We start from the raw sequence: 61,187 nt of genomic DNA, 5'->3' as shown, positions 1-61,187 counted from the left end.
CATGGAGGAGACTGTCATAGCTTTTAGAAATATAGTTTATTCACCTACTTACACCTTCAGTCTGCATGAAGGGAGCCCAGATCTTACAGCATGGTCATTTCAAGATATATATGATTTTCAGTAATATACATTTCAATAGTTGTACAATAGTTTTCAAGATATATATGATTTTTCAGTGATATACTTTTCAATAGTTTTACAATCATTCTAACATGTCAAAACTCATCTTCCTCCTCTTTCTGCGGTTCCTTAATTATTATTATTTTTTGTAAATTGCCTGCATATTTTAGATTAACTTACTTTATTCTTTTATTCATCTACTTTAAATATGTGCTCCTATGAAACTGCAGGTTATTACAATAATCCTGCCAATGTTTTTATCTGTTTACAATTTATCTGTAAATATTCAATAAACCATTTCCATTCTTTTATTTTTAAAAATTGTTATCTTGATTTCTTATTCTTCTGGTAAGTTTCGCCATTTCTACATATCCCATACATTTTTGTACCTATTCTTCCTTTGCCTTCTTTCCTTTGTACCTATGCTTCCTTTCCTTTTAGGTAGTTCTATTCCATTCTTCAGGAAATCAGCCCTGAGCGCTCACTGGAAGGACAGATCGTGAAGCTGAGGCTCTAATACTTTGGCCACCTCATGAGAAGAGAAGACTCCCTGGAAAAGACCCTGATGTTGGGAAAGATTGAGGGCACTAGGAGAAGAGGACGATGACAGAAGATGAGATGGTTGGACAGTGTTCTCGAAGCTACGAACATGAGTCTGACCAAACTGCGGGAGGCAGTGCAAGACAGGAGTGCCTGGCGTGCTCTGGTCCATGGGGTCACGAAGGGCACGACTAAACGACTAAACAACAACAACAACATCCCTATAATTCCCCAAAGGATAGCTTACTCTTAACGTTAATTAGGCTCAAGCATGTTGGTCAAATGAGGCTGGTTATCCCACATTCCGAACCAAAGTAAGATGGTTTTTTTTTTTCCATTTAGTTAGGTGCAAACTATTTGTAAAACAGCAATGCTTAAATGTCTGCAGTATCTTTGCAAGGGTGGATGATGGGGAGAAAACCATGACTGGTCCATGCCCCTGTGAGCTCTCACTGGCCACATCCCCATGACTTCTTGGCATCGGGTCTAGTGGGCACCAGCCGCCACTGGTTCTCCCCCTGCTTGTACCTTCTGCTCACAATTCTGACTTTGCTTTGGAGGTCATCTGACGCAGTTGTTTACACCAGGACTCAGCCTCAGGCAGGTGATCACAAGACCTGGAAATGCTAAGAATTAGCTTGGCCAGCTCGTGCCCAGGACAGGAGGAGAGAAGGGGGTGGCGGCAGCAACGGCAGCAGAGAGTTACGAAACAGGAACTTCCAGCAGGAGAAGAGGGCACTTTCCTGAGTCATGCTGCTGTTGTCTATTCCTCCTCCTCCTCCTCCCTTCCTCTTGCAGAGTTGCTAGGATTTCTCTTTCACGCAGCACAGCAGCATTCATTCCACAGCCTCCTGAGTCACAGCAGGACTGTGCACAACACACCATGTGCCCTCGAAAGGGGACACTGCCTTGCACTGATTCACCCCCACCAGCCACATCCGTAGTGACTGTAGCTAATTTCCAGCTGGGTAGGGAAGAGAGCTCTGTGCTGCATGTGATAGCTAGATCAGCTCCGCAAATTATAAGCAAAGCTGGGGGTGTTTATCTGCAGCAGTGCTGTGCCATGGAAATAACGAAGATCTCAGACAATTTCAGCTGGTGGTGAGTGTTAGGGGATGATGTCCAACTGAAAACCACATGTGCTTCTGTAATCCGGTGGTTCCCAGACTCTCTCCCCCAACATGGATCCCTGGAAAACATAGCTGTCAAGTTCTCCCTTTTTTTAAGGGAAATTCCCTTATGCTGAATAGGCTTCCTTGCGAGAAAAGGCAAAACTTGACAGCTATGCTTGAAAATTGCTAATGGTATTGGTGGACCACTTAATGATTTTTCCTCCCTGCCGTAGCAATTGCATTGCCCTGTGCTAGATAGTTTTTTCCTTTGTAGCTGTATTTTTAATGCCTGTTTTATTTCTTACACCGGATTTGATTGTAATATCATTGGCATTCCGTAGAATTCAAATGGCAATAAAAGGAAACACAATATAGGGAATAGTAGCAAAAATACAATTAAAAATCAATGTTCATTTTTAATGGATATGTGCTGTGGACCAACTGAATGAAGCTGGCCCATGGACCAAAATCCGGGAACCCACGCTTTAAGGCAGGCATCCCCAAACTTTGGCCCTCCAGATGTTTTGGACTACAGTTCCCATCATCCCTGACGACTGGTCCTGTTAGCTAGGGATCATGGGAGTTGCAGGCCAAAACATCTGAAGGGCCGCAGTTTGGGGATGCCTGCTTTAAGGCAAGGAAACTCTGGTTAAGAATCCTTGCATCATTTATGTGTTTATTCCATTTCTATCCAACCTTTCCTCCAAGGCTGATGTTTATGGTTCTCCTTCTCCCTAACAACCCTGAGACAGGGGTGGAGGAAGGGGTGGGTGGTGGGTGCGGGCCACCCCGGGTCTCACCACTGACTCTGCACTGCCTAAACGGTTCGCCTGCTGCCTCCCCCCCCCCAGCTGTAGGGCGGCTGAGTGGGAGGAGGCAGGCAGACTCTGGAGGCCCCACAGTGCACCCTGCCCCAATGGGTGGCTCACCCCACCCTTGGGCATGCCTCCCCAGGCACCTGAGCGGCTTACTCTACTGCTGCCCTGAGAGGTAGGTTAGGCTGAGATACTGTGACTGGCCCAAGGTCACCCATTGAGCTTGATGGCTGAGTGAACCCTGGCCTCTTGTGTCCTAGTCAAACATTCTAACCAAGGCCCCTGTCACGGACTTAGTTAGATGCAGAGAAATGGGAGGGAGGCACCAGCTAGGGAACCCTCAAGGGAAGAAGGCTCAGAGCCTGGGGATTGGTAGTAGGACTACAATGAGTGGTCAGAGGGAGCAGACTGGGAGGAAGTGTCTGAAGCTGAAGAGGTAAGGGCTTAGTGAGCAGAGAGAGTCTGCGACAGAGAGAAGTCCAGAACCAGAGGCAGAAGCGGAAGCTGGAGAGGAGGCTGTTCAAAAGGCAGAGATGAGTCAGGCTGGTGAAGAAGGCAGTGTGCCTCCTCCTCCTGCAGTGACCAGCTCCCTTCCCCACTGTTCTCCCAGAACCAGAAGAGGTATGAAGAGAGAGGAGCAAAGACAGGCATGACGACTGTCTCAGATTGCTTGGGAAGGATCTGGGAGAGGAGGAGAATTCGGCAACTGTGGAAAGGCCTTGAGTCCGCACAACTGCCTCATGGGGGCAGGATTGACCAGGGCAAGTTCCTGTGCTCACTGCGCCTGGCCTCCTTGAGCCGCACTTGTTTCCTTGAGTAAGGGGTTAACAAGCTATCATTGGAACCTGGAAGCCACCATAGCTGCTTCTCTGGCAGAGAGGGCAGCGGTGAGGGGGGCACACCAAATGGAGGCGCCCCATGGATTCCGCTGCCTAAGGTGGCTGTCTCATTTTGCCTCATGGATGGGTTACCCTGAGCAGCAAGGGTGGCTGCTTCTGACTGCCATGCCCACTTAGAATAATAGAACCACAGAATCATAGAATTGTAGAGTTGGAAGGGAACCCAAGAGGCATCTAGTCCAACCCCTTGCAATGTAGGAATCTCAACTAAAGCATCGATGACAAGTGGCCATCTCGCCATAGGATTGCCCTGCCAGGCTTGGCTTGCATGGCCTAACCTTTTGCCCAATCCGAGCAAATTATTAACAGAGGCTGTAGCTAGATTTCTCTTTCTGGCTACAAAAACACGGAAGGAAATATCCTCAGTTTAAACCTACCCTGTCTAGCTGCTGTTCTCATAGAACACAACTTTTAATCTGGGTATGCTTGCTTCTATACAAATGGCAGGGGCTAGGAGCAGCTACCTGCATGGATTGCCCACCTGCCCTCTCCCTTTTGGAAAGAACAGCCGGCACTTCGGCAGTTCAAATCCCCATGACGGAGTGAGCTCCCGTTGCTCTGTCCCAGCTCCTGCCAACCTAGCAGTTCAAAAGCATCCCAGTGCAGGTAGATAAATAGGTGCTGCTGCCGCAGGAAGGTAAAACATTTCCATGCACTTTGGCACTCATGAAATATATACATTTCACTGATTTTACAATCATTTTGACATTTTAAAACTTGACTTCATTCCCCTTCTTTCTGCAGTTCCTTAAATATATTTTAAATATCTTCTGCATATCCAAATTAACTTAATTTACTCATTTATTTACCTTCTCTCTCTCTCTCTCTCTCTCTCTCTCTCTCTCTCTCTCTCCCCTCTTATGTAACTGCAGGTTATTACAATAATCCTTCCAGTGTCTTTATTTGTTTACAATTTATCTGTAAATATTCAATAAAGCATTTCCATTCTTTTATAAAGTTTGTTATCTTGAATTCTTATTCTTCCAATAAATTTCACCATTTCTGCATATTCCATAAGTTTTTGTATCCATTTTTCCTTTGCTGGGACTTCCTCTTCTATCCATTTTTGGGCAAGTTGTATTCCTTCCGCTATACAGTGGTACCTCGGGTTACGAATGCGATCCGTTCTGGGTCGCAGTTCGTAACCCGAACCGCCATTTTGCGCATGCGCAAATCGCGCACGCCGCTTCTGCGCACGCACGCGCGGCAAAAATACTTCTGGGTTTGCGCAGTTCGTAGCCCGAGTTGTTCGTAACCCGAGGTGTTCGCAACCCGAGGTACGACTGTAGTCGCATACATGAATAAATTTCTATAAATTTAGGTAGTTCTACCCCAGAGTTGGTCACGACTGGACCTAATGGTCAGGGGTCTCTTTTGCTATTATTTTATTTGGCATCTGTAGGGTGGAGGGGAGAGGGGTTTATTGATTTGAGGTTTTGTCTTGTTTTGATTATTTTTTTGTGTGTGTTTTTATCTTGTGTTTTTATGTTGTGAACCATCCTGAGTTCTAGAGCTGAAGGGCAGTACACAATGTAATAAATAAAAAACAAATTAATAAAAATAACACTGTGCTATATACTATTCTATGCTTATTTTGCCCCTTTCTTATTATCCTGCTTTAAATGCTCTTGTTATATTTAACTTCTTTTAGTAATTTTTCTTTTAAAATGCTTTTAATATATATTAAAAAAAACTTGGCTGCGTTAAATGTGCATTCTGCAGTTTACCTCCTTTGTAATGTTTTATTTTGAAATCTTTTAAGACAATATTTTAGTTTCCAGTTAATTATGCTGCTTTGAATGTACACTTCAGATTTGACTGTCTTCTGATATGTTCTATTCTGGATTGTTTTATTTGGTGTTTTGATTTAGGCTGGAAACCATTGTGGGATTTCCCCCCCTTAAAAATATAAAGCGGTATAGAAATATAAATGAATAATAATACTTGCTATATTATAAATATTATAAATATAGGGACCCAGGTGGCGCTGTGGGTTAAATCACTGAGCCTAGGGCTTGCTGATCAGAAGGTTGGCGGTTCAAATCCCTGCAACGGGGTGAGCTCCCGTTGCTTGGTCCCAGCTCCTGCCCACCTAGCAGTTCGAAAGCACATCAAAGTGCAAGTAGATAAATAGGGACCGCTCAGGCGGGAAGGTAAACAACGTTTCCGTGCGCTGCTCTGGTTTGCCAGAAGCAGCTTTGTCATGCTGGTCACATGACCCGGAAGCTGTGTGCGGACAAATGCTGGCTTCCTCGGCCTATAGAGCAAGATGAGCACCGCAACCCCAGAGTCGGACACGACTGGACCTGATGGTCAGGGGCCCCTTTACCTTTATATTATAAATATGTCAATTAATTTTTCAAAAACAAGGTTGGAATCTATTTATATCTACACACCTGCGAGTGGGTATGCATATCAACCTCATTTACTGTTTTACATCCTATAGTACAGGTGAAACTCGGAAAATTAGAATATCGTTGAAAAGTGCATTTATTTCAGTAATGCAACTTAAAAGGTGAAGCCAATATATGAGATAGATGCATGACATGCAAAGCAAGATATGTCAAGCCTTTATTTGTTACAGGTAGGTAGCCGTGTTGGTCTGACGTAGTCGAAACAAAAAATAATTCCCCCCCCCCCTTCCGGTAGCACCTTAGAGACCAACTCAGTTTGTCATAGGTATGAGCTTTTGTGTGCATGCACACTTCTTCAGATACACTGAAACAGAAGTCCAACAGAAGTCGACTTCTGTTTCAGTGTATCTGAAGAAGTGTGCATGCACACGAAAGCTCATACCTTTATTTGTTGTCATTGTAATTATTTGTCATTAGGCGGGTCAATTATAAATGGAATGTAATTAATGAAATGTACCGTAATAGCAATGTTTATTTTTGTATTATTGTAACCATTTATTTTATTACTGTGGAATTTCCAAAAGAAAGCATTTGTAAAAAAAAAAAAAGTTGCATTACTGAAATAAATGCAACAGTATTCTAATTTCCCGAGTTTCACCTGTATAACTTTCCCACCAGCTAAGACGGGACTTCGCAGCTCTCTTAATAGGGGCGGTGGGAGCGCTCCACTGACCACCCCGAGGGTTGCTGGCCAAAGAAATGTGACGCTTTTGCGAACATTCTCATTTAATATCCCGCAGAGCTGCAAGGCACTGGTTGTGGCACCGTGAAGGCGATCTTCTCCAGGACGGAGCAGCCGGAGATTCAGCCAAGAGACTTGGCGTGCATTTTTGCAGGCGGACGGCCCTCCCCGCTCCCAGCTCTTACAATGGTGCAATCTAAGAGGCGGGCCGGCGGGAGGCCGATGCAGATTCGGCGTCGGCGACGTCACAATGCCCGGGCTCGGAAGGCGCGCGCGCGCACTGGGTCGCCTTTGATCAGCTGCTGGAGAAACAAGCGAGTGCAGCGTCGGGACGCGAGGATTGCTTTTCGTCCGCCAGATCCTTGCAGGCATTGGCGAGCTGCCGGTTAGGAGGGAAGAGAGAGAAAGGAGGAAACGAAGGAGGGAAGGAAAGAAAAGAGGAAACTTGGCGGCTTTGGACAAGCCATGAAGTTCCAGTACAAGGAAGACCACCCTTTCGAGTACAGGAAAAAAGAAGGAGAGAAAATCCGGAAGAAATATCCAGATCGGGTGCCTGTGAGTGGCGCAAAAACCGTGCTTTTTGTGTGTGCATGATATTTGCTGGTGGTTTATTTGGAGGCGGGGGGGAGCAGGCTAAAATCTCTGAAGATTTAAGGGAGGGGGGAGTCGGGTGCTTTTGGCCTGCTGCTAGGCTCCGAATATTACAGGGCCGGAATGCAAAATGCTCCTGCGCTTTCCTGGACTTGATCTAGTGGACCTGAGGTCTGGTGGAGAGGAAGGAGTTAAATCCCCTGTGCCACCTCCCTCGTCTTCCCCCCCCCCACGCGCCGCTTGCAAACATGGAGGCGGAATGACAATGGATGTGTTAATGATGTCACCTTCAGAAGGAGATTCAGGAGCTCCCCACCCCCACCCCAATATTGAGATGCATCTCTTTTCCCCTCCCCAAATTCTGGCCTGCTTTTGGAGCCTCGCCATCTCCTGGTCCTTCAGTGCCAGAGTAATAATAAGCAGGCGACTGGAGTGGGGAGGACACAGGAAAAGCAAAGTCATGGATGGTCTCACAAGCGCCTCGTATTTGCCCCATCTTTTTCTGGCCCTTCCAAGCAATCTGTGAGGATCTCCTTTCGGTTGCAGTAATGCACCTTGCTTCACAATTTTGCCATGACTCGGGGTATTTGCAGAAGCTGGAACAAAATGAGCTTCGAATCAAAATATCGAAGCGCTGGCAGCTATTATTATTTTCCTCCTTCGTCATGTGTGGGTTCCCCGCCCCCTGCCGCCAAGATAGTTTCGTTTCATCAATGTTGTGTTTTTTTCCCTGGTTGGCAGATGGGCAAACTGAGGTTGCCTTATAGGAGCTGTCGGATACTTGTGTCGAAATATGCACAACCTTTCAGATGCTCTTGGCCACAACTTAGCCTGGGGAGTGGGGGTGTTCCCACATTGAAGGGCGATGACACACGATCAGATCAGTGCGGCAATTTCGGTGACCCGGCACTTGCAGTACATCAGCCCAAGGGGAATTCCTGGGGAGGAATGTCTGGCATGATGACGATGATGATAAAGCTGTAAACAATCTCAGAACTAGAAGAACAGACTGTGTAACTGAGGGCTGTATAAAAGTAAGGGATTAGGCCAAGGCTGGAATAGGGCTGTGTGGGAAAAGCAGGAGGCAGCAGAGTTTGTGGCAAGTGCTTTTGGCCTAGTATGGCGCTTCATTTCCAGGAAGAATGGAAGACGGATGTCGATCAGTCTTGAGGCCATTGTCTTTGTTGTTGTGTGACTGTGGCCAGGCGGTTCTCAGCTTCATGCAGGGAGGTGTCTGGTGAGGCTCCTTCTGGCCTGTGCCAGAAATGAAACACACAGGGGCAAAGCACAATTGTACCAAAAGGTACAATAGTCTCTGTGGGAAGATCCTTCGAAATGACCGGCAAGAGTGGGCCAGAGCAACCGTGCGTTTCCTCTCTTCTGAAGGCTGGTTTCAGTTCCACCGGCTTTTCCACTGCAGCATCCACCTTTTTCCTTTCTATAACAGATCTGTGGCCACAGCAGATGCTACCTAGTGACACCCATACCTGGCACAAGCCTGTGCTATCTTTGTTTTCTACAATACAAGTAGGGCCTGCAACAAAATGATTGTCTCTTGGAAGGTTCCTGTTCAGGAGGAGCCAGCCAGCCATGCTTCCTAAACATTCTGCTCCATTCCATTCCTCTTCCTCCCCTGTTTCGGATTCTGCATCCTTGGGCAACATTCCGTGCCCTTTGCACGTGCTCAGTTCTCACTGCTCTCTCTCTCTCCCCCCCCCCCAAACTACTTTTGCAAATCTTGGGATTTTCCCCATGTCTCCCTCCTCTGCATGGCTACATAATGATCCCCACACAGTGAACTGAGTTTGCTATTATGTTTATGAGATCTTTGCTTTCTGCAGGTATGTTTTTAAAAACAAAAACAACAACGGCAACTGTGAGGGACAGGGGATATCGCGAAGTCCCTCCCCTCCTGAGTTCAAGCCCGTCCCCGAGCAAAGGGGAAAGCAGGGAGAGTTCCGATTCCAGTGGGGAAGCAGGAAGTCGTGTCCGAGGCTCAGGCAAGGTAGAGGAGCCAGGGTCCCAGGTGGGACAGGAAGGGGCAAGCAAGGGGGGAAGACCCATCCCTCCAACTCCAGAATTACGCAGGAAGAGGAGGGGCAAGAGGATGGGTCTGCCAAAGCTTTTGTGTTGGAGAAAGACGCGCCAAAAGCCATTAGGAGGTTCTGAAACCGACTGACAACATCGCTCCGTGTAAATAGCAATGACTTGAGCACTGTAAATACGCAGCACCAATAAAAGAATAAAATGCAGAGCTGCGTAGCGTCGTTACTCTGAAGTAGTCCACTCCGGCCACTGTGACAGCAACCTCCTAATCATTTTTGGGCTACTTCGGAGTTGCCGGGATGAGCGTGTCCGAGGCGGAGAAGTGGCGGCAGATCGCTGAGCAAGCCCAGCTAGAACTGCAACAGCTGTCGCTGCAGGCGCAGGGAGAATTGAAGGCAGCTAAAGAGGAGACTAAGAAGGTCCAGGACGACCGGCTACAACTTGCGGAACAGGTGAGAGAGCTCCAGGAAAAAGAGCAGCATTTAAGGGCGGTGGCGGTAGACCTCCAAAACAAGCTGGATGCAGAGAAAAACAAGGCGGGAGGGGCTCCCCAAGTCCAAGTGCTGCCAGGAAGGAGAGCAGGGACCCTTGTAAGCAAGTTCAATGGAGACCCGAAGGAGTTTCAGGGCTTTGAGACTGAGATCGTGTATGCTCTTGAGCTGCACCAGAATGAGTTCCCCGATGATGAGCACAGAGTAGCGTTTATTGTGGAACATCTCACCGGAGCAGCCAGGGAGTGGCTAAGACCATTAATCGCAACCAAGAATCCTTGCATGAAAAATGTCCAACAATTTCTAGAAGGTTTGAGGACGATGTATTCGTCCGATAGTCATTTGGACCAGACTAAGGAGGAACTGCATAATTTACGCCAAGGAAATATGACAGTTCGCGCATATTGGGCGAAATTCACCATGCTGGTGCACAGACTGGGGTGGGTTTTGGATTCGCCTCCCATGCAAGCTGCGTTTTACTTGGGTTTGAGCGAGGAGGTGAAGGATGAACTCTCGAGAGGTCCAAAGCCCAGTACTATGGATCAGCTGAGCAAAGCAGCTCTGGCGGTGGGGGTGAGGCAGGAATCCCGGTGGAACGACAAGCAAGCGACGCGCGCAAAGCGGGCTTGGTTCCCACGGTCGCAGGAGAAGCCACTCCCTCAACAACCCTTTCAGGCCACGCCTGGAGCCAGCCAGGACCAGGAGCCCATGCAGATTGATAGCGCGCGCGCGCGGGCTTTTCAAACCCCAGCGGCGCCAAGACGCAAGGAGGGAAGGGGCGGGAATTGCTTTCTCTGCAACTCACCCCAGCATCTCGTCAGAGACTGCCCACATCGCAGGGAGTGGCAAGGAAAGGCGGGAACGGTGGTGCCCTCCCCCACTGACGCAGCACCACAGCAGGGAAACGGGAAAGCCTGGCTGCAGGAGACAAGGGGCAGCAGCCAGGCACAGTCAGCAGACAACAGCCCCAGCCCGCCCACCCGCACAGAGAGGTGCAGAGCCAGCCCACCCCTCCCAGAGCAGGAGTGGTTCTAGAAGTGACGCTAACGCTCCCAAATGGCTATCCCCTGACGGTCCTCGCCTTAATTGACAGTGGGGCGTCCGCCAACTTCTTCTCGAGAAGCTTTGCAGAAGAGCACCAAATCCAGCTTTTGCAGTTGGATTTTCCTCTGCACGTAGCAACCATTGACGGCAGGGAGCTGCTGGGAGGGGCCATCACACATCAAACCCCCCCCATGAGAATGACGGTGGGAAGGCACTCAGAGACACTGGCGTTCAACGTCACCACCATCTCAGACCCCCCCATCGTCTTGGGCATGAGCTGGCTGGCGCGCCACGACCCCTCCATCAGTTGGCACCAGAGGTGCATCACGTTTGGGTCAGACTTTTGTCTGGAACATTGCATGCAGCACCAACCAGGGGAGGGGCCTCCGATAGCCACGGTGGCCACCATGCATATCAAAGGGGGTGAGGCAATACCCAAGCAGTACTGGGACCTGCAGGAGGTCTTCAGCGAAGCGGAGTCCGACCACCTACCCCCGCACAGGCCTTTTGACTGCCAGATCAACCTGGTGCCAGGGGCGACGATACCCCCAGCCAAGCTGTACGCCATGTCAGACCAGGAGCTGGAGGATCTGCGCGCTTTCATCGACAAGAACCTCAAGCGGGGGTTCATAAGGGAAAGCAAGGCAGCAGGGGGCAGCCCGGTCTTCTGGGTGGACAAGAAAGACACGCAACAGCGCCGTCTTGTGGTGGACTTTAGACGGCTGAATTCGGTGACAGAGCCCGTGGCTTTCCCCATGCCCAGAGTGGATGATCTCCTGACAGCGGCACGCAGGGGCAAGATTTTCACCAAGCTGGACCTAAGGGGGGCGTACAACTTGATCAGGATCCGGGAAGGAGATGAATGGAAAACCACGATGTTCACGCCTCTGGGCTCTTTTGAATATCTGGTGATGCCCTTCGGTTTGCAAGGGGGCTCAGCATGCTTCCAGGCCTTCATGCACCACGTCCTGGGGTCCCTCCTCTTCAGGAAATGCTTGGTCTTCCTAGATGACATCCTTATCTACTCGAATGACCCAGTGCAGCATGTGAAAGATGTCAGAGAGGTGTTGCAACGCCTGAAGGAGAACCACCTGTATGTGAAGCTGGAGAAGTGCAAGTTTCACACCAAAGAGGTGGACTTCCTGGGCTACAAGCTGTCAGACAAGGGGCTGGCGATGGACAAGGACAAGGTGCAGGCCATCCTGGACTGGCACAGCCCCAGGACGCGCAAAGATGCCCAACGCCTACTAGGCTTCGCTAACTTCTACAGGAAGTTCATCAAGAACTTCTCTCGCGTTACGGCTCCCATCACGGACTGCCTGAGAGGCAAGCAGAAGTTCAAGTGGACACCAGAGGCGCAAGCAGCGTTCGAAAGCCTCAAGAGAGTGTTCGCCTCAGACCAAAACCTGTTCCATGTGGTGCAGGACGCGCCCCTACGCATTGAGACAGATGCTTCTGAAAAAGCTGTGGGCGCAATTTTGTTGCAACTGGACGCCAACAGGGAGTGGAGGCCCTGTGCCTTCTTCTCCAGGAAGCTGACACAGCCTGAACGCAACTACACAGTGTTTGATAGGGAACTTCTTGCGATCTACGCTGCGTTCCAGCACTGGCGACACTTCCTGGTGGGCGCGAAGCACCCCATCCAGGTGTGCACAGACCACAAGAACCTGGAGTTCTGGAGAACTGCCAGGGTGCTCAACCAGCGGCAGATACGGTGGGCAGAGTTCTTCTCGAACTTCAACTTCTCCATCCACTACATCCCGGGGGAGCAGAATGTCAGGGCGGATGCCCTCTCCCGCAAGCCAGAGTACATGGAGGAGGAGGCGCCACCAGCCCCAAGGCACATTTTCCCCCCGTCGGCATGGTCCTGCGGAGCAGCTGTGGTGAGCGAGGCAGAACTCACAGCACTGACGGCAGCGGATGAATTTGCCAACCGCATCTTCAGAGAACTGAGAGGGGGGAGGGAGCAGGCAAAAGACTTTGCAGAACGCAGAGGGCTGCTTTTCTACAAGGGTGCGCTGTACCTACCCACCACCCAGCTTCGACGTACGGTCCTCAAGCAGATGCACGACAACCCTACAGCGGGGCATTTTGGAAGGGACAAAACCGCTCACCTAGTCATGAGACACTTCTGGTGGCCAGGGGTGCGGGAAGATGTTCGAGACTATGTAAGGGGCTGTACCACCTGCCAGCGGGCGAAGGTGGTCAGAGCAGCGCCACCAGGGTTGCTGGAGCCCTTAGCCACACCACACAGGCCGTGGGAAGTGGTGTCCATGGACTTCATCACAGATCTGCCTTCGTCCAGGGGTAAGACTGCAGTGTTGGTGGTGGTGGACCTTATGTCCAAAATGTGTCACTTTATACCGTGTGCCAGGGCAGTCTCGGCAGAAGAGACAGCCAAACTGTTTGTTGATCACATTTTCAGACTGCATGGATTACCTTTAAGGGTTATTTCGGATCGTGGCCGCCAATTTGTTTCCAGGTTCTGGCGGCGGCTCATGAACCTCCTGCAGGTGGAGGTCAGCTTGTCGACGGCTAGACACCCGCAGACCAACGGACAAGCGGAGAGGGTCAACGCCATTCTGCAGCAGTACCTGAGATGCTACGTCAGCCAGCGGCAAACGGACTGGGTGGATCGCTTGCCACTAGCAGAATTTGCCTACAACAATGCAGTGCACGTCTCCACAGGGGTGTCGCCCTTTAAGGCCAATTACGGGCGCGACCTCAGATCTTTCCCAGAGAGGGAGAGGGAGGAGGAGGAGGAGGAGGGCCCACAGGCTGAGGATTGGGCAGAGGAACTGGAGACGGTGCACCAGCAGCTCAGAGAACACTTGGAGAGGGCCAAGGAAGCGTACAAAACGGGGGCAGATCGCCACAGGCGACAAGGGGAGGTCATCAGGGTGGGGGACAAGGTGTGGTTGTCCTCGGAGGGCCTTCCCACCAGAGGGAGGTGCAAAAAGCTGGCACCCAAAAGGCTGGGCCCCTTCACGGTCACGCAACAGGTAAACCCGGTGGCATACAGGCTGGCACTGCCAGAGGACATGAGGGTGCATCCAGTGTTTCATAGATCGCTGCTGTCGCCGTACAGGGAAAGCAGCAGGCTCCGAGACAGCGAACAAACCCCCGAGGGAGGGGGGGAGAGGGAAGGCAGGGAGCAACTCAATGAGGCCACGGCCATCCTGGATTCAAGGTGGGGGGTGGGGGGACTGGAGTACCTCATGGCATGGGAGGATGCTCCACCGTCCCAGAATGAATGGGTCCCAGCCACTCAGATACAGGAGGAATTCTTGGTGGAAGAATTTCACGCCCTCTTTCCCCACAGACCCAAGCCCTGGCACATGGAAAGGGAGGGGGAGGAGGAGGAGGCACGGGAGAGCAGCTCACCATGGCGCTGGGAAGCGGAGTTTGAGGAACCAGAGGATGAGGTATGGGTGTCACCGAGATCCACCCAGTCAGAGGAAGGAGCAGATTGGCAGAACGTTTTTACCCCCACCAGCTCTGACGCCACGGACTTTTTGGGATTCCCGTCCGCCCAGGCGGAAGGGGGGGGCTCGCAGGACTGGGGGGAGGTATTCACACCAACGGGCTCGGAGAGCACTGAGTTCTTAGGCTTCCAGTCGTCACCGACACATGGGGGGGGCCTGGGGAGGGGTGAAGGAGAGCTTGGGAGGGGGGTGGATGTGAGGGACAGGGGATATCGCGAAGTCCCTCCCCTCCTGAGTTCAAGCCCGTCCCCGAGCAAAGGGGAAAGCAGGGAGAGTTCCGATTCCAGTGGGGAAGCAGGAAGTCGTGTCCGAGGCTCAGGCAAGGTAGAGGAGCCAGGGTCCCAGGTGGGACAGGAAGGGGCAAGCAAGGGGGGAAGACCCATCCCTCCAACTCCAGAATTACGCAGGAAGAGGAGGGGCAAGAGGATGGGTCTGCCAAAGCTTTTGTGTTGGAGAAAGACGCGCCAAAAGCCATTAGGAGGTTCTGAAACCGACTGACAACATCGCTCCGTGTAAATAGCAATGACTTGAGCACTGTAAATACGCAGCACCAATAAAAGAATAAAATGCAGAGCTGCGTAGCGTCGTTACTCTGAAGTAGTCCACTCCGGCCACTGTGACAGCAACAAAATAAAACACTGCAGAATTTAAAACTGGGGATAAGAGAGGACAAGGGACAAGAAAGAGGTAGCGATAAGTGACATGACACCTTCCGGCTCAAATCTCTTTGGGATTTTTTATGTTTTACTAACTCAAGAGACATCAGCAGAGACATCAACTTGCCGACAAAGGTCCGTATAGTTAAAGCTATGGTTTTCCCAGTAGTGATGTATGGAAGTGAGAGCTGGACCATAAAGAAGGCTGATCGCCGAAGAATTGATGCTTTTGAATTATGGTGCTGGAGGAGACTCTTGAGAGTCCCATGGACTGCAAGAAGATCAAACCTATCCATTCTGAAGGAAATCAGCCCTGAGTGCTCCCTGGAAGGACAGATCGTGAAGTTGAGGCTCCAATACTTTGGCCACCTCATGAGAAGAGAAGACTCCCTGGAAAAGACCCTGACGTTGGGAAAGATGGAGGGCACTAGGAGAAGGGGACGGCAGAGGACGAGATGGTTGGACAGTGTTCTCGAAGCTACGAACATGAGTTTGACCAAGCTGCGGGAGGCAGTGGAAGACAGGAGTGCCTGGCGTGCTCTGGTCCGTGGGGTCACGTAGAGTCGGACACGACTAAATGACTAAACAACAACAACTCAAGAGGGCTCTATCGCTAACCGTCTCGTTTGTTTTTGTACTCCATAGTTCATGTCCTCTTGGGCTGGTGTTCCAGGATTTTGCAGGGTCCCTGTGCAAGATACCTTCAGTGGTCTCCCTTGATTTCAGAAGAAATAACGCGAACAAACAGGATTATCTCATTGTGCCTCCAAGCACCTTCTTTGGTGCTCTTTGCAGTGTCAAAAATACATGTGCAGGGCCTTAGCTCCCACTGGATCCAGCCCTGCTCCCCTGCCCTCCCCAATACCAAATTTGTTTGTTAACTCATTGGTTTCCTACCCCCTGTAGTGCACACACACACACATTCTCTCTCTCTCTCTCTTTCTCTGCACCAGTTAGGTCTATAAACTTCAATATATATGCTTGTCTTATTATATGAACTAGGGGAAACTAATAAAATGGACAGGTTTTCATGCAGCGACCAACCTGACCCCATGGAAGGCCTGCTGTGGAAAATTATGAAAGCTAACAATTCAACAGTGGTTGTTGTTGTTGTTTTAAATTTGACTAACTCATGGAGTCTGGGGCATTTTAAACTTGTTCAGTGGAGGTAAATACATATTTCATGGCCATGTTACTGAGACAAAGATCTGAGACTTGTTTTGATATAAAAGGTGAAGGATAGAAGTAGGCTCAAGTGAGAAAATTTGCTAGGCAAAAGATGCAGTGTGTCTGCACCTCACAGTAATTTCACCTTAGAGGCAGCCCAAGGAAAGCTTTTTTTAAAAAAATGGTGTCTAGATAGAGATATATTGGGTCAAGGACAACATACCCTGTTTCTCATATTTTAATACATACCCATAAAATAAGCCATAGCAGGATTTTCAAGCATTCAAGGAATATAAGCCATACCCCGAAAATAAGACATAGTGATAGGCGCAGCAGCAATGCCGGCCGCGGCAGGAGGAGGAGGGAAAAAATGACATCCCTTGAAAATAAGCCATAGTGTGTTTTTTTGAGGAAAAAATAAATATAAGACGTGTCTTATAATATGAGAAACACGGTATTTTGCCACCAATGCATCTGAAAGTAGTTGTTTTGAAGTTTTACAGGCAAATGTAAAGTTGTTTAAGTAATTTATTTTGCAATACATTCAGAGTCACTCTGTACTAACACAAAATTAGAAACATTTCTGAGTAAAAATATAATAATTAAAGTTCAAAACTGATCTTGAGGTTTAGACCCACTAGCCACGCTGTGTGTGTATGTGTGTGTGCATGTTCAAAACAGCAGCTTTAACAGACTGAATGAAGTTGCATTTGAATAACTCAGATTTATATATTGTATAAGTATCAGGTAGCCTTAGAAACTATGAAGAGGAGTCAAAAGTTTGTACAGTGGTGCCTCGATTTACGAATTTAATCCGTTCCGAAGGCACCTTCGTAAGTTGAAAAATTCGTAAGTTGAAAAACGCCATTGGAAACGCGATCTCCCATAGGAATGCATTGGAAACGGAAAAATTTGTAAGTCGAAGCAACCCTATCTAAAACTTCGTAAGTCGAGGTACCACTGTAGATGGAAACAAGCATCTCGTTGCTATTTTTCTTGTTATGTGACTTGTGTTCCTACTGTGGAAAGTTCATGGGATATTTTCTTTCTAATCCAACTGAAGATCCTCACATTGCTATGGTTTACATGGCTTGATTTTTGACATGCATCCTTTCCTTATTAAGCTCAACAGGGAGAATTTGCAGGCATGGGGGAAGGTAGCATAGCTTCTCTTCAAGGGATATTGGTTCTTATTTTTCTTCCTGCTCCTTTTTTTTTTTTGTCCAGGTTATTGTGGAGAAGGCCCCCAAAGCCAGAGTACCTGATCTGGACAAGAGGAAGTACCTTGTCCCATCTGATCTCACAGGTAAACAAGTCACATTTCATAATCTTATTTTTGCATTGGTATTTAAGGAAGGTTTTTCAACAAGTGATAGAGTTGGTGGCCTCCTCTTTCCCTCGGTCTCATTGCCTTCGGGAAAACGTTTTGCTATCTTCATAGCATAGCATGAGAAACTGGTGAATGCAATCTCATGGAAGTTTAGTTCAGTGGTTCTCCACACCTTGGGTGCACAAATTCAGCTTTACTTGAAAGCAACCTTAACAGGTTGCCAGCGGTCAGATCTCTCAGCTGCTAAGCATCCAGAATAGAGATTTCATGCCATCCATCTGCTAGTTGTCTTCCCCCAATTAGGACCAAAATAACAAAACAAAGCTAACCTTGTGGTCCTGGTACTTTGCCACCCCCCCCCCCCAGTAGAGAATTGTATCCTGGCCATTTATCCTCTTGCATACCAAGTACAGTGGTCCCTCGACTTAACGAATTACTCGACATCTGAAGTTTCCGACTTACGAACGGAACAAACGCTTACGAATTTTTCTACATCCGAACAGAAACCGTTGACAGTTTTAAATGCGGTTTCCTCGACTTACGAGTTTAAAATGCGGTTTCCTCGACCAAATATTTTTTTCCCTATGGGAAACCGCTTTTTGACTTACGGACTTTTCGACCTACGAATGTGCATTCGGAACGGATTAAGTTCATAAGTCGAGGGACCACTGTATTTGTTATTTTATGGTTCTGTAAAAAAAATCTAAATAAGATTGCTCAGTGGGGAAATTGCAGTTCTGAATTTAAATTTCACCATGATGACATTTAGCAAGGTATGTTGTGTGGGTGAAAGTTAACGGGAGACACACTAGTGGGTGTACTTGCCTCTCATTTCCGCAGTTTCTATATCACTTCCCCGCACCATTCAGCAGGATACTTTTTTTTTTTGGCGGAGGTGATTGACATACCAAGAGAAGCACTCATTGGCCTGGTCCATGTATCCAGTGCCGCCCCCCCCCCAAGTAATTGTAATTGCCGATGGGAGTGCGTAAGAGACTGGTAAGGTGCATTCCCAAGGGGAAGCACTGCTGTTATGAACCAGTATCTTGAAAGAGCAGAGCACTGAGTGGTTTGAACAAGAATCTGCAGAAGTGTTGCAAGCCATCTGTCCAAAGGGTGCTACAGCACAGGTTGGAGGGATTTCGGCACTACAAAATAACACCACCACCACTGTCACGGTCCTTGTTTGGCTACTTCTGAGAAACTAGTACCGCAGCCATTCTGTCTTTAAGGCTTTTGTTTTGCCTGATATTTACAATGTGATTCAGTATCAAGAATACAGGTCCGATCAGTCTGACGAAGATTCTCCCAATGCCTGGCGTCTGCTCCTCCCCCCAGCATAGTAAGCGTGGGATTCCTGCCCTCCTCCCTTTGCGCCTGCGCACCTTGGAATGTCTTAAGTCAGGCATGAACTTAAAAGGGCGAGGCATCTCCCCGCTGGACACTTCCCCTGATCCCTCCCCCTGAGGTTGCAGTAAGGGCTCTAGGATGCTGCCTGAGCCAGGGTGCCTCTCTTCTGCAATTGTCAGGGAATGCTCACTGCTAGAACAATCCCTGACAACCACCACCACCACCACCAACAACAACAACAACAACAGTGCTTTTTTCCTAAAAGAAATGTTTTGGAGTACTCTCATTTTGACTCAGGAAAAAATAAATACAGTAAATGGACAAAAGTACTAAGATTCACAAAGTGTTTAGGGCAGGCATGTCCAACTTCCAAGAGACTGTGATCTACTCCCACTAAAAAAAAAAGACTGTTGAGCTTTTTGGGGGGAGGAAGACCCAAAGTTGAGCTTTTGGGGGGGCGGGGGGGGAGATCCATCAGGATCACAAGATTAACCAGTAAATCGAGATCGACTTGTTGAACAGCCCTGGTTTAGGGGTATGCGTACCCCTGCATCCCCCCAGAAAAAAGCACCAAACAACAACAGCAACCACTGCACTGCACAGGGTCCTGTTCGGAGGTATTAATAGAGCTGCTTGTTAGTCTCTTTTGCCTTTCATAGAATCGTAGAATCTTTTGCCCAACATGGGTCTTGAACCCACAACCTTGAGATTAAGAGTCTCACTTAGTACTTTTGTATCTTACCCCTCAGCGATGATATCAGGGCCGCTAACAATAAGAATTTCAGTGAGAAACTAAAAGTATATATAATAAAAAAGGAGTCGTGTAACACAAAAGGTGAGCAACGTAGCAGAAGGATAGAACAATGGTGGTGGTGAGTTTTTTTTAATAAAAAAAGTTAATGTTTAAGACGCACTGGGCAAATCAAGTCTTGTTATCACAAAGCATGGGAGTAGATGCCAGGTTAATCTTCCGTGAGGAGAGTGTTCCAGAACTGGGGGGGCACAACTAAGAAGGACCCCTCTTGTCACCCTCCACCTCACTTGAGAAGTCAGGAGTAACCAGAAAAGGGCCTCCAACAAACATCTCAGCATGTGGACACGTATAGGTGGGAAAAGTTGGTCCCTCAGCTATTTATTGCTGAAACTGTACAGGGTTTTGAAATCTGAGTGATTGCCAATGTGGCTTTTTTTTTTAAAACTCTTCCTCTCTCCACCAACTGTAGTTGGCCAATTCTACTTCTTGATCCGGAAGCGAATCCACCTGAGGCCAGAAGACGCCCTGTTCTTCTTTGTCAACAACACCATTCCTCCCACCAGTGCTACGATGGGCCAGCTGTACGAAGTAAGTAAGAGGCTGTCATTCCATCCTAATGGTGGACTTCCTGGAGCTTAGTAATAGCTTGTTGCGTGGCGCATTCTGGTTCTGTGGGCAGTAGGAAACAAAAGGCTGGGAACTTGCAAACTTGCAAGAGGCTGCAGACTCCGCCGAACTGCCTTAGTTCAGAAGATTGTCCCAAGAATATGGTATGAAGGCACATGAAGCTACCACCTGGGTAAAACTCAACGTCGGGTCAGTTCCTGTCTGGAAAACACACGCCCCACACTTTCTTCCAGGACAGGAGATGCAGCAGGAAATAAATGTAAGAAAATGCAGTAAAATAAGTTAAATAATGCAACAAACTCTCCATTAATCTGCCAAAAAAAAACTCCAACCCAAAAAACGAGAAAGTATTCCCTCTGAGGAAAGGAGAATCTAGGAAACCTAGTTACTAATTAATTATCTTGCCTGCCTAAAGGACATTTTCTATTATTAACCAAACAGGGAGGTATCATCCTCCAGGGCAGGCTATTAAGGTCATACCCTGGAGATGCTTAGACTATAAACTTCTGAATTAATTCCTCGGCTCACCAGATTCAGCTGAATAGGTTTGTGTTGCTCAGAGCCTTCCTTGAAACACAATACCATCTGATATCTAGAATGATGCCGGTCCGTCTATAAGTAATGAAAAGATATTTCAACATCTAGAGGAGGAGTAACTTTGTCAGAGAAATAAAGATGATAATTTGTACCCTGCTCATCTGACTGGGATGCCCCAGGCACTCTGGTGCCCATTAGTGTTCCCAGATGAACATTTAATTAAAAAAACAAACAAACTCAGAGTACTATATTATCGTGTTACCTGTTTGGTGGAAGCTGTATTGGAAGCATTTCAAGTTAGAAATCAAGTTGCCACATAGGTCATTTATGGAGAAGCGATGTAATCTAGAGCAGAAGGGTACAACTTGGCATAGATATAGTAAGCTCGGGTGGCATACTTTGCTTTAATAGAACTCATATTTTGTAAATCTAGAACAAGAGGCAGGGAGAGCGAAAGTTGCCCTACATCCACATACCCATTTCTCTGTTGCACATTGTATTGTTTCATAAGCAAAGGAGCAAGGAGGAAAGAAGCGTGCAAGTCTCCTCTGCGGGAAAGAATTTACAGCACTTCCGTGCCTTGCAAATATTGAGAGGAATCTTTTATCTTTTTCTCGCACAGTTCAGTTGCTTTATGTGAGCATCTGGAAGAAAGAAAACCATGCCGGGAAGGTGCTGTCATTAGAATTGTCACACCAGACAGAAAGAGAGATATATGGTTCCTGGTAGTTTTCTTCCTTTGTTGGATAAGGATAGATACTCTGGAAATGGAGCAAGTATTTTTAGCTATTGTATAGATTATAGATTATAATCTATTGTATAGATTATAGATTGTATAGATTAGGGACACAGGTGGCGCTGTGGTTAAACCACTGAGCCTAGGGCTTGCTGATCAGAAGGTCGGCGGTTCGAATCCCTGTGACGGGGTGAGCTCCTGTTGCTTCGTCCCTGCTCCTGCCAACCTAGCAGTTCGAAAGCACATCAAAATGCAAGTAGATAAATAGGAACCGCTATAGCGGGAAGGTAAACAGCGTTTCCATGTGCTGCTCTGGTTTGCCAGAAGCGGCTTTGTCATGCTGGCCACATGACCTGGAAGCTATACGCCGGCTCCCTCGGCCAATAATGCGAGATGAGCGCGCAACCCCAGAGTCGGTCACGACTGGACCTAATGGTCAGGGGTCCCTTTACCTTTACCTTTATTGTATAGATTGGCAGCTATCAACTTTTCTCCTCAAGTTCATCATCTGTTTTAAAAGCTCTTTCTGCTAGTGCCCATATCCTGAGTTCTCTCACTGGTAAAAGAAATAATAGTAACTGTGGATTGCAGTATTTTGAACTCCTTCCTACAGCTGTAGATTTAAGCACCTCCTTCAAAAAAACAACAACCCAACTCTGGCCAGCCATCTCTTTTGTCAGTGCAGTCATGCCTCTCCTTGTGAACGCTTCATGTTGTGTTTTTTCGGGTTAAGAATGCGGCAAACCTGGAAGTGTTTGCTTCCGGGTTTCGCCGTGCACGCACAGAAGTGTTCTGCGTGCTTTGCACATGCGCAGAGGCGCCGCTCTGGTTGCGGACTTTTCGGGGTGTGAACAGCACCCTGGAACGGATCGTGTCCGCAACCAGAGGTACCACTTTTCTCTAGCTGCATACACTACACTGCTTTACATGGGCATCTTATAATCCTTGTTCAATGATAATGAAACTATTCTTGCAGGAGTACTGCAATTTCATCTTACCTGGGTCAGGAGCTAATCAATTTAATTGATCTTTAATTGATCATCATTTTTATTGGGTTTTATAAACAATTGATCGACATTTTTGAAAGAACCAGCATAGCTGTAGTTTTGTCATTTTGCCTCAAGTTTCAAGCACGATTCGCTGGTTCTCATGTAATCTGAAACCAAAGTTAAAAATAAATAATGGTTTACCGCAAATGGGCAATGTGCTGGTGCGTGCTGTTTTAAAATGCCATGGTGCTGTTCCACCATCTCTCCTTTTAAGTAGCTGGGAGGAAACCAAACTGTCTGCGGACAAACGCCGGCTCCCTTGGCCTATAGAGCGAGATGAGTGCCGCAACTCCAGAGTCGTTCGCGACTGGACCTAACGGTCAGGGGTACCTTTACCTGAGAGAGACAGTACTTTATTACGGCCATAGGCCCATATCAAGATATCAACACAAAACAATGTACATCGTACAACAGAACAAAACAAAACAAAAGTAAACAAAATCAATTCCATTCATAAAAATCCTATCCCTATAAATATTATAAAATTACAATTACAAGGTAAAACATATCACTTAGATCATCTGGTCACCACTATAAATCAAACATTAGGGCAAAAAATCAATAATCATAAAGTAACCCATTTTTCCTCTTGTAGGATAGAACTGCAATCAGGTATCTAGCTACAAGGAGGGATCTACTTGGCTCGTTATCCTGTAACAGATATGTTAACTGGGATTCCGAAGTCTTATCCAAAGTTTCAGATATTAAGGGGGATAAAAATCTGGTCCGAGGGACCATGTACAAGGGGCAACAGAATAATATGTGATGGAGGGATTCTATGGATCTGTTGTCACATGCACACAGAACTGAACTCTGGCCTTTCGAGAACCTATTATTCAGAACATTGCAAGGAAAGACATTAAATCTTGCCTTAATAAAGGCAAACCTATGGGCCGCGACTGATAGGGATGTCAAATAAGATGGAATCTGCGGGGAGGGCACTATGCCGAGGTTCGATGGTGAACAGGTACCACTTCCCATTATGACATTTTGCTGGAGGTCCATCTCCTCTAGTTTTTGCTTGAGGGTTCTTTTAGCTGTGGCAAGGTCTAGTTTCAACAAGTCCGAAGGGGACAGTCCATAGGACACAATTTTAGTATGGATCGTTTTTGCCCAGGGACTAGGAAACTCGTCTCGCCAAAGACATTGAATCAAATAACGATTCGGAAGCCTGTACCACAGAGACAGTCAATAGCATAGAATACGCCTCCAGAAAATAGTTTCTAGAGAGGAGATTTTTAATTCTAAGCGAATGGCTGAATTACTGACACACACAGGCAGTTTTAATAGACGTCTCATGAATTGATTTTGGATTACCTCCAAAGGCCTTAAATTTACTGCGGCCCCCCCATAGTGGGGCGGCATAGGTCATTGTCGCGATCACTTTGTTGTTAAATACCTTCAAGGCGGATGGAACGTGGAGAGCCCCATCAGAGAAGAAAAAGCGCAAAAGCGCAAAAGAAAGGGCTTTGGCCTTATTTAGGGTATATGCAATATGTGCTTTCCAAACCATATTGTGTTGGAGATAAACTCCTAGGTATTGAAATTTAAAAACCTGTTCGATAGGTTTCCCGTCTAGTTCCCACTTATATGATTTTCGACTTTTGGAAAAAATTAGAACTTTGGATTTAGATTGGTTTAGGTATCTTTACATTTTTTATTTTTAACTGTGGTTTAGTGCGGCATGTGAACCAGCTCAGTATAAATCAGTTTCCCAGACTTGGATCTCCAGCTGTTTTTGGACTACAATTCTCATCATCCCTGACCACTGGTCCTGCTAGCTAGGGATGGTGGGAGTTATAGTAACAGCTGGAGACCTAAGTTTGGGAAACCCTGGTATAAATGAAGCTTTCCAAACTGGCAAATACAGATGTATTCATCTAGTCAAAAGTTGGGAACGGTTGTGCTCCGCTGATTTCAAGGGAACATTCTAACACTCTCCCAATAAACCATGGGGATTAAAAATGTTTACGTCAGCTGATCTGTGCCGTTGTTTTATCTTAAATGCAAACGAAACAGACAAAAACTGGAAAGCTTAAAGAGCTTGCATTTCAGTCATGAATCCTCCAAGCCAGGTTGATGGGTTTGACTTTGGACTGAAAATGGGCGTAACATGGAAGGGTTAAAATGTATTGTGATTGGGGGTGAGGAATGGATATTTTGGGGGAACAGTCTGAAAAAAACCCCAAATAATGCAATTTTACTGCTGAAACTTAGCAGGTTGCTTAGCAGAAGACTCTCTGGCAGCAATGTGTAAGCTGTTTTGAGTTCTCAAAGGGATATTAATATAAGAATAGGGTAGCCTGACTATCTAAAGAAGTAAAAAGTATTTTCTCCCTTAGGTTTACTGCCCTCTTCAGTCAAATTGGGACTTTGTAAATGTTCTTCAGAGATACATTAACTTCTTTAGCTCCCCCCCCCACCTCCCAAAGAAACTCTTCCTGCCTAGATCTCATTTTTAATTTAAGTTGGGTTTTTTAAAGGTGAGTTGAGCTGTGCACAAAGGCTAGCATGCTTTCCACACCTTTGCATATTTTTTGTGATAAAGCGGGATATCAATTCCAAACTCCTCCTCCTCCTCCTCCTCCTCCTCCTCCTCCTCCTCCTCCTCCTCCTCCTCCTCCTCCTCCTCTTCTTCTTCTTCTTCTTCTTCTTCTTCTTCTTCTTCTTCTTCTTCTTCTTCTTCTTCTTCTTCTTCACCAAGTCGGGGCTCCCCCAGGGCCCCTTTCTAGCCCATCACAGAGTCTATCCCCCCAACAGAGGAAGCTAGCCTGGCTTATCTTTAAACAGTTGCTGGATCCAAAGGTTAGAAGGGTCTCTCCATACAGCCTATTTCCTCCTCCCCGCCAAGGAATAACATTGTCTCCCAGTACGTTTCCGAGCACAGTTCAAAGTGTTGACAGCAGGGGGAGAGCTGGTGGCAGCTGGTGCCCACTAAACCCGATGGGGCTACCAAGAAGTCATGGGGATGTGGCCAATGAGAGCTCACAGGGGCATGGTCCAGTTTGGGTTATCTCCCTATTATCCACCCTTCCCAAGATAGTGCAGACATTTAAGCAGTGCTGTTTTACAAATAGTTTGCACCTAACTAAATGGAAAAACATCTTACTTTGGTTCAGAATGTGGGATAACCAGCCTCATTTGACCAGCATGCTTAAGCCTAATTCAAAGTGTTGGTGCTGACCTTTAAAGCCCTAAATGGCCTCGGCCCAGTATACCTGAAAGAGCATCTCCACCCCCATCATTCTGCCCGGACACTGAGGTCCAGTGCTGAGGGTCTTCTGGTGCTTCCCTCACTGCGAGAAGCGAAGCTACAGGGAACCAGGCAGAGGGCCTTCTTGGTAGTGGCACCCACCCTGTGGAATGCCCTCCCACCAGAGGTCAAAGAGAACAACAGTTACCAGACCTTTAGAAGGCATCTCAAGGCAGCCCTGTTTATGGAAGCTTTTAATGTTCGATGTTTTATTGTGTTTTTAATATTCTGTTGGGCGGGGTATAAATTATTATTATTATTATTATTATTATTATTATTATTATTATTATTATTATTTAGATTACAATGATGTTGACTTCTACTCCTCTCCTCCCACCCCACATTTTTATTTCCCCAGGATAATCACGAGGAGGATTATTTTCTGTATGTGGCTTACAGTGACGAAAGCGTGTACGGCAAATGAGCCCCTCGGCCGCTGTCCTCACAGTTGCGATGGCCTGAAATGACTGTTCTGGGAGGGCGTTTCTGCGTCAGACAGAAGCAGGAAGAGGGAGGAAGAACTGGACAACAAGCCACATAATCTCATGCCATCATTCCTTGCACCTTTTATTTTAATTAATTATTACTGTTGTTTTATTTAATCCGTTGGGGGAAAGAATGGTTGGTGCTTTGCGGCAGGTCAGGGCTTTGGGGATGGAGAGATCTGTTTGCCAAGTTCCCACCTTCCATTACACTACCTGGCTCTTCCATCAATGCCCAGTGAGAGGAGAGGATGCTACCAAAGGGAACTGTGGCTCTCCCCATAGCAACTAACCTTTAATTTGCCTATGTTTTAAAGACAGCAGCCCCCTCTCCCATGCACGAAGAAGAGATAACATTAACTCCTGTTAATTCATGAGCCTTTTCTCCCCACCCTTTGCCCTCCTTTCCTTGGCCCTGATCCCAGCGGTATGTGTGCACCCCTCTCCCGTCTTCCTCATGTGTAGCATCTCTGATTTGAGTTTCATCCATCACTCTAGCGGCATGTCAGCCTCCTATAAGCAGAACCCTGCAGGTGCCATGCAGTATGGAGAAACCAGCTTCCTAAGCGGTTTGGCTAACTTAAAACAATGACATCACGTCCCTTTCTTTCACGGTGTTACCAATGAATTGGGCCTTGGGCGTCCATCCTATATTGCATTCTGCACGAGTGTTTTGTGACGTTAATGTGTCCTTGCTTGCCAGCGAAAGGCTGTTCTCTGCTAGGTCGCCATCCTGATACCTGTCTTGTCTTTCCTTTGCTGCTATCAATTCAATATGGAAAGGGGGGGAAATAATCTTGGGATTAACTTGCACCCACAGCCTTGCCTCGAAGCATACAGTATATTCTGCAGTCCTTTTGTGAAAACGGTTGTTGGTTTTTCCTAAGGAGAGCAGCACCTCTCTCCCACACCCCTGACAATACCCATCAATATTGAAAAAGAGTTTGCCCAACGTAGGTAGGGCGAATCAGTTTCTTTGTGACCGTAGTATTGGTCTCCCTCTCCTTTTACACTGGTTGCTCCCCGTCAAGAAATCACGGTGAAATGTAGGGCATTTTGTGTTGTGGCTTTATCTTTTTAATTGATCCTGGTGGTTAGATTTTGCAGTTGTGTAGCAACTAAGCATATTTAGAAGAGAGGCCAATGATGAATGAAGGGTGGCAGCTACATAATCTCAGGCTGGAGAAGGAAAACCAGGTGTTTGCCTCTGGAATCCTGAACTCTCCTTTAGATGGCACCTATTCTTGAGAAGCGTCTGAGTTTATGGAAACGGGCGACGTGCCCGGCCTCTGCTTCTCTGTTTAACTCCTCCCCCTGCTCATAGCTTTGAAGCGTCATTCCTACAAGAGTATCGCGAGATGGCAAGGGGCCCAGTGGGCCAGCACTCCTTTAGGCAGGGGCCAAGGATTTGAAGGGGTGGTGAAGAATTGAAATTGCACAGCTGGGGAGCGGAAGTGACACAAGTAGCTGGAGGTATACTGGTTAGTTTCGGTGTCTCTTGTGGCAAGACTGCTTCTACTTAGTATGCCAAGTTCCTTGCACTACAAATTTCAGTTGGCTCCACTTCCGTTTTCCTCAGCCTTTCCTGTCTTTCAGGAGGTCTTCAAGAGTCACATTCCGAATTCTTACAGGTCAGGCAAGTCTGGTGTGAGTCAGGGCATGCCTGGGGGTCTAGTGTGTGTGATTGTGTGCAACCGGTGTAATATAACGGATGCTGAAAGAGACAGTGATCTACCCCCTCCCCCAATGCTGCTGCTGGTCTTCAACCGACGTTCATGGGGTCTCAACATACCCATTTCTTAACATATGAAGGATTACGTTTGAAGGTGTTTTTTTATTTAAAGATGGCGGCGTTTACTTTTCGTTTTCGCTTTTCTCCAGTATGTAAAACGCAGTGTTGGTTATACTTTGTCATTAACTCCAACCAGCTTCAGATTCCTGTAAGATGAAACCCATGTCACATCGGCTCAAATCAATAAACACACATTTAAAGATCTGAGGACCAGAGTGGAATGGTAATTTTGTTATGCATTTTGACTCTTATTTAAGTGTTAACAGCTTGCCAAAGAACTTGGAATCATTCCGGTTTCAGCTCATGTTTGTGTTCATCTATGGCTGCTGTATTTGGGAGCAGTGAGAATATCGGTAACGGATATTCTACCCTTGTTTTTGAGGCAGTGTGCTTCGGGATATCAGTTGCTGGAAGCAGCGGGAGGGGAGAGTGCTTCTGCACTCAGATCTCACTTGCAGGTGTTCTAAAGGCATCTGCTTGGCCACTGGAGAACAGGATGCTTGGCTAGTTGAGCCACTGGTCTGATGGAAAAGGTTCGTCATACATTCTTAAATACTGGAGTACTGCATTTTTATTTGTATCTGATCCTTTCAAAGGTTTTGTATTGCTTCGTTTTATCCTTGCGGCGATCCTAGAAGGTAGGTTAGGCTAAGGGAGAATGCAGCTTGCTCAGGATCACAAGAGAGTGAGCTTCATGGCCAAGCAAGGGTTCGAACTTAGGCCTTCATGAATGAAGACCACCCTCTGCACCACAGTGGCATTTTCAGAAGAACTGGGAAACCAACAGGTAAACTGATAACATTGGAAGTCTATGGCAATTTTTACTAAAGTGTCCGTTTTTAATGCAAAAAACACATTGTTCTCACTGATAATGTATTCCCAGGACACCAGGAATAATAAAAACACTTAAAATACATATATAGTGGTGCCTCGATTTACGAATTTAATCCATTCCGAAGGCACCTTCATAGGTCGAAAAATTCTTAAGCCGAAAAGCACCACCGGAAACGCAATTTCCCATAGGAATGCATTGGAAACGGAAAAATTTGTAAGTCGGAAGCAACCCCATTGGAAAATTTGTAAGTCAAAAAAACCCTATCTAAAACCGCCACGGTTTCCATTCGGATGTCGAAAAAATCTTAAGCGTGCAGCCATTTGCCCCATTCGTAAGTCGAAAAATTCGGTTGTCGAGTCGTTCGTAAGTCGAGGTACCACTGTACATGTATATGTATACATACAAACAGACAGACAGACACACAACACACACAGAGAGAGAGATTGATTAAAAGTATGTCCAGAATTTCCTGGACACATCTGGCATACTGCAGTCGGAAGCAGTGTCCGGGTGGAAATTGCTACAATGTCTGGGAAAATCACACATATGGCAACCCATGTCAGCCATGTTGGTTTTCAAATGAAAAGATTCCAAGAGCTCTGGCCAGGTAAAGGAATAATTTTTAGAAAGTTTTAAGTTAATAATAATAAGCCAAATTCTAGTAGCAATCCAGTTTTTAGAAATCCAGGACAAGGCCCTCTTTCGGTTTATTCTTCGTCAGCTGGAATGACAAAGAGTCTTACATTAAAAATGTGTCTTAGAGTATTATATTACATTCTGTCTTCTTTATATATACAATTATATACAGAAAATTCCAACAGACAGAGACAGCACACCTTTTGTCCTCTTTACATAGGAGATATATAGAAAATTATATATAGACTTATAACAAACCAAGAATGCTTACCCCTAGTTTCATAGTTTCAAGGTCAAAGCGTACCATTCATGTTGGTTTTGGCAATCCATGTGAGATGTAGTGCATATCCTAGATCAGGCATCCCCAAACTGCGGCCCTCCAGATGTTTTGGCCTACAACTCCCATGATCCCTAGCTAACAGGACCAGTGGTCGGGGAAGATGGGAATTATAGTCCAAAACATCTGGAGGGCCGCAGTTTGGGGATGCCTGTCCTAGATAATATAGGATCCGGCTGAGTCCACATTCTGATCTGGGATGGCTTCACAAATATCTGCTCCAAAAAGTGCTCGTAATAGTTCCTCCTCATCCTGGGGGAAAGTGACTTGTGGAGTGCTACAGGGTTTTGTCCTGGGCCTGTTGTTGTTCAACATCTTTATAAAATGACTTGGATGAAGGAATTGAGGGGATCCTCATCAAATTTGCAGATAACACCAAACTGGGAGGGGTAGGTAATACCACAGAAGACAGAACTGAGATTCAATATGGCCTTAATATATTGGAGAACTGGGCCTAAACTACAAAATGAATTTCAATAGGGTTCAATGTACGGCTATAAACTTAGGCAGGAATAACCAGCTGCACAAATATAAGATGGGAGACACCTGGCTTGCCAGTAGTGCATGCTAAAAGGGTTCTAGAGGTCTTAGTAGACCTCAAGCTTCATATGAGTCAACAGTATGGTGGGACAGCAAAAAAGCTAATGCTAGTCTAGACTGCATCAGCACAAGCATAGTGTCCAGATCAAGGGAACTAATAGTATTGCTTTATTCCACCTTGGTCAGACTACACCAGGAATACTGTCAAATTCTGGGTGCCACAATTTTAGAAGGATGTTGACAAGCTAGAACATTTGATGAGGATTGGCGACCAAGGTGATCAAGGGTCTGGAAACCAAGCCTTATGAGGAATGGTTGAAGGAGCTGGGTATGTTTAGCCCGGAAAAGAGGAGGCTGAGAGGAGAAATGATAGCCATCTTCAAATATTTAAAGGGCTGTCACAGAAAGCCGGCATGTTTGCTGCTGCTCTAGAGCAGTGTTTCCCAACCAGTGTGCCTCCAGATGTTTTGGGACTACAACTCCCATCATCCCTAGCTAGCAAGACCAGTGGTCAGGAATGATGGGAGTTGTAGTCCCAAAACATCTGGAGGCACACTGGTTGGGAAACACTGCTCTAGAGGACCTGAACCAGTGGAGCCAAGTTACACAAGGAGATTCAGACTAAACAACAGGAAGGACTTTCTGACAATATGAGTTGTTCAGCAGTGGAATGGACTCCCTTGGAGGTGGTGAACTCTCTTGGTCTGTCTGAGACTGCCTTTTGAAATGGTAGATAGCTTGACTCCGGACTCCATTGTGGATTCCTGAATCCATTGTTTCATGCATACATGGATATCTGCTCTTTTGACAGGTCTGCTTGGCCGTTTAATAGATACTTGTCAAAGCAGGTCACAGAGAGGTGACCTATCAGGAATTTCCTGCTATGTGACTTGAGAGGGTCTCTGAGGTTGACTAGGAGCTAAACATAACTGCTGAATTGCTCTCTGTGCTATTTCAAACGTGTTACCTTCTGCACTTGCAAACACGAGTTTTATTTATGACACCTTCGAATTCTTATGACATACCGATCAGCTGACATGACGGGTGGTGTCAGCTGATGGGCAGGAGGACAAGGTTTAATCCTGCGCAGGCTGTACAACCCTGTTCTCAGCAGAGAACAGCATCACACAGCCTGGGCAGCATAATTTAATCTCTGCTAATCAACTGATAAGGGACGCGGGTGGCGTTGTGGGTTAAACCACAGAGCCTAGGCCTGGCTGATCAGAAGGCCAGCGGATCGAATCCCTGTGACGGGGTGAGCTCCCGTTGCTCGGTCCCAGCTGCTGCCAACCTAGCAGTTCGAAAGCACATCAAAATACAAGTAGATAAATAGGAACCGCTACAGTGGGAAGGTAAACAGCGTTTCCATGTGCTGCTCTGGTTTGCCAGAAGCGGCTTTGTCATGCTGGCCACATGACCTGGAAGCTATATGCCGGCTCCCTCGGCCAATAATGCGCAACCCCAGAGTCGGTCACGACTGGACCTAATGGTCAGGGGTCCCTTTACCTTTACCTTTAATCAACTGATAAACAGAAATTAGCTCGCCAGGGGTTTGTTTTTTTGCCTTTGGAAGTCGTCTCCTTCCTTTTTAAAATCATGGGGAATAAGAAATTATCAAAATGATAAAAGATAAAAGGAGTGTTGGATATTTTTAATTGCGTATATGAAAAAGTATTGTAAGCAGACAACTGACCTATTAGGATAGTAATATTCTCAGGAGTGTAAGAAATAACTAGAGTTAACATGAAGGGTTGTGATAGACGAGGTGAACCAAGAAAACTCGAGAAAAATAGGAGATTAAAGGAACCATGGAAGGAGAGGAAGGGAATTTGGTCAAGGAATGTTTTCTGGATTTCTGTTTTTCTGTTATTTCTAAACCTTCATTTTATTTACTATTTCAGATATTCTTTTCTTTTTCTTTCATTTATGTTTATACTTTGCCTGTATTGAAATGTATTAGAAACACAAATAAAAGAATAATTAAAAAAATCAGAGAGAGAGTTTGGACTTCAAAGTGAAAGGAAGAGACTTCTCACCCACCTTTTTCAAAAAGTTGGTTCTCGCTGCAAAATCAAAGGAAGCAGGGGGAGATTCATACTGGCAAAAGCCTTTGGGAGTCTCTCCCTCCATCTTCTTTTCATTCTAAATAGGGTTTTTTTTAAAAAAAAAATATTTATTTCATTTTCAATAACCATAACACCCAAGGATGAAATAGGAGTTGACCAAATATTCGCTGTTAGGAACACCAGAAGTTACAGATTATTGAGAAATGGATGAACAAGCAGGGATGGGGGAGGACACAACGGCAAAAAAGGAAGATCAGCTGTTGGAGCCAAATGAAAATTTACATGACCCTGTTTTTTAATCCAAACTTAGATGGAAATTGGAGCTGGCCTCCTGTAACATCTGGGAATTGCTGCTCCTTTGCAGAAAATGGAGAGCAGTGGCAAAGCTGATTCTGAGATGATCGTTTGTTTAGTTATCTCAAATATTTTAATCCAGAACCTGTGCACTTTCTCACTTCTCAGTTTAATATACAATGGACAGGACAAAAGTCTTAGAGGTCGTAAATTTCAATCCATTCCTTCGTACTAACATTGTCCTGAAATCCCCACAAGGTGGCAATATTGCTATAGTCTGAGAATTGCAAAGTTTTAAACGTAGGACTCTTCTGCACCGCTATTCAAAATCCAAATTTTCCAAATCAGTTCCCCCCCCCCATTGTAGGCCCTCTTTGTGTGCACTGTTCTCGCATTCGAGAAGAAATATGGAAAGCACTTGCATTCCGCTTGCTTCTCCCTCCCTCGATACATTTTGAGCGCATCATTAGATTGCTGCTGCGCTCCGACTAAAGTTCATTTCCGAACAATGAAATTCCGATCAACCATTGATCGCCGAACAATGTGTTTCGGCGATCGGCATCATTATCTTGCCCTGCTATCAGCCATGCAATGGTTTGTGCTAAGTACAACTCACATAAGGATGACTTCATTTCATTCCAGCTCATGATTGGTGATGGGGTGCAGCGACTACATAGATGATTCGGTTAAGGGCCATTTGGTGATGCACTGCATAGCCTTAACTTTGTCCTACTGTTCTGTTCTCCGTTTGCCAGGATGCTGTCAGCGGCTCCTGGCTGGTTGCCCAGAAAAGTATAAAGACAAGGGAAGGTTTCTTACCGTCTTTTTTTTTCAATATTTACAGAGAGAGGCTATAGAATCCAGCCTCTTGGATGATGGCCTTCCCCGAGTGAATCTCCACCACCCCCTTCTCTCCCACTTCCTAATCTGTCATTCTCATCTTCTCCTCTACGGGTGCTGCTATGTGCCCTCTATCTTTGAGCTCTTCACTCTCCTACTTTCAAGGCTCGCCAGGTTTCCTCCCGGACACTGCTTCCGACTGCAGCATTCTGGGTATGTCTGGGAAATTCTGGACATATGGCAATGGTTAGCAAGAGGGGCTGAAGAAAGTTCTACTTCTAGGATTCGTAAAAATCAGACATCTTAGCTATTAAACTAAGGTTACCAGACGTCCCCGTTTCCCGGGGACAGTCCCCGGATTTACAATTCAGTCCCCTGACAAAATCCATTGAAGTTGAAAGGTGTCCCAGGATTCATTGGAAAAAATCTGGTAACCTTATATCCAACTGCTACAAGGTATTTCGAAGATGAGAAATCCGTAAATTCCAAGTTGCAAAATAACTTTACAATAAAAAATATTCTTTATTCAATGTTCCCCTGCAACAGATATCCCTTGAGTCAGATACCTATCTTTTTGGTTGTGGACTTATGTAAAGTGTCATTGATAGAGCAGTATAGGAAAGTTCAATGTCAAAATTTTCATAAAAATAAAGGTACAGCCATTTTTTACCCTTGGGTATCTCCCCCCCCCTTGTAGTACTTAGGATGTTATGTAACTTTGCCAGTGCAACATCAGGGGCAAAACTGGCTATGTTAGAATTACTTGTCAATTAGAGGGATAAAAGGGAAAGGGAAAGGGACCCCTGACCATTAGGTCCAGTCGTGGGGTTGCGGCGCTCATCTCGCATTATTGGCCGAGGGAGCCGGCATACAGCTTCCAGGTCATGTGGCCAGCATGACAAAGTCGCTTCTGGCAAATGAGAGCAGCACACGGAAACGCTGTTTACCTTCCTGCTGTAGCGGCACCTATTTATCTACTTGCACTTTGACGTGCTTTTGAACTACTAGGTGGGCAGGAGCTGGGACCGAGCAACGGGAGCTCACCCCGTCGCAGGGATTCGAACCGCCGACCTTCTGATCGGCAAGCCCTAGGCTCAGTGGTTTAACCCACAGTGCCACCCACGTCCCAATAATTAGAGGGATAAAGGTAAAGGGACCCCTGACCATTAGGTCCAGTCTTGACCGACTCTGGGGTTGCGCGCTCATCTCGCATTATTGGCCAAGGGAGCCGGCGTATAGCTTCCAGGTCATGTGGCCAGCATGACAAAGCCGCTTCTGGCAAACCGGAGAAGCACAATGAAACGCCGTTTACCTTCCCGCTGTAGCGGTTCCTATTTATCTACCTTGCATTTTGATATGCTTTCGAACTGCTAGGTTGGCAGGAGCTGGGACCAAGCAACGGAAGCTCACCCCATCGTGGGGATTCGAACCGCCGACCTTCTAATCAGCAAGCCCTAGGCTCAGTGGTTTAACCACAGTGCCACCTGGGTCCCAATTAGAGGGATACACTGGTGCAAATCCTTAATACAAAGGTGTAAGGAAGTTTGTATGAATCCAGATCATGCCTACAGATGCATCTGATTTTGCCACTAATATCATAATAGGGCTGAATTTGACATGGCAGGTTTTTTTTAGTCTCCTACTCTGCCAATTGCAGGCCTACCATACATTTTACTACAATCACTACAAATTAAGTAATTTCATCCTGATGTGATTGCATTATTGCTATTCAAAATGTGAAGAATAAATGTAAAGTTGCATAATAGCAACGAACGCTGATTATATATTGTTTGGTGAGCTGCTTAGGAAAAATAGATCTTAGGGAAAAACCCGTCACTCTCAATGATAACTGTCATCGATTCCCATGATTAATCTGAGCTCAATCCAAATTGCACCTCAGTTTTAAAACTGCTCTGGATGCAAGTCCTGGAGCAAAGTGCTTCTGAGTTTGTGTATACCTTCATACTGAGAAGAATAATTTGTCCCCTACAGAGATTCAGGTGTCAGCTGTCAATATTCTGAGTGAATGATATACTGTAACTTCTTTAATATCCATATGGTTGGGAATGCAAGGAAACAGAACACTTTACAAAGCTTCTCTGACAAAGATTTATTGCTGTCACATAAAAATGTAACCAAAGTCAGTTGATGGCAAATTACAGCAACACTTGTACAAGCAAATTTGAAACAGCACCTTGATGGAAAAATTAACTAAATACATTGCGTAATCCAAAGACAAAAGAACCTTTCCTCGAACGACAGAAGACTTCGCTTTGTAGGATCCTCCTACAATGGATGCATAAACTTGATATGAGAGAGATGCTAAGAAAAAGCTGCCCCCGTTTTCTCCCCACCCCTTTCCCCCCCTGTTAGTTCTTCTCTGGTTAAATGCTGCCATGTATGGGATTCTTCTTTTTAATAATATTTTTTTAAAAAAATACGATTTTAATTTTGTTAATTTTAAAAAATGTGATTTTAAGGAAATCACAGCCGAGTCCTTCCAGCATGAGTTTTGAGACCGTGATAGACTAAAACATAGCTGTCAAGTTTTCGCTTTTCTCTCGAGGAAGCCTATTCAGCATAAGTGAATTTCCCTTAAAAAAAAGGGAGAACTTGACAGCTATGGACTAAAATTTCCCGTGGAAGAGTTAATGCAAGATATGCAGGGAAACCAAGTGGCCTCAAAGTTCTCTGACTTTAGTTTGCCCTTTTGAAAGCTTGCCTTATGTATCCACTTTATGGAAAGGGCAATTTGCCAAATACAATTACTGTACAGTATATGAAACAGTAAGAGTGAAGCCCAATGAAGTTTTCCAACCTGCAGCCACTAACAGCATAGCAGCAGCTAGAAGAGCAGATAAAGATCACAGGGCAACCATTTGGGACCAGTCTGTACAGGGAATAGTGCCAATAACATTTTACCCTAACCCTGATATTTTAGGAGAGGCCCTTTAATAACAAAATATAAACAACAAAATAGTAAAAGGGCTTTGGAAACCTCCTGCTCAGGGAGGGCAGGGTTGGGGAACCAGAGGTCTGCACAACCTCCTCCAGATAATTACTGCAGATTTCGCAGAATTGCAGATTTGGAAGGGACCCTGAGGATCATTTAGTCCAACCCCCTGCAATGCAGGAATATGCAGCTGTCCCTTATGGGGATCGAACCTGCAACCTCAGCATAATCGGCACCAAGCTCTAACCAACTGAGCTATCCAGGATCAGATGATGTGAATGTGAACATTTTGCAGCTACATAGAGGAAAGTAAGCAAAAAGGCAAAGCTTGTAATATTGGGGGGGTCATACTATGACCCATGACACTGTGGTTATTTTCAATTATTGGCAGCAGCTGACAAGCCTCCCAAAAGAGATTGAGGTTGGGCACTCCTAGCCCTCTTCCCTGAGTTTTTTTTTGTATATACAGAAGCTATCTCCCCCAATGTTGCTTGCTTCCCCCTACACGACAGATGCCCTGTACAAATTTTTGCTAGTAATTCATAGTAATGTCTATTTATGTAAGCTAATTGTGATGTGCTGTTACCCATTTCAGCTGTCTCTAGTTCAGTTCCTTTACCCTGAAGCACTTTATATACAGTGGAACCTCGGTTTACGAACACCTCGGTTTATGAATTTTCGGTTTACGAACGCCGCAGACCCGTCTGGAATGGATTAATTCACTTTCCATTACTTTCAATGGAAAAGTTCGCTTCAGTTTATGAACGCTTCAGTTTATGAACAGACTTCCGGAACCAATTACACCCATGCTTCGGGTTAAGTACGCTTCAGGTTGAGTACTCAGCGGACCCGTCTGGAACAGATTAGTTCACTTACATTACTTTCAATGGGAAAGTTCACTTCAGTTTATGAACAGACTTCCGAAACCAATTGTGTTCATAAACTGAGGTACCACTGTATTTGCATACACCCTGTAACTCTGCTGCCCTTGCAGATAGCCAATTTCAGGCAGTATTTGCTGCTCTGTTCTCAACATTTACATGCTGTATTAGCTGCCTGTTATGTATATATAACATAAATTTTGATGATATGCAAAGTAGCCGAGTAGCTTACAGCTAGGAAGTTAAATAACTCTTCTAGATGATTGATGGTTGCTTTGTAAAGACGACTCTTTACATTCCAAATAACTTTACTTTCATAAACATATAACAGAGAAGAATATATTTACAATATCATGCTTATTCAAACATGGGTATGTTCTTTCATGAATTGTAGATTGAAATTTTCTTACTTAGACTTATAAACAAAACTGCGTTGAGACTTTTGTGCCAGAGTTTTACCTCACTCAGGCATTTCTTGTGATTTTTTTTTTTACTTTCACCTCAGCAGTTTTCTCTTTCATAGAATCATAGAGTTGGAAGAGACCACAAGGGCCATCCAGTCCAACCCCCTGCCAAGCAGGAAACACCATCAAAGCATTCTTGACATATGCCTGTCAAGCCTCTGCTTAAAGACCTCCAAAGAAGGAGACTCCACCACACTCCTTGGTTGCAAATTCCACTGCCGAACAGCTCTTACTGTCAGGAAGTTCTTCCTAATGTTTAGGTGGAATCTTCTTTCTTGTAGTTTGAATCCATTGATCCGTGTCTGCTTCTCTGGAGCAGCAGAAAACAATCTTTCACCCTCCTCTATATGACATCCTTTTATATATTTGAACATGGCTATCATATCACCCCTTAACCTTCTCTTCTCCAGGCTAAACATACCCAGCTCCCTAAGCTGTTCCTCATAAGGCATCGTTTCCAGGCCTTTGACCATTTTGGTTGCCCTCCTCTGGACACGTTCCAGCTTGTCAGTATCCTTCTTGAACTGCGGTGCCCAGAACTGGACACAGTATTCCAGGTGAGGTCTGACCAGAGCAGAATACAGTGGTACTATTACTTCCCTTGATCTAGATGCTATACTCCTATTGATGCAGCCCAGAATTGCATTGGCTTTTTTAGCTGCTGCATCACACTGTTGACTCATGTCAAGTTTGTGGTCTACCAAAACTCCTAGATCCTTTTCACATGTACTGCTCTCAAGCCAGGTGTCTCCCATCCTGTATTTGTGCCTTTCATATATTTTTTTGCCCAAGTGTAGTACTTTACATTTCTCCTTCTTAAAATTCATCTTGTTTGCTTTGGCCCAGTTGTCTAATCTGTTAAGGTCATTTTGAAGTGTGATCCTGTCCCCTGGGGTATTAGCCACCCCTCCCAATTTGGTGCCATCTGCAAACTTACAGAGAGCTCTTGAACTATTAACGTTTAACATGTTTATCTGTTCTAACGATATTTACCAGTTTTCCTTGCTCTCTGGTCTTGGCTTAATAGGCAAGAACTACATCTGAGCTGTTCATTAGTAAGTAAATCCTGACATACAAGATGCAGCGTAACCATACAGGAAGAAAGAGGGTTTTAAAAGAATTAGTAAGAAAGAGATTGGAACTCGATGCTAGATGTAGGTGTCATATAAAATCTAAATGATGCAGCTCTTGTGTATTTTTTTTTTGAAAAAACAATTTTTTAAATCTTTAGCAATTTTTTTTCAATTGCTTACTTATTTTGCAGTATTAGGAGACTCAGTAATAGATGAATAAAGGATGCACCCCACATTTTATTTCTGTGATCACAGGAGCATGATCAGAAAGGCCTATTTTAAATTGCAGCAAGTAATGTTAAGAAATCAATAGATATTTCTGGTGTATGTACAGTCGTACTCTCTCATTAAATTCCTCTCTGAATCAAAATCATACACACAGAGCCTCTAAATTCAGAGGTAAGGTAGAAAATGTTAGCAATTTCAGAGTCAAATGTACATGGAGGAATGAAGTTGGCCTTCTAGGGCACAGTCAAGTCTCAGAAAATTACTGATAAAATTAATTGTAACTAAAGATAGCTTCAGCTTCAGACAGAAGAATTGTTTGAACACAGAGTGATACCCTCCAAACATTTCTCAGATGAAATTAGGGACGTCCCATTCCGTAATGATAATTTTACTATTTATACCCCACACATCTTACTGGATCGTCCCATCCACTCTGGGCAACTTCCAACATATATAAAAGCATAATAAAACATTAAACATTTCTTTAAACTTCAGACGGCTGGGGGGGGGGGTCAGATAACTCCATACCCTCCAACAGTTCTACAATGCAAATAGGGACATCCTAAGGAAAAGTGGGACATTCCGGGATCAGATCAGAAACCAGGGTGGCTTCTCTAAATCAGGGACGTCCCCGGAAAATAGGGACCCTTGGAGGGTCTGTGTTCATAGCTTTGGACCAAAATTTAAAATAGTGTACACATGGTAGGCTGTAGGCTTGAGCTTACCATTATTAACAACATGACATGTGAATCAGTTACAGTGGAACCTCGGTTTATGAACACCTCGGTTTATGAATTTTCGGTTTATGAACGCCGCGGACCCATCTGGAACGGATTAATTCACTTTCCATTACTTTTAATGGGAAAGTTCGCTTCAGTTTATGAACGCTTCAGTTTATGAACAGACTTCCGGAACCAATTACACCCATGTTTCAGTTTATGAACGCTTCAGTTTAAGTACTCCGCGGACCCGTCTGGAACGGATTAATCCACTTTCCATTACTTTCAATGGGAAAGTTCGCTTCAGTTTATGAACGGTTACTCCGCAGACCGTCTGGAATGGATTAATCCACTTTCCATTACTTTCAATGGGAAAGTTCGCTTCAGTTTCTGAACGCTTCAGTTTATGAACAGACTTCCGGAACCAATTGTGTTCATAAACCGAGGTACCACTGTATCTGTGTGGCAAATCACTTATATATTTGATGTGCCTAATTCCTTCATTCCTTTCACAGCCTGCCCGCTTTTGAACATCCATGCAGGGATATTCTTACTATACTATGGAAGTAATTTAATGGTTTTTTCTGTGAGTGTTCTGGGGGGTTCTCCCAACACCCCCAAACCAATTTCATGGCATGGAGGGGGGCAGAGGAGGAGGAGCAGGAGCGAAGGATCCCCGTTGAGAAGACCCTTAGGTGAATCTCACCCAATATGTGCAGCAGAGGGCACTCACAGGTCAAAGTTCCATAATATATACAGAATTTCTGCTTTTTAAGCTCTGCTCAATAACCTTCAGGTTTCATCATGAGGAAAATTTGAATTGTCCGTGACGTTGGGTAAAATAAAACGGTAAAATAGAAACAAAACCCATACCACAGAGAGATGCCTCTCTTAACATTAGCTGTGTTAATTAAAACAGAGCTGGTGTAGGAAGAGCAGAAATCTCTTCCTGCTTACTGCAGACCTTCCAAGTGTCCCTATTTTTCAGGGACAGTCCTGGAGTTACAGAAGCCATTCTGGTTTCTGATTTGATCCCGCAATGTCCCGCTTTTCCTTAAGATGTCCCTATTATTATCAGAGAAATGTTGGAGGGTATGGAGTTATGCGCCCCCCCCCTGCACCAGGAGATAAGTTAACTACAGTGGTACCTCGGTTTACAAACAGTCCCTTTTACGAACGCCTCCATTTACGAACGCCGCGGACCCGGAAGTGTTTACATCCGGGTTCCGCGGCGTCGGATGCACAGACGCGACGTGCGCAGCTCACGCATGCACAGAAGCGATCTGCGCAGCGCGTGCGTGCGTGCGTGCGCAGAAGCGCTCTATCGGCACTTCGTGCACGTGCAGAAGCATGCCTTTGGGGAGCGAATGCATCCGTTTACGAACGCTTCCGTGGAATGGATCGCGTTAGTAAACCAAGGTTCCACTGTATACAACCATTAGAAGGCATCTGAGAGCAGAACTGTTTAGGGGCGGTTTTTAATACATAATGTTTTATTCTGTTTTTATATTTGCTGGAAGACGCCCAATGTTGTGAAATAGCATGTCCCCATTTTCATTGCAGTAAGGCTGGAGGGCATAATAGTGAACCGGCATTAACTAGCAGCAGGTACAGCCTGAAGGAGGAAGGGGATCGGGGGGGGGGGCGGTCTGCCCCAGGTGCCACCATTGCCCTGGGTGACAAAATGCCAGGTGGCACTCTCCACGGGGCCTGCAGCGCGCCCGAGCCACGCGTCTTTCCTGGGAGTGACGTGGTAGCTTGGGCGCCCACAGGCTCCACGCTGCCCCAAATGGACCACCTGCCACCTCTCCCTCAGCTGTAGGGCAGCTGAGGGGGAGGAGGCAGGGAGATTCCTCGGAGGCCCAGCGGAGCGTCCTGCTCCGGCTGGCCCTGCCCCGTGGATGGTTGGCCCCACCCCTGGGCGCAGGGCACACGCACCACCCCAGGCACCCGATCGGCTTGCTCCGCCGCTGCCTGAAGGGGACTGTGGACAAGACCCCAGAAGCACTGAGTCTGCAAGTGGAGTGGAGCTGAAAGCACCCAACATTGTCTTGACAGCATCCTCTTGATGCACAGATCAGGACTTATACAGAATGCCCAAGGCTTCTCGTGACTGCCACTCACTCAGACCTACTCAGATGGCCAAGGGGTAGGCAAAAGTGTCAGGTGACTGTGTCAGGTGACAGACACATGGAACCGAGACGCTTGTGTTAAAATCCTTGAGCAGCCATCAAGTTCACTGGGTGCTCTCCGGACAGCCTCTCTCATTTATGCAACCTCACAGTTATGAAGATTTGTTTTTAAAGGGTATCTCCCATCCATACCTCCACCCTCTCCTTGAAGGGCACTGGGACAAAACCTGATAAAACAATTAAGGAAGTAGGAACTCAGAAGAACAGCAGAAAGCAATAGCGGTGTCAAATCCCTTCCAGGTGACTAGGAGCAAAACTAACTAGGCATTAAGTCAGCCTGGGTAGCTCAGTTGGTTAGACCATGGTGTTGTTAATGCCAAGGTTACAGGTTTGATCCCCGTATGGGACAGCTGCATATTCCTGCGTTGCAGGAGGTTGGAGTAGATGATTCTTGGGGTCCCTTCCAACTCTATGATTCTATAGTGTGTGGTGGGGGCACATCTCTTGCTTAAGCACCAGGGCAGACTCAACATGCTTTGCTGGAGACCCATTTGAAATTTCATGTGTGTATGGCAACTCAGCTGGGATCTCTTATGGTGTGTTGAGACTTAGGTTTGCAACCCACAACCCAAATGTGTTTGGAATTTCACTATTGCCAACAACCCTCATACTTATGTAATAGTCTAATTCGGGAGTTAGTCATCAGCATTCTTGTTTTTCATATGTTGTATTTAAAATGTTTAATGTTTTACTTAGAGAGAATATTTTTATTTTGCTTTACTTTGTACAACTCTAGGAGGCTCTAATGCAGTGGTATTTGGTAACAATCCGCCAACTACCAGTTTTAGGTGTAGGATTGGTATAAAAACACAAAAGCTGTAATATAATTTGTGGATGCTAGAGACAGACGTCACCAGCGGCACAGATTTCTGGCGATCACACCAGTACTACAGTGGTACCTCAGGTTACAGACGCTTCAGGTTACAGACGCTTCAGGTTACAGACTCCGCTAACCCAGAAACAGTACCTCGGGTTAAGAACTTTGCTTCAGGATGAGAATAGAAATTGCGTGGCGGCGGCATGGTGGCAAGTGGGAGGCCCCATTAGCTAAAGTGGTACCTCAGGTTAAGAACAGTTTCAGGTTAAGAACGGACCTCCAGAACGAATTAAGTTCTTAACTCGAGGTACCACTGTACTGCCTTTTAAAGCGGGTCTCCATTCTTGACCATTGCCCTGGTCAATAAGCGAATGATTCATCATTGAAAGGAAATATGCTCTTGAACAGATCTTGTTCATTTTTCAATGAGTTTTCTGCAAAAATATTTCCTGATTGATCGTTCATTAGTGGTAGGAGGAGGGGTTATCATGTGGATTTCCTGTCCCGTATATTAAAATGCCTGGTACCAACAGTTAGAACATCTGCCTGGCTGAATTTCTTTTGAGATGAAATGCACTGTGCCCCCCCCCCCAATATTTTGAAATATAGTTTAAATAGTTTAAATAGACTTGGTGATTTATTTATTTTTTTAAGGAACTCACTTGTGGATAATTCCTGCCTAGCTTGGATTTCCCAGCTAGCAGAAATGTAGCATGAAAGGATTAAAAATTTCCCAAGACTCCGTTTCTGGGTCAGTCTCTGAGTCTTTGTGGACAGAAGCTAGAAACTTGGGAATTGTGATTACGGTACCCAGTTATGCTGAAGTGTTGTGGATATCAAGGAGTTAATACTCTGTGCTAAGTAAAGGTAAAGGGACCCCTGACCAATAGGTCCAGTCGCGGACAACACTGAGGTTGCGGCACTCATCTCGCTTTACTGGCCGAGGGAGCCAGCGTACAGCTTCCAGGTCATGTGGCCAGCATGACAAAGCCACTTTCTGGTGAACCAGAGCAGCACACAGAAATGCCGTTTACCATCCTGCCGGAGTGGTACCTATTTATCCACTTGCACTTTGACGTGCTTTCGAACTGCTAGGTTGGCAGGAGCAGGGACCGAACAACGGGAGCTCACCCCGTCGTGGGGATTCAAACTACTGACCTTCTGATCGGCAAGCCCTAGCCTCTGTGGTTTAACCCACAGTGCCACCCGCGTCCCTGTGCTAAGTAGAAATGCTGATTCAGCAGCATGTGATGAGCCAGCATCACAAGACATGGGGGGTTGCTTAATAGGTCTATAGCTGATTCCTGGATGGAAGAAGCCTGCCACTGGAATAAAGTCCTGCTTAAAATACAACTTGACTCCTGAGTGCTTCACGTGGGGCTTCTGTATATAACAACAAGTTACGCATCACGGGATAATTATTTGTCAAGTCCAAACAGGGCCGGCGCGTCCATTAAGGCGAACTAGGCAGTTGCCTAGGGCGCCAAAATGGAGGGGGTGCTGGCACGACGGGGAGCGCTGCTGGCTTCGCAGGACTCGCTCTGCCGCACGGCCACTGCGCCCCAACGCCACCTACCCGTGGCAGCAACGACGCCGGTGCAGCCCAGGCGTGCCCGAGCGCCGAGGGCAGCAGCGCGTGGAGGACATGTGGGGCAAGAGCAGTCCCTTCCTGTGGCGCGCATGCTCCAGGCACCGTCTCCGCGCTCTACTTCTCAGGCAGGCGGGAGCAGCTGCTGTTGCACCCGGGGGTCTGTGGCTGAAGCCCGAGGGCGGCCAGAGCAACCCAGCCGCCGCCGTCGCAGGTAAGCGGGAGGGGCGCTGGGAAGGGAAGGGGGTGAAGGCTGGGCCAGGCCCGCAGGGAGGAGGCAGATGCCGGGGGGGCAGTAGGTGATCTCGCCTAGGGCGCAAAAAACCGGCCCTGAGTCCAAATGCCCTTTGCGACCAAAGTGCCTTTTGCCAGCTTCATCAGGTTCACCAGCCATGGCCGTTCCTAGCCTCACCACTGCAGTCCATGGGTTGGTAACTTGGAGGCTAGATTATTGCAATGAGTTCTATGTGGCTGCTCTTCAGATTAGTCCAGAAACTGCAACTAGTGCAGGCGCCATTGTTAAAAGAGCTGCACTGGCTGCTCAATGGCTAGATTTGAGGTCCCTGTATTAATTTATGAAACCCTGAACCATTTAGGTCCAAGGTACATTAGGGATCTCCTGAACCTGTATATCCCATCTTGATCACTGAGATCATCTGTGGGAGCGTTGCTGGTTGTTCCCCGAGTTTACGAGGCTCACTTGATTTGAATCTTTAATACCAAATAAATTCAGCAGCAGCAGCAGCAGTGTGGTCAAGTTCCAAAATTCCTCAAATTTTATAAGGATCATAAAAACAAATTAGTGCAAATGCAAATCAGAGCACACTAATTGCCACCTTTCCTTGAAGTGACCAACTTGCATTAGACCTAATTATGTCCTTTCACCAGAAAAAAAAAGGCTGCAAAGGTTGTTTTCCCTCGATTGCCTGGAATTTATTCCCTGTGACCCTCTAAGCTTTTGAAAGTTTCCATGGCAACAGCTTTTTGCAAACATTTAAATGGATACAAACAGAAGCCCTCCCATCCTTGCCCAAGCATAATTCCTTAGGGCCAGTACAAATGTGTTGGGCTCAAGTTATCTCTATGGTCCAGGCCCATCTAGATGGGTGATGCTCTGCAGTCCTAATGAGATGGTGGTTTTGGGAGGAGGGGAACATTATGGGACCAGGTAGACCTGTACAAAACAGACTCCACTGGTATTAGGATGGAATCCAACTGCTGGCGCTTAAGGCCAAAAAGGTGGCAAAGCAGCTTTTAAACTAATTGAGGGGGGAAAGCTGGCAGGAGATGAGGAGGGTCCAGTTTGGAACAAATCTCCCCCTGGGATGAGGATAATATAATTAACAAAAAAATTAAATGGGCTAGGTGAATTCAACCTAGGCGTTGCGAGTGCAGGGACCCAGGATAATTCAGAGAGGTTAAAATAATAATAATAATAATAATAATAATAATAATAATAATAATAATAATATATTTATTTATTTATACCCTGGCCATCTGCCTGGGTTTTCCCAGCCACTCTGGGCAGCTCCCAACAGAATATTAAAATAAATACATGTGATATAAGGTACTTTAAACAAATATTATTTGCTAATGCTGAACAAATGTAAAGCAGGTATTTAATTTTAATTGTTGATAATGATATATTAAAATCAGAAAAAAATAAAAACCAGATAATTAAAACTAATTATATCTGTGTGTAAAAATGTATTAAAGTTGAAAATAATGATCGCTAACAACACCGGGAAAGAGCAAAGAAACCAGGGCAGTGGGGACTGAACTGAAGTAGCAGACAAGATCTTGCACCGGCAGGGCAGGAAGTGTAGGGGAGTCTCTTTTCCTGGAAACAAACAGTAGACCCCACCACCCCCTGCTCCCCTCACACCAATTGAAAGAATGTAGAGGGGAAATCACCACCAACTCCACAATGGCATACTTTATGGGTCCAACATTGGGGACCCAGCAGATCCAAAGTCATCTCGAATCTGCCCCTAAAATGCTCAGCTTCAAAACTTCAATGGAATCTGCACACATATAAAAAAACGCTGTGAAAATGCTTTTTTAAAAAATCGTTTTGAAAAACACATTGCATTCGGCATAGCTCACTGTCGCCATCTAGCGTCACATTTGTATATAAAACTTTACGACACATTAAAAACATTTTATTTGCAGCTGTGTAGCTTGAGTCCCTAGCGCTGTCTGTTATCCCCTACCACTGGTCATGTTAGCTAGGGATGATGGGAGTTGTAGTCCCAAAACAGCTGGAGGGCCGAGTTTGGCCATGCCTGATCTACAGTCTCCCATCCCTGATCATTGGCCATGCTTGCTGGAGCTGATGGGAGTTGTAGTTCAGCAACATCTGGAATCATAGAATTGTATAGTTGGAAGAGACTGTGAGGATCATCTATAGTACAACCATTTGCAATATAGAAATATGTAGCTGCCCTATATGGGGATCGAACCTGCAACCTTGGTGTTATTCGCACCACTCTCTAACCAACTGAGCTACCCCATGGAGGGCCCAAGGTTCTCTGCACCTGACTCTAAAGAACAGTAGCTTATTCTCTGGAATCAAAATAACATTGCTGTAAGGAAATTAGGGTGCGTTACCAAATGTACCAGCAGGGCATATCATTCAGAGCTTGGCATTTGAAAACGCCTGATTTCTTTTCACACCATTCAAAATGAACTGATCCACTTTACTATCCTTTTCTTCTGGGCTTCAAAAATACAATTCAGCCAATAAAAGCCCCTTTGTAAGGTAAACGGTAGGGCTGTAACGGCATCACAGCTTCAAGAAGTTGAGTTCCATTGAATTTCCAGCCTCCGAGGCTCTGAAGTGGCTACAGAAAGACTTTTCAGGGCTTTGTAAAAATACATAAAAAAATAAAATGTTAATATAATCACACATTTCAGCACAAAGCTGAAAAGACAGCCCAGCTACCAATGGCAAAATGTATTTTTCTCCTTTGATGTCTGAGGGTTATATGTGAGCAGGTTAAAATGCTCCAGCTTTAAAATTTGAATCTGTGGTTTGCAAAACCAGATGACCGGAGAACAAAACCTACTCATGTCAATTTTGCTTTTATTCTCAAGCTAACATAGAATGTGCCACAAGTAAGATTCTGCATTCTCAAAAAAATACATTGTATTTATATTTCTTAAAGTAGGCCCTGAATCAGAAACTGTATCAAGAGGTCCAATTCTGTGGCCGTCATGGAAGGAGTTTGTTATTAGAATTCTTTAATTTAATTGGAAGTATAATTCCTCATTTATCTTCAGTTGGACGGAAGAAGAAGAAGAAGAAGAAGAAGAAGAAGAAGAAGAAGAAGAAGAAGAAGAAGAAGAAGAAGAAGAAGAAGAAGAAGAAGAAGAAGAAGAAGAGGAGGAGTAGGAGGAGTAGTAGTAGTAGTTTGGATTTGATATCCCGCTTTATCACTACCCGAAGGAGTCTCAAAGCGGCTAACATTCTCCTTTCCCTTCCTCCCCCACAACAAACACTCTGTGAGGTGAGTGAGGCTGAGAGACTTCAGAGAAGTGTGACTAGCCCAAGGTCACCCAGCAGCTGCATGTGGAGGAGCGGAGACACGAACCCGGTTCCCCAGATTACGAGTTTACCGCTCTTAACCACTACACCACACTGGCACCCCACTGGATCAAAGGAGTCTGTGAACTTGCCAAGGAACTGATAAGGTTCTTTATTGAGTCATCTGCAGTTCGACAGACCACTCTTCTTCCCAGGCAGAGAAGGAAAATGGTGACAACAGGTTGTTTATTGGGACAGGGTGGTTTTTGCAGCTGTTGTTAAAGTTGCAAAACAACGAAGCACTGGACGGAGCGATGGAGAAATTCCTGGAACAACTGTGGGATATCAGCTCCACCCAACGCATGATGGAGAACAACAATAACCAGGGGAAAGAAAGACATAACAAGGACAGGAAGAAACAGCATGGACAGAATAATTGCCACACACAGGAAGAACAAGGATATAGTTTGAGTTCCTCACTTGTAGTTTTATAAATCATTTAATGTGGCAACACGAATAGAGGTTATTAATATTGCAGTTGCTATATAAGGGATTATTATTGTGACCAGAATGTAATGGGAATTAATAAGATTTTGGAAAGCAGAAATAAAGCAAATAAGCAAGCCATCAATTCTAGCACGTGGGGGGGCCACCTTATCTAAATTATATAATTTGGTATTTGAACGATTGGTGTTAATAATTGTATTATAAACTGGTATTGTTATAATGAGTCTATTATTGGATTGTAATTGACCAATGCATTTACCAATAAAAAAATCTAAAAGAAAGAAAGAAGGAAAACTAATAAAAATTATTATTATGATTGAGAGAGAGAGGGAGGGGGAGGGGGAGAGGGAGGGAGGGAGGGAGGGAGGGAGGGAGGGAGGGAGGGAGGGAGGGAGAAGTCTTATTCTTACATGCCATTCCAATCTACGAAAGGTGGTGGGTAAGTCTCCATTCCCTTAGGTCCACCTTTGAAATTACCCCCCCCCCATGGGTATCTATAATCACCCCCATGTAAATTGTATAACCTAATAGCCAGTTGTTCCAGGTCCTATCAGCTCTGGGCTTCTGGAATTGCACAATATCCCCGTGGAGGTTGACCAGGACTCCCACATTGAATAACATTCTGGTTCAGGGCCGTGGAAAAGGATGAGGAGCGAAACAAGGCAGTACAAATTGAACAGGAGCAGAGAATAATTTAGGGACTGTGTTTGTGCAACTAGTTGGAGTGCTGAATTCCATGAAGAGTTCTAAAGGGAAGCAATTTTGCAACGTATTATGCAACGTGCCATGAAGATGCTCCAGTCTTTTCAGAACATGTATTTATCTGAATTGCCTTTGACTTAGCATTCTCTTGGATCACTTGTAAAGTGCTGAGAGTAATATACCCACAGCTAGCACTTGCTGGGTTCTTATATATGTTTTTCTATTTCGTTACATTTCCAGTTCACAGGAAACAAAGGTTTGCTGTTAGAAGGACTCTCTGCCTTTGTACTGGGCTCAGTTACTGCTCCCCTTTCACCACAGGGGCAAAATGCAAAGGCAGCCACAGGGATCACAAGAAGCAGCTACAAACCATTAGAAGTAGCAGCTAGCAGAAATCTGGCGTTTCTAAACCAGCCACTGCTACACAGTGTTTATAGTACAAAAAGAGCAAAGTATGCTTTGAGGAAGGCGCTGGGAATTGTTGAAAGGGACCTCACTCTTTTAATCCAATATGTAATCCAATAAAATGCAGCTTTCCTGGCAAATTGCATTTCCTCTAGTTAGTGCTATTAGGAAGATCAAAATATGCTTCCGCTGTGGTTTATAGCACATCTCTTGTAGGCCAGGGGAGAAAAGAGGAAAGAAGCCGTTTGGCACTTCTTCTGTTAGTTTCATACAGTTAATGAGATTGTGGGTGCCAAACACCCTAAATTCCTGGGTCTGGTAGGTGTTAGAATTTAATTAAGGCTTGGGGTGTTAAAACTAGTCAGCCCTGTGTGTATTAAGCTGTGTGTATTAGGATGTGTACTAGACACGTCTAATCATTTAATTAAGCCCAGAGGCACTGTCTTGCGCCCAAGATCAGGGGGGACGGTGACAGTGCGCATCATGTGTATGTTATGTCATGTGTGTGATGCGTGCATGACGTCACACTGTCAGGAGGAGGCCAAGTGCTGAGCCCGGTGTGGTGCGGCTTCATCTCTCACGCTCAGGAGGTGCCAGCCACTGAACTGTGCATCACTCAGCCTCCTCTGCCCCTTCAACATCAAGGGGTCCCTGCCACCTGCCAGCAGATATTGTCAGGAGCATCCTACACGTGAGGAGGAATCCGGCAGACAGGGGCGTAGCGAGGCGCCACGACACCCAGGGCGGCAAATTGTCATACACCCAGGGGGGGGCACGGCATCGCTATGTAACCATGCGCCAAGTGGACCTTTTACCGGGAGGCTGGAGGCTCGGCTTGGGAGTCGCGGGGGTGGGGGCACCCCCCCAGAGTGGAACCCGGGGCATACCACCCCCACCCCATTGTGACGCCCCTGCCGGCAGAGACACATGCCCGACTGGCATGTTCTCTCCCTCCTGGTCTGTCGGTCGGGAGCTTCAAAAGCTTTCTCCAGCCCGAACATCACAGCAACTGATACCAAGATGCATCAGCACACTCAGGATTCTGCAGAATATTAGCAGTCAGCGTAACAGACTCTGCAGCACAGCAATATTGGCTAAACTACTTTACTTACATATAATACAGAGCATTCTGACTTAGCTCCTTCCTCATCAGCATCAAACAGCAAAGAGAGAGAACAAAAGGACAATAGTCCTACATCACGGAAACACAGCAATACAAACATCCTGGAATGAAAACATACGCCGTCATGTGATAAAAGCAATCCCATGACTGCAACACGGGGCAAGAATCCTAACACTCTGCCCCTAGGAGTTGGTGTGCTTGAGCCAGCCTAACTTCCTTTTGAGGTGATTGCGGGGGATGAGCTGTTAAGAGGATAAAGCATCAAAGGGTGTGAGGTGGCAAAGGGTTGCCAACTAAGTGTTAGCTAGAAGATAAAGCCAGAAGTTAGAGCAGAGAGATTAGAATCGGAGCTCTATGATTGGGAGACGCAAAGCAGCAGCAGCAGGCAGAGCAAGGTGTTGGATGTCTGCTTGGATCCTAGGCTGCGCTTAAGGAAGAAGCAAGACCCTCTTGGCATGTTGATGCTACGAACCCCTTCATCGTAGGCTCAGGTTGTATATATGTGTAAATAAAAATTTTGAAAGGTAAAGGACCCCTGGACAGTTACATCCAGTCAAAGGCGATTATGGGGTGCGACGCTCATCTCGCGTTCAGGCTGGGGGAGATGGTGTTTGTCCACAGACAGCTTTCCAGGTCATGGGCAGTGCCAGAATTTATAGGCTAAAGAAGCTATAGCTTAGGGCTCTACTCCCCCCCCAAAAAAGATATACTTCTTAATTGTATTTCACTATTAATACACTTCTTCTTAATTGTATTTCAGTTCAACAATTACTTTGATAAAATACATATTTTGTTATGTGCAAATGGCTTTAGATAACTATTGCTGTTGTTTAGTCGTTTAGTCATGTCTGACTCTTCGTGACCCCACGGACCAGAGCACGCCAGGCACTCCTGTCTTCCACTGCCTCCCGCAGTTTGGTCAGACTCATGTCCGTAGCTTCGAGAACACTGTCCAGCCATCTTGTCCTCTGTCGTCCCCTTCTCCTTGTGCCCTCAATCTTTCCCAACATCAGGGTCTTTTCCAGATAACTATTAGGTCCATAAATTACCATAAAGCATATATTCAACACAAAAAACAGTGACAATTTGTTGTTGACAAAGGACAGCTGGACACATAAAGGGCCACATTACCTTCAGTAGCTTAGGGCCTCAGCAAACCTAAATCCAGCCCTGGTCATGGGGCCAGAATGACTAAACCACTTTTGGCGGAATAGAACACCTTGACTGAAACCAGAGCGCATGGAAACGCAGCTTTCCTTCTCGCTGCAGCAGTACCTATTCATCTACTTGCGCTGGCGTGCTTTCGAACTGCTAGGTTGGCAGGAGCTGGGACAGCGCGACGGGAGCTCACCCCTTCACGGGGATTCAAACCGCTGACCTTCCAACTGGCAAGCCCAAGAGGCTCAGTGGTTTAGACCACAGCGCCACCCGCAACCCTATACAGTGGTACCTCTACTTACGAATTTAATGCGTTCCAAACACGCATTCGTAAGTCGAAAAATTTGTAAGTCGAATCCCATAGGAATGCATTGGGAGAAAAAAACGTAAGTAGAAGCAACCCTATCTAAAAATTCGTAAGTAGAAAAAATCCTATCTAAACCGCTTCCAAGATGGTGGACAGAGCTCCATTTGTAATTAGAAACATTTGTAAGTAGAGTTACAACTGTATGTGTAAATAAACCATATATCATAAAGACTTCAGAGCCTCTACTGCAACTCATTTTCCGAAAGGAAATATGAACCCTGGGTAAATCGCCTGGAACTCCCTGGAATCTTGCACCACTCAGAGACTGGGGTGGCGCCCAACAATACTTTTGTAGGAATATGTAGATAGAGTTAAGGATAGAACTTTCATTACCATTTCAAAGAATTCTCCGGGCAATAAATGCAGGGCATTTCTTGCGTAGCAGTTCTAATGCTGAATGCTTTTCCTGTCAAAACCTGCAGTGCAAAAACTCTATGGACAGCTTCTTGGTCATATTCAACTAAGTTTTACTCCTAGTAGACCCATTAAAATTAATAGACTTAGTCATGTTTGTTTATTTCAATTTCTAGGAACTGTAGCTCTGTGAGAAACCACAGTTCCCAGGATTCTTTGAGGGAAAGCCATGTGCTTTAACTACACAGATGTGCTTTGAATCTATAGCCCCAGTCTCAATTTCTTTTATTATGTCTGTCCAATAAGCTTTTATATATATTGAAGCAACAGCAGGCTTTCAAAGTACTTTTATGTATCAGGAGAACAATGCACCACAAACCTGCAGAAAAAGGAATGGAGACTGAACAAGACATGTCTTATTCCTTTCTCTAGCCCTCTGTGTTCCCTCAGTGATTTGAATTATCCTTTTTTGGTTGGGGTGGGAGAATGACCAACGTATTCTTGATTTAATAAATGTCTATCAAGTGGTTTGTTTGTTTGTTTTTGTCCTTTGGGAAACTCCATGAATCTGTTCCGTTGCTGTAGCCTTCCTGGGAAATTCCCTTTATTCCACAAAGAACTGTGTTCTTCTCATAGGAAAGTACTGTTGGATGTCTGTCAAGGCCAAGAAGGATAAAACCTGAATAAGCCATTTCCTTATTTTGGAGTAAACTTGGGGCCTTGAGGAGTTGTACATCTACCAGTCAAGCCTGCTAACTCAGACTCCCACATCTGGGAAAGTGTAAAATGGCATGATGCACTAGAGAATCTGTCTGAAACGTCGTTTACCTTCCTGCCGCAGCGGTACTGTTTATCTACTTGTGTTGGTATGCTTTCGAACTTGTAGGTTGGCAGGAGTTGGGACAGAGCAACGGAAGCTCACCCCATCAAGCGGATTCGAACCACTGACCTTCCAATCGGCAATCCCAAGAGGCTCAGTGGTTTAGACCACAGAGCCACCCGCTCCCCTTATGGATGGGCCATTAGCAGGGGACAAAGGCCAGCGATGGCCAATCAAGGAAACAGGACTGACAAGCAAGTGGAAGTGCACCCCCTTCTTTGCTGGGTGCTAATTGGCAGAGGCAAAGGATAGGTAAAGGTAAGGTAAAGGGACCCCTGACCATTAGGTCCAGTCGTGACCGACTCTGAGGTTGTGGCGCTCATCTCGCGTTATTGGCCGAGGGAGCCGGCGTACAGCTTCTGGGTCATGTGGCCAGCATGATAAAGCCGCTTCTGGCGAACCAGAGCAGCACACGGAAATGCCGTTTACCTTCCCCTGCCAGAGCAGTACCTATTTATCTACTTGCACTTTGACGTGCTTTCGAACTGCTAGGTTGGCAGGAGCTGGGACCAAGCAACGGGAGCTCACCCCGTCACAGGGATTCGAACCGCTGACCTTCTGATCAGCAAGCCCTAGGCTCAGTGGTTTAACCACAGTGCCACCTGGGTCCCTAGAGGCAGGAGAGGATAAATTATTATTATTCCAGACTTTTAGAAGACATCTGAAGGCAGCCCTGTTTAGGAAGGCTTTTAATGTTTAATAGATTACTGTATTTTATTTTTCTGTTGGAAGCCACCCAGAGCGGCTGGGGAAGCCCAGCCAGATGGGCGGGGTATAAATAATAAATTATTATTATTATTATTATTATTATTATTATTATTATTATTATTATTATTATTAGCTTAGGGCAGTGATTTTCTTTTCTTTTTTTCCAGAGAATTGTCTTTTTTATCAGTTGGCATTGCAAAAACTACCTCTAGAGAAATGTCATCTGATCCAAAAACCACATTCTGCTTTAGAGAACTGTCTCTTTTGGATCAGTATTGCAACCATCTCCTTCGGAGAGCTGTCTTTTTTTGGGTTTATTGACATCAGAAATATCTGCCCCTTCAGAGAACTGTATTCTTTGTATTCTTAGGGCAGTGATTTTCAACCAGTGTGCCGTGGCGCCCTGGTATGCCTTGAATGATACTCAGGGGTGCCATGGGGTACAACTGGCCTCTATCCCTCTTTCCTTCCCTCCCTCCTCTGATGCCCTCTTGTGTCTCTCCCCCCCCCCCAAGGCTTGCACAGCTGGCTACAAGCTCTCCAGGCGAATGGTGCCTCTGGGGCTGGTCAGAGGGTGCTTCCCAGGCCCCTGTGGGGCAGTGTGAGGAGGCACCTCTCTTTGGCACGGCGGGGGGTGGGGGGCAGCTCAGAGATTGGGGGCAGCAGCAGCTGCTGCTCAGAGGACAACCAAGTAGAGGGGAGAGGAGAGGAGGCTGAGGCAACACTCCCCAAGGGAGGGTGTTCAAAAAGGGGTGAGAGGCTGCCAGCTCTCCAAGCAAGGGGTGATATAACTGGGCTCCTGAGCCCCACAGGGGTGCCGCAGAAAGAATGGAGTTCGTCAAGGGAGCCGTGGACTCAAAAAGCTTGAAAACCACTGGCTTAGGGTTTCAACTTTGAATAGCGTGGGCTGGGAGGACGTCCTTGTATTCGGGAAGCAGTGAGAAGGAGAGGCAGAACTCTAGATGAACTGGGGGTGACAGAATGGAACGAAGAGACTTCTTTTTGCTATTCTGTGAATCCACTACTGCCCTTATGGGGGAATCCAGACCCTCATAGGGTGTGAATGCTCTGCTATCCCTTCTTCTAGGTGCAGGTTGTATATATGTATGAATAAAACCATATATCATAAAGACACTGCAGTGTCTGTTGTGGTACCCAAAGAGAGCACAGACCCTGGTAAAAGTACCTGGAATCCCTCACTGCTCATGGGTTACCTCGGGTTACAAACACTTCAGTTTACAGTCTCCGCTAACCTGGAATTAGTACCTCAGGCTAAGAACTTTACCTCAGGATGAGAACAGAAATTGCACGGCGGTGGCAACGCGGCGGCAATGGGAGGCCCCATTAGCTAAAGTGGTACCTCAGGTTAAGAACGGTTTCAGGTTAAGAACGGACCTCCGGAACGAATTAAGTTCTTAACCAGAAGTACCACTGTATAGAGAATAGATTGAAGTGCTTAAAATGAAAAAAATAATGTCTCCGAGGTTTATTTCCCTAAAATGCCGCCATTCAGTAATTTGCAGCAACTTGAATCTAGATCATTTGTAAAAATGGAAATTTATGCAGCATAAACACAGCTCCTTGAAGGGCATTTTGTTTTGTAAACATAGCTATTTATCTGAACATTCTCCTCCTGTGATCTGAGCTAATAGGAAAAACATGATTATAAAATGTTGTCTGGGCATTTTGCTGCCCGAGTTGAACCAGAAAATGTGCCTCTCCAACCATGCACTCACTTGGGAGTAGGTCCCATTGAATTAAATGGGACTTACTTTGGAATAGGCCTGCATAGGGTTGCATGGTTTGTTTGTTTATTTGGAGTATTTATAAATTGTTATTATTATTGATATTTTATTAAAATAATTTCATTTATAAAGAGCTAACTTGGGAGTAGATCCCATTGAATTAAATGGGACTTACTGTACTTCAGAATAGACTTGCATAGGATTGAATGGTTTGTTTGTTTTCTTATTTGGAATATTTATAAATTGTTAAACATGTTTATTATTATTGATATTTAATTCAGAGAATTTCATTTATAAAAAGCTAGAGTGAGGAAAAAAGAAAGTGAGTGAGTTTGAATGAATTTATTTTTTTTAAAAAAAACTTTTACACGACATGACAAAATGCCATAGTGGCATGCAATGATAAAACAATCAAAACGCCACAGTTTAAAAGAGATAAAAGAAATGAGATACGGCTTCTGAGTTAACTCATCCTACTGAGAAAGCCTGTAAAAACAAAAACAAAATGTTTTTAGCATCTGATAGCCCGTCATAGTCTGTTCAATTTCAGCAAAGGTTAGTGAATTTATAAACCTCCCCCCAATATAAAAGTCCTGGGATGGTGTACAATTTAAAGTAATGGGAACAAATACAATAAAACTCAATGGGAGGAAAATGCAACACAGCCTCAAGGAATTTTAGAGACGGCAAAAAGAGGGTTGAGAAAGTGGACCCATGTAGGATGTGAGACTACTCAAGTTTCACTAGCAAACAACTGTGATATAGCATCTAAATTGGCCCAAACTTCTGGTTCAAAAAGCTCTGGCAGATATAAACTTCCAAGCAAAGGTAAAAAGGATTGTGCTGGACCCAAGTGAAGCCTGTGAACCAGGAAGTTAAAATCTTTCCTCTGCCAAGAACTCAGGAGGGTGATTTCAAACGAGCCCTTTTCTCTCAACCTCCTCCAGTCTGCAACATGAGGGTAAGAGACTGGCCTACCTTGCAGGGATGTTGTAGAGATTCCTAAAATATCATATGCAAAGCTCTTTGAACACTCAGGAAGCATTATGCAAATATGAAGGATAACTATGTCCAAAGCCTTATCCTTTGCATTCACATCTGTATCCAAGATTTAGTACTTAAGTCCTAAGTGGGCTCAAATTTAGCCCGGATAATAAATACCCGGACTACCAAATAAGGGGAGAAAAAGTGGTCTGATAATAAATCTGCCAGACCAGAACTTAGGAGGAGCCAGCAGCCTGCTGCAACTGCTCTTTTTAAGGCGTCTTGCTCAGAACTTCCAGGAGGTTCATGTGCCAAGTCTGTACATAAAAATAAGAGAGCCATTTTTAAAGAATTGTAAAGCACTGTGTACATTAAATATGAGTGAGAAGCATTTTTATTACGCTTTCCAAAACTAATGCATTTGTCTTTTCCTTCAAATTAAAGATCATTATCCTCTTCTCGTGCAAAGTTATTTGACAGGAAAAGCAAACTCTGTTTTGACTCTGGCAGAAAAAGCTCCTCCCTCCCTCACTGCAAATTCTCTCACAATTTTGTTCTCTCCCCTTCTACAACCCATCCCCCTCATGTACTGACTTTTTAAAGGATATATATATATCCTTTATATATCCTTTATATATCCTTTATATATATATATATCCTTTAAAGGATATATATATATATATAGGACCCAGGTGGCGCTGTGGGCTAAACCACTGAGCCTAGGGCTTGCTGATCAGAAGGTCGGCGGTAGATAAATAGGTACCACTCCAAGCGGGAAGGTAAATGGCGTTTCCATGCGCTGCTCTGGTTCGCCAGAAGCGGCTTTGTCATGCTGGCCACATGAACTGGAAGCTATACGCCGGCTCCCTCGGCCAATAATGTGAGATGAGCGCGCAACCCGTGTGTGTGTGTGTGTGTGTGTGTGTGTGTGTGTGTGTGTGTAACACATTGTATTTACCGGCAGCAGTGTGGGGAGTGAAACTGTTATTAATGAGATCGTTGCATTTTTTTAATAAAAAAAATGAAAATAATTAATTAAATACAAATTAAATAAATGCCTATAACTAGTTTCTGAAAGAACAAGCCCTTTCAACTGCCGCATCTGCTGCTTTAGAGTAGGCCCACTTCTTTAGGCAGAATGTAGCAGGGTTCCTGCATGGTTGATGCGGTGAAGGAATTACATGCCCTGCATTGGCTCCCATACCACTATGACCAAACCAAATCCGAAGAACTTTATTGTACTAGCCATTGGCCATGTCAAATCTGAAAAAGAAATACAGTGGAACCTCGGTTTATGAACACCTCGGTTTATGAATTTTCGGTTTATGAACGCCGCGGACCCATCTGGAACGGATTAATTCATTTTCCATTACTTTCAATGGGAAAGTTTGCTTCAGTTTATGAACGCTTCAGTTTATGAACAGACTTCCGGAACCAATTACACCCATGCTTCAGTTTATGAACGCTTCAGTTTAAGTACTCCGCGGACCCGTCTGGTACGGATTAATCCACTTTCCATTACTTTCAATGGGAAAGTTTGCTTCAGTTTATGAACGCTTACTCCACGGACCGTCTGGAATGGATTAATTCACTTTCCATTACTTTCAATGGGAAAGTTCGCTTCAGTTTATGAACGCTTCAGTTTATGAACAGACTTCCGGAACCAATTGTGTTCATAAACCGAGGTACCACTGTACAAGCAAAAGGGGTGCCGTGCCACAAATAAAAGTCTCTATTTAGATCTCTGCGTCTCCCTTACAGTTCACTGCTATATTGTCCAGGGTCTTCTTTCTGAACTTATTGGCCACCAAAGCAAAACAGGCGACTTTATGAGTCACTGAAGCGTTTACATCGCTAAGAAGCCATAGTCCAGCCACTGAGGTCCAGCGCCGAGGGCCTTCTGGCGGTTCCCTCACTGCGAGAAGCAAAGCTACAGGGAACCAGGCAGAGGGCCTTCTCGGTAGTGGCGCCCGCCCTGTGGAACACCCTCCCATCAGAGGTCAGAGAGATAAACAACTACCTGACATTTAGAAAATACCTAAAGGCAGCCCTGTTTAGGGAAGTTTTTAATCTGTGATATTTGATTTATTTTAATGTTTGTTGGAAGCCGCCCAGAGTGGCAGGGGAAGCCCAGCCAGATGGGCGGGGTATAAATAATATATTATTATTATTATTATTATTATTATTATTATTATTATTATTATTATTGGACCTTCTCTGCTGGGGAGAGACATCTTTCCTGTGTAGACGGTAAGGTGAGAAGTCGCCTCCTGGGTCCAATGTATAGTGGGCAATATAGTGCAAGGTGTCTTCCATCTGTGGTTGCCCACATATACAGAGTCTGTCTTCGTACGGTATCCTGTTTTATCGTCCGTCTAGGATGGCAGAGGGCATAGCTTGGAAACACAGCTCAGTCAAAGCAAATCTTAGAGAGGCTGGCCGGAAATTCGGCAGGAAACTGGCTCCAAAAAGGATCGTTTTTAAAAGGGGGAACCAAGGAGAGCGTTTAGATAATTTGATCACTTGCAGATCGTGTAGTGATTCTGTCCAGTGGCACCAATCCCTTAATTGGCGTTTGTATGACCAAATAACAATAGATGTTTCATCGATTGGTCATTTACTCCAAATGGGACTGTGGGTCTTGGCACACAATAGATGACTGGCTTAAGCAGCGTTCAGTATTGCCAGGTAGGTGAACCAATAGAGAAGTCACAAGGCCACATGGATCTGGGGACCTTCTGCAAGGAAACAATACTGAGCTAGTTGACCAGTGGTCCAGTTGCACTGTATCAGAGGAGGGTTCTCCACCAGGCTTACCTTCCAAGTCCCAGACTGCAGAATCCGGGACCGACAGCCGTGTGACACCAGAAGTTGCGTCGACGTAACTTCCGGTGTCGCTTTGCCCTTCTATGGGCACCAAAAATGGCCGCCGCCGGCTTTGAAAGTTGCTTGTACGCATGTCAGGAAGTGCGTCGACGCAACTTCCGGTGTCGCTCCGCCCATCTACGGGCACCAAAAATGGCCGCCGCCGCCACCGGAAGTCGCGTCTATGCACTTCCGGACATGCATAGATGGGACTTTTGAAGCCGGCGGTGGCCATTTTTGGTGCCCATAGAAGGGCAAATCGGAAAGAAAAAAATGGCCGCCAGCAGGAGAAAATAACGGAGAAAAACGGGAGATGAAGTGATACGGGGGACCACCGGGAAAAGGTAAGTAAAATCGGGGTTTTCCCGGAGAAAACGGGGTACTTGGCAGCTATGCCACCAGGTGTGTGTGTGTGTGTGTGTGTGTGTGTGTGTGTGTGGAGTGGAAGAGATTTTTTTCTCTGGAAGTCTTGGCCACAAAGTACCTGTAAATGGTGCTGAAATGCTGACCTGCCATGGTGAAGAGCTTTTCCTGATGGAAGAGAAAGGTTGGGCAATCAGGACAGCGTTGACTGGAAGATGGTTTCTCCAAGGCAAGGAGGGGCACTGGGTTTTGCAAGGGGAAACCATCACCGAGCAAATGCAGCTTGTAACATTAAGGCCTTTGATATTCATTTTGCAAATGGCTTTGTCTGAGTCAAGCATCAGGACAATCAAAGTTCGCACATCAAAATGAAAACAGCGCAGCACAATACTGCTTCAGCTGTGTGAGATTTTTCCCTTGCTGCAGGGGGTCCTTGAGGTTCACAACATCTGAATATGTTAAAAGGGATGATTAGCAGTGGCTGATTCACACAATCATTTCCCTGCCACAAAATGATTTCCAAGTGGTTTCCTTGCAGCGATCAGTTAATGCATGTTTTTTTAGCCCTTGCTGGGAGGGTAGCTGGGCAACTGAGGCCACTTACGGCTCGCATTGTTCAATCCCCCGCTTAATTCTCATGTATGCTTCTGAACAGTATGACTTGATGTAGTTATGTAGCCAGAACTCTACAAGAAAGAACAGAACATACATGCTTGAGTAGGGGAAGGAACTATAAGGGACAGATTGTCAAATGCAGTAGTTTGGAAAGAGTCAGAACCTTGTTGTTCACATGACTGGAGAACACTCTGGCTTGCCTTTCCTTTGAATTATCTAACAATTGCAAATAACAAAACATAAATAAATGCTAATTTGTATTGTTACATGCCACCCCAATCTCTGAAATTCCAGGGTTCCAGGCACTTACCGAGGGTTCACGTTTCCTTGGGAAATGAGTCGCAGCAGAGACGGTGGTGTCTTTATTTACACATATATACAACCTGAGCCTATGATGGAGGAGTTCAAAGCATCAAACTCCAAGCGGATTCTGTGTATTCCATTGCTCAA

At 45.6% G+C, this 61,187-nt stretch overlaps 1 protein-coding gene across 1 annotated transcript; it reads left to right on the top strand.

The window, feature by feature from the left end:
• The first annotated feature begins 6,853 nt into the window (after positions 1–6,853).
• Positions 6,854–28,179, top strand: GABARAPL1 (GABA type A receptor associated protein like 1). Its single transcript, XM_035141179.2, has 4 exons — positions 6,854–7,137; positions 17,290–17,368; positions 19,966–20,084; positions 26,057–28,179. The coding sequence occupies exons 1-4, from the start codon at positions 7,048–7,050 to the stop codon at positions 26,120–26,122; spliced, it is 354 nt and encodes a 117-aa protein (XP_034997070.1). The 5' UTR covers positions 6,854–7,047; the 3' UTR covers positions 26,123–28,179.
• The last annotated feature ends 33,008 nt before the right edge of the window (positions 28,180–61,187 follow it).

This window comes from Zootoca vivipara, chromosome 16 (genome assembly GCF_963506605.1).
Source record: "Zootoca vivipara chromosome 16, rZooViv1.1, whole genome shotgun sequence".
NCBI classification, from domain to species: Eukaryota; Metazoa; Chordata; class Lepidosauria; order Squamata; family Lacertidae; genus Zootoca; species Zootoca vivipara.
Note: the sequence above shows the minus strand (reverse complement) of the source record. Positions and strands in the feature narration are given on the sequence as shown.

Coding starts and splice junctions, on each gene's coding strand:
- GABARAPL1 (XM_035141179.2), top strand. CDS start 7,048: ATGAAGTTCCAGTACAAGGAAGACCACCCTTTCGAGTACAGGAAAAAA. Junction 17,369..19,965: donor TGTCCCATCTGATCTCACAG/GTAAACAAGTCA, acceptor CACCAACTGTAG/TTGGCCAATTCTACTTCTTG. Junction 20,085..26,056: donor CGATGGGCCAGCTGTACGAA/GTAAGTAAGAGG, acceptor TTATTTCCCCAG/GATAATCACGAGGAGGATTA.